The sequence below is a fragment of the Zingiber officinale genome, chromosome 1B, assembly GCF_018446385.1.
Source record: "Zingiber officinale cultivar Zhangliang chromosome 1B, Zo_v1.1, whole genome shotgun sequence".
Lineage (NCBI taxonomy): Eukaryota > Viridiplantae > Streptophyta > Magnoliopsida > Zingiberales > Zingiberaceae > Zingiber > Zingiber officinale.
The window spans coordinates 120,108,197-120,163,619 of NC_055986.1; the positions used below are offsets into that span (position 1 = coordinate 120,108,197).

A 55,423-nucleotide genomic window follows, 5' to 3' on the forward strand; every position below is an offset into this window, starting at 1 on the left:
CTGTAACTGGGTGGACTATAAAGGCGATTACTGGGTATGTAACAAATTATGTGGAGGGATGTGAGTGATATAGATGGGATTTATCCCTCCTATATAACGGGGGTGACATCGATATTCTTGATAGAGTGAGACCACGAAGTGCATGACCATGCCCAAATGAGTCAATATGAGATATTGAGCTCATTTGATTGAGTGAGTCTACTTGGGATTCAAGATTTAGATTGATTAGAGGATGACACAGTCTATGCCTCACATTGATCAATCTAGATGTCAAGGATAGAAGGACACTTGTCATATATTGTGAAGAGTCACAATTAGTAGTCACAAGGTGATGTTGGATCTCAACATTCTTATAACTTGGGGAGTAATGATGTGTTGCTAGATACCGCTCATTACTTATGCTTCTAAATGAGTTTAGGTGCATTGCCAACGTTATAAGAACCTATAGGGTCACACACAAAGGGCAATTAGATGGAGATTAGGTTAATTTGATGAACCTAAAGGATTAGGTTCATGTGATGAACCAAATTGGATTAAGAGTAATCCAAATTGAGCTAATTGAGTTGGACTCAATTTGGTTCATGTGTTAAGTGAGTCTAATTTAGACTTAGACTCATTTAATTAATTTAATTCAATGAATAGAGATTCATTAAATTAAAATTGACTTGAACCAATGGTTAGATTAGATCAACTAAGGGAGAGAAGTGGTCAAGTTTGACTTGACTTGAGAGGAAGATGAAGGGTCAAGTTTGACTTGACCATTTGCCACCTTATTGGTGAGTTGACATTAAGTGGGCTTATGATGATGTGCCACATCATCAAGACCACTTCATGGTGTGCCACCTCATGAGGGAGATCAAGAATTTTTTACTCTTGAAATTCCATGGAGTATATAACCACTCACTTGAATGTGGCCGACCACTTTTGGAGTTACAAGCTTGAATTGATTTTTCATTCAAGTCATCTTCTTCCTCAAGCTCTTCTCTTCTCTCCCTCTCCTCCCTTGGCCGAACCCTAAAAAGGTGATAGCACACCTTTTGTTTGGTCTCTCCATCTCTTGCTTGTGTGGATACATATAGAGGAGTGTCTACTTTGACACTCTCGAGATTCGGCGAACTTTGGACGAGCGGGATTAAGAGAAGCACTTCGCATCAAGGGTAAAGTTCTTCTCCTTTGTAGATCTAGTTTAGATCTAGGTTAGAAAACTCATACTCGTAGTTTTATGAAATTTTAATCTTCGCACGGATCCGTGGCATGAGAATTTCGGGGTTTCCGCAACGCAAAAAGTGGTTTTTGCGGCTCGAAAAACCCAACACACACGGTCGTGACCTTCTTCGTCTCTGCCGAGGTCACACGGCCGTGTGAATTCACACAGCCGTGGCCTTCCTCCCCTTTGGAATGTTGGCACGACCGTGCCATTTGGCACGACCGTGTGTTGCTTAGCCACGGTGTGATTGGCACGGCCAAGGCCCTCCTCATCTCTGGATTGCAAGCACATTCATGCCATTTAGCACGGCCGGAACATGCTCATGGCCACACGACCGTGTGGCTTTGCACGACCCAAGCTCCTGTATGCACTTTTGCTCCATTTTCACTCCAAATAACATCCTGTCAACAAGAAAACAAGCAAAGAGCAGATCTCCGAACAAATATAATGAAAGTATGACATTATAAAGAAATAGGGTGCAATAAACATAAAATATGCTATGAAATACAAGTAGATGTGCGTCCAAACATGCATAAATGATCATAAGATCTACGCACATCAAGAGGACATAGAAAGGAAGCATATAAGACTTACCGACACTATTCATTGGGAGAATTGATCGGCCAAGTCTAGTTGAGGATATTCTAAAATCTGGTCAGCAGTGTTCTTCCATGAATCAGCCAGGGCACCATGAAGTTACACCTGGCTGCAGTTGGGAGAAGTGCTGGAAGAGGGGATTGGACCCAACACTTGAAGGGATGACAGTTGAAACGAAGAGGTGAAAGCATACCATCCCTTGGATCGCTCCTTGGGGCGAGAAGGGAGCGTAGGGGTAGGGGGCGATCGTTGGCTCAAAGAAGGAGGAACATGAGCTATAGAAGTCCTGAGCTGGCCTTCCGCTAGGGAGGATGTTTGCTCCTGGACTAAGGTAGGGACAGGAGAGGAGGCCGCAACTTCCGAAGAAACTGGAGTACTGCTCCGGGCAGGAGTTTTGGCCTTACTGGACACCCGTGACAGAGGCGACCTCTGGGGTGAGGACTGGACCGAGGGAGTCACGCGTCGCCTCTTGCGTTCAAGACGCAAAGGACACTCGACCGCTGGAGAAGAAGTCCTCTCACTAGACATAGTGGCGACCGAAGTTCCTGCTATGGGGCGAGATTATTCTCTAAGAATCTCATGTTCACCTATTTGTTGGGAAGAGGCTCCCACTGAAGCACTGGCAGGGGGAACCTCCTAGTCAGTCATAATCTCTCTCCCATATTTCCTTAGGATGTCGCTGGGCATTACGGATGAGTCGAGGGCGAAATCTCTTAACACGATGATTTCTACAGGCAAAAGAAAATACCTCAATTAGTGAAGACATGAAAGGAGAGTTGTTTGATCTTACCAAAAGGCGCAGTCAGAGGCGTCCGGATGGGGTTCAACCCAAAAGTGTACAACACACTCTCCCGTAGTAAGGAGGGGAGTTGGAATTGCACCCCGACCAATTCCTCAGAAACAATGAGGCAATCTGGCCAGTGCTGATGATCACTCAACTCAAAAGGAGAGGGAAGATTGGGACGCCATTCAACTGGTCAAGTCACAGACTCAAGAAAGTGTACATAGAAGAAACGGGACTTCCAACCTTTATTAGAAGTAGGTATGCCCTCGAAAAACTTGTACCCGATCCTAGATTACACTATGAAAATACCCGGCTATGATCGTTTAAGGGTATAGAAGTGATGAAAAAGTTGGAGAGTTAACAGAATCTCGTAAGACGACACAAAATTACCATTCCGCACATGGCACGGAAGACATTGGGGGGCAAAATGAGATAAAGGGACACCAAAATATCGACTCAACGATGAAAATAAGAAAGGGATAGGAACGCGCAGACTGTCAAGAAGCTGGTCCTTGAAGAAGGTCACGAAGCCAGCGGGAGGAGGATAAGGATGGTCGCCAGGCCCAAGAAGGCGAAGCTTGTATGCTTCAGAAAGCCACAAGTTAAGTGTACCGACTTAAGGTCACTCTTATCAAAATTGGAATGGAAGTATGTATACCAGGAGATTACCACTTCGTTGGCCATTACCAAATCGAAAAGCGTAGGAAGCAGAAGATGATGAAGGAAAGACACTTACAAAGGAGATGCACGAGGGACAAGCAGGAATAATCAAAGAAAGAAAGGTCGAAGGAAGAGGAAGCGCTGATGAACAGTCACTTGAGGCCTTTGGGGGTTTTGAACCAAAACCCTTAAGAGACATCGGGATTTGAGTCAGGCAATCGAAACAACATGATGCACGGTAACCGTCAGATCAAGGGAAGAGAAGCGCTATCGGGTCACGTGTAGAAAGCGTGCGTCAGACGTCGTATCGGAGGGAGTAAGTGGGACACGTGGTGATTTTCTATGAAATGACGTTTATGATGGACAAGACAGGAAAATCATATTGTTGATATGTGAGCAGTGGCACCATACCTCGAGGATCGAAAATTTCATGCTCTCACAACGACCTCTCGGTCGACGTTCTAAACTCTCGCCTTTGCACGAGTTATAAGTGAGCATGCTCTCACAACCAATGACCTCTCGTTCAACATTCTAGACTCTCGCCCCAGCATGAGTTATAAGTGAGCATGCTCTCACAACCAATGACATCTCGGTCGACGTTCTAGACTCTCACCCTAGCGTGAATTATAAGTGAGCATGCTCTCACGACCACCAACTTCTCGGTCGGCGTTCCAGACTCTCGCGCCAGTGCGAATTATAAGTGAGCATGCTCTCACGACCAACGACCTCCCAGTCAACGTTCTAAACTCTCGCCCTAACGTGAGTTATAAGTGAGCATGCTCTCATGACCAACGACCTCTCGGTCGTTATTCCAAACTCTCGCCCCAGCGCAAGTTATAAGTGAGCATGCTTTCACGACCAACGACCTCTCGGTTGACGTTCCAGACTTCCACCCCAGCGTAAGTTATAAGTAAGTATGCTCTCATGACTAACGACCTCTCGGTCGGTGTTCTAGACTCTCGCCTCAGCGCGAGTTATAAGTGAGCATGCTCTCACGACCAACAACCTCTCGGTCGGTGTTCCAGACTCTCACCCCAGCGCGAGTTATAAGTGAGCTTGCTCTCATGACCAATGATCTCTCGGTCGGTGTTCCAGACTTTCGCTCCAGCGCGAGTCATAAGTGAGACTGCTTTCACGACCAGCGGTCTCTTGGTTGGCGTTCTATACTCTCGCCCCAGCGCGAGTTATAAGTGAGCATGCTCTCATTACTAACGACCTCTCGGTCGGCGTTCTAGACTCTCGCCCCAGTGCGAGTTATAAGTGAGCATGCTCTCACGACCAACGACCTCTCGGTCGGCATTCCAGATTCTCTCCCTAGTGCGAGTTATAAGTGAGCATGCTCTCACGACCAACGACCTCTCGGTCGGCATTCTAGATTCTCTCCCTAGTGCGAGTTATAAGTGAGCATGCTCTCACGACCAACGACCTCTCAGTCAGTGTTCTATACTCTCGCCCTAGCATGGGTTTTAAGTAAGCGAGGCCTCCACCAACTACTTCTCGGGGGGCGATTAATGTCGCTACCGTCACTCAATTCGCAGAGCATCTTCTATTCAAAAATACATTTTTTGTTAAAGACGCCTGCATGAAGCAAGGGAGTTCTAGCGGGAAAAAGGTAAAAGGGCAAGAATAAAGCCTAAAACCCGATCAGGTCTGCATTTAATTGATAAATTACAGGGGAGCGCCCTTCAAAATCTCATTCTTAAATCAGTAGAACATAGAGGTCATCTAAGTGCTTAAAATTTTCTTCTGGTGCCAGCGGGGAGTTGGCACCCCAAGCAAAAACGTTCTGCTTGACTTGCTTTTCCGAGATGGATTCGAGCTTGTTCTAGCTCAGGTTGAGTCAACTAAAGAATGCACTGTTGTTGAGTGATTGTTTCATCTTTAATCTTTGCTTCTTCCTGCATTAGGGACATGGAAGAGGTGTATTTCTCTTTCAAATAGATCATGTATTAAGCTTGACTCTCCAGGTCTGAATAGACTTTCTATTTCAGTACTACCTCAACACGTGCCGGCGATTTAGCAACTAGCCAAAGTTCTTCAATTTCCTTACAAAGGGAAGACTGAAGGTCCCTCTCCTACATATCGGCTAAAACCGTATCCTTCTAGGCAAGCATTTGGGTCAAATGAGCCAACTGTTGGCGAAGGTGTTGCAGTTCACCAAACTCAGAGTTCAACACCATGATTAGTGGACGTCAGGTAAAGGAAAGTATGTATTTGTGGGTAGAGGTTAACCCCTTTTAAAGAGGAAGATGGGAAAAGTTGACTTTTGTAGAGATTAAAGTAGCCCTTCACCCGAGGTTGATTGAGTAATTAAATATGTAATGCTGACGGTCTAGGAAAAGAAGTAGCATTTATAGTCATAAAAGCGAAGTAAATGAAACTCGAGTTTGGGTCTAGTCAGTCGGACTTGAGACTCCTTCGACTAGACTTAGAGGGGAGGTTTGTGATATGGTGCATAAAGATGGGGCCTGATAAGGCCAGACATTCAGAAGTCAAGAGGACGTGACAGTCAAGGACAGTTCAAAGTCAAGAAGACGTGGCGGTCAGAAGTCAAAAAGACGTGACAGTCAACAATTAGGGGACAGGAGTTAGACCGCCTCATGTCACCAGCCGTATAATTCCTGGTCGGCTACAGACAGAGCAGGGCCCCAGATCTGAGATAGAGCAGGAGTTAGACTGCCTCATGTCACCAGCCAACCAGGAATTATGCGGCTAGTTAGGCTTCCTCAGCTTGGTCCGCGTAGCCAGACCTAGTACTTTCAGTAAGACAACTCCCAGTCAACCCTTCAACGATCTAAGCTTGAAAGATGGGGCCCTCACCACAACTTGTCCCCTTTATCGAGACTCAAGTCAGGTGGCATACCTGAACGGTCATCCCGAGCTGTCCGTAGTTAAACTAGGGCAGGACAGAAAGCGCTAAGCGACAAACAATGTCAGGGAATTGTAACCTCCTGTTAGAGAATAACTGCCAGGCGTTAGGGAATATGCTAGTGTCTGCTATTGCTGCGAATGGAACCTTCCTTCCACCAATAGGAGGCCACGGTACATACTCTCTCACCCGATAGGTCCTGACACATGACATTCTCTGACAACATACAGGTTCTGAAGATACGCAGTGTCATATAAAAAGGGAGGTCCTCTCCCTTAGCTAGGTACGCGCACATTCGCACTCATCTTCTACAGTTCCGTTTTCCTTCGTACATTGTTCTTCTGGAAAAAAGTACCTGACTTGAGCATCGGAGGATCTGCGTTGATGACTTTTTCTCTGGTTTCTAGTCTCTAACGTTTCGTGTGCTTGTCTGAGTGTGCGCAAAGCCTGAGTATCACCGATTTTGTCACCACTGTCCCTGAGTTCCATGTGAGGGTCCGTTATTCCGGTGCACATACACTAGATGCGCCAATGTTGCCTTTTCATCAACATCAGTACCATCTCAGCCGATCTCCGTCTGACGATTTCGAATGGATCAAATATATTTTAATTTAATAAATGGCAAAAATTGTGCCTTCAGTCACTCACCGATCATCGTTTACCATGTTTTCAGACCTTGCTCGGACCACTATGCCTCTCTAATTGGAAACACTTTCAAGTAGGATTCAAGTGGAAACACTATGCCTCTCTAAGTCAGCTTCCACATTTGTTGCTACCCGTCAAACATGTGCAGGGGATGATGTCAAGAACGGTTTCACATAGGGAATCGGTGGCGGCCGACCACACACTGTTGAGATGATCCATGGTTGGATGACAAAACATTTCAAGGAGCAATTGGTGGCCGGATTCATCTGAAACCATACGTATTTTAAGGAGTTGCCTAGACTATCTTAGATACACTCGCCAGATAGGCTACACATGATCTTGTTAGGTGATCATAATTTGACTTACTTTTATTTTATTTTTATTAGCTAGCATCAAATATCCTGTACTTCGGCCCAACTAATCACGGTAGTACTACAAGGCGAGACACTGAAGTAACGAAGGGAACATATGGATGGACAAACCATTGCCCCAACAATATCCCAGAAGAAATATTCAAACCATGCATTTTGGTCGTTATGTGCATTAAAAGTTAATGAAACCCTTTAATCATAAGACATCTTAGTTTTACCACACTAGTAAAAAGTAGAAACCGACATCAATGGGGAAAATGTAAGAACACTACCGCCAAGCTGTTCCATTCCCGCATCACAAGGATTCGCAGGTTCATCAGCTCACGATAACATCTCCATCGATAATGGCGTGCCGCATCAGGACTATCTCTTTGACAAGATTTCGATACGTGAAGTGCCTCACCGAAGCTCTCAAAAACAACTCTGGCGGTATCTTTCGCTTTTTCACCTTCCTCTTTGTGGAATGACCTGCATTGTTCCGCTCTTCCTCGAACCATTCTTCCATGTCCTCATCCTCCAGATCCACATCTACAGCATTCTCATTGTTCGCACTATTCGTTTCCTTCCTCTTATTTTCTTGGAGCATCTGCTCCTTGTAATGCTTGTTCGACAATTCGATGCTCCTCTTCACTAACTTTTCCATATCGTTTGAGCTCTTAGCGGTTTTCCTCCACAGCGCATCCCAATACTCTTTCGTCTCTTCCGGATTGGTTTCGGTTTCCTCATCATCCTCATCACCAACATCAATCACCTCTTCATCCTCGTTCTCCTCTTCCTCATCTCGATCACTTTCACCTTCCTCGGTCCAATCCATGATTTGTGATTCGTCATGTCCATCACTATCGTCATCTGCCTCGTCCTCACTGTCGTCCGGCGCGTCACATCCCAACTCCATTTCCTCTAGCTTCGCCTTCCACTCCTTGGTGTAGGGATGGAGCAGTTCCATGGGGTGGTTGCTCAGCAAGAATTCCAGGCACCGGGACTTCCCGTCCTCGCTCAGTTTCTGATATGCCTTCACCACGTCGTCGACGTATGCCTTGGGGTTGCACTTCACGATCTTGCAGAGCCCAGCGAAGTACGTGCACACCTCGACCCGGCCGTCCTCGTGCCGCAACTCGCAAGGGTACTGGCTTTCTATGCTCGGGTCGAGAAGCGGCCCCAACATCTTGAAGAATTCATCTTGCGGCTCGAACCGGCACTGGTACACCGGGCGCTTCACGTAGATGATGTCCGGTCGCATCCAGGCCGCGCACTGGGTGATTGTCGAGCGCACCCGGTTGCCGAGCCGGCCCATGAGGCTCCATTTGTCCAGCCGTTGGTTTCCAGCCTCCATCGCTACCTCCGCCACCAGCGTCCACTGCTGCCAGGGGAGCTCTGTCGGCCGCCACTTGGGGTGGCGCACGAAGACCCAGTAGTATCTCAGCCCGGCGGAGGGATTGAGGCGGCTGCAGTAGTCCTTGGACATTTCGAACTGGTCGATCTCGTCCCATTCCTCGTGTGTGCGGACATCGTTGATGAGGGTCACGCGGTCGTCAGAGAATCGCCCGCGGATTGGCGGGCCGACCACGATACCGCGCCATGAGTAGGGACCGTAACGGCCATACTTGTACCAATCGTATGGGTGGCGGAGGAGAGGGTCGTCCTTGGACAAGAAGCGGACGGCGCGGTCGTAGCCGAGGCCGATAGCCTGAAGCTCGTCATCGGTGAAGTTATCCGCCTGGTTTGCGGCCTGACGCTTGCGGCGGTAGAAACGGTTCTCCGCGAGGCGGCGGCTGCGGACGCGAGCACGTTCCTTGGCTTGCCGACGCACCTCGCCGCTGCCTTCGATGCGACCGGAAGAGGACCCCCCAGGCTTCTTCTTGCTGCGTCCGGCGGAGACGAGGGTTATTGGGACGGGGCGGCGGGGGAGGAGAAGAGGAAGTTGGGATTGGGGTTGGAATTGGTGAGAGTAGACGCAGATAGGAGATACGGTTGAAGGGAAACTCCGAGCTCTGGGGAGGGAAAAGGAAGAAGAGGAGGGCGAAGGAGAGGAAGTGAAGGGGTTTATCCGCAGGCCCGTCCACGGAAGGGGAATTGTGAAATTGGACGAAGGAGGCGTTGCCGTCGCCATCGGAGAAGGGTTCCCATGCGTTCAGGGTTTCTCATCTAAAACGGCTAATGATGGGCCGTATTTATCGACTCGTCGGCATTATCCGGCCCATTAATAGCGTACCTGGCTGAGGGTTTGGACAGAATATTGTTAAAATGTTCCTCTTCATTTTTTTTTTTAATAATATCAAATCAGCCGATGAGTTCAGTCTTATAGGAATTTTTTATTGGTCGTCAAATTAAATCGGGAATCACTTATAGTGATTGGTCTGGAAATTTAATATTTCATGATTGCGTGCTCTATTTAGGAAAAAAAAAATCTCTATTTAGAAAAAAAAATCCCTACAAATATATCATAACTAAGAATCGAATTATAAATATTTCAGTAATAACTTAACATCATACTATTGTATGACAGCTCAAGGGTCATGTATACTTTCAAAAGAGTATTATATCTTGAAATGTAATCAAATAATTTCAAATATAATCAAAACTAACTGTTGAATGATTATTTTAACTATTATATATTGATGATCTCTTTTGTTTTTTTTTGCACTCAGGTTCTTCTCTCCAGAAAGTTAGATCGACTTCTCAACTCATGAGATCCAACATCCAGAGAGATAATATAGGTTAGGGCTTAGGTCAGCTTGTGGCATAGCCTCTTCAACACTCAAGTTAGTCACCGATAAAAGAGGAAGAAGAAGAGGAGGAAGAGCTTAATGGAAAAGAGCAGCCTCTGCTTGTAGGAATAAGAGAGAACCAGCATACTTATAACTTACATCTTTTAGTGTTTATATAATTGTCAGAAAAGCATCTCCTCATCAAATATTTCATGCGCTTTTGTTTCTTCCCGTACAAGTGAGTGAAGACAAGGCTTCTGGCACTCCGTTACTTGCTTCTCCACTCATTAATTGCCATATATAGGGAGGAAGGGATCAAGGGAACTAGATATGACACTCATTATTTACTTCTCCATTCATCGATTGCCAAGTTTGTGTTGGAATCGGAGCGCAGCAGAATACATATACTTAATTATGGATCTCTTCGTGGTACATATAGTTTTATACAAAATAACAATAAAAAACATACCTCGAGTCCTCGATAGGCATAAATGATATCACAGATAAATAAGAGCCCACGTGTAACTCCTCTAGCGGTATCCACATGCACTAGATCCCGAACTTGACACGATCTGTTAGGTGCTAGCCTCTTGGATCGACAAAGCCTTGGAATCACTACTGATCTCTTCCAATGGAAGAAAGCAAAGAAGAAGTCTTCGAGGGAGAAATTGAGAGAAAGAGTTCTTTTAAATCTTTCCAAGGATGGTTACTTATAGCTTCTAAGGAATATGAAGAGATATGACTCTTCATATTCTCTATTAATTATCATTATGATAACTCTTTGAATTCTCTATTAATCATCATAATTATGACTATTCAAATTCTCTCTTCTTTGGATTGAATAAATCCATATTTGATCTTGATTAGCTTCCGATATTTCGGAATTAATTAATAATCCAATTAATTTTAATTAAGAAATAGTAAAATTGATTAATTTTAATATCCACTAAAATAATCAATTATAGATAATATTCATGTCTACGTGCTATGTGTGCGATCCTCTAAGTTTTATATATGAAGGTAGTGTAAATCTATACATAGACTAAGATAACCGTTTAGCAATAATTTTTAGTCACCCAACACGATAAAATTAATATCAGTCATAAACTATAAATCATCATAAACTGATTACTGTGTAATTCAATCTCTACATCTAAGCCTACATCCCAATTAATTCGGTACATTATGCATCATTACCAAATAAATTATTTTACTTGATTTCCAAGATATAATAGACTCTTTTTGAATAATTAAATCATTTCTCCTATGGATATGAATTTTGAGTCACTAGTATCTCTATCAAGCGGTCAAGTTGTTAACTCCTAATCTAAGAGAGCGATAAATCCTCTATTGACTCAATACTATTTGTTGGAACCCCAAGGTTGTTTTGGTGTGATCAACAAGTTAAGGTAGGTCCTGTTTGTTTTAACCTTGTGTCTAAGTGTGCAGGAGCTTAGGAACACAAGTAGTCGAGCGGAAGACGCAGCTAGCGAGAAGGACGGCAGTCCGAGGGATGAGGTGCTGCGGAAGAGTACACCGGCAGACGAGAAGGAAGCGTGCGGTGGTTCCGAGGGACGAAAGCTGGAGCGGAAGATTGCTCGGGGAGCAAGAGACGCAGTTAGCGAGAAGGACGGCACGCAGTGTGTCTGAGGGACGAAGACTGCAGATGAGTACGCCGGCGGACGAGAAGGAAACACGCAGCGATTCCGAGGGACGAGATGCCGGAGGGAAGCTCGCTCAAGAAGACCGGAAGTTGGGTTCGGGTGAGCCCTTTTCCGGATGGCAGAGATCACCCAAGCGAGCGGATCCGGAGGAGAAGAACCGGACCGAGGAGGGACTGATCCAGAGAAGAGGTCCCGGACAAAAAAGTCAACGTTGTTGACTTTGGGCTCTGGGGCGCCCGGAACAGTCCGGGGCTCCCGGAGCCATCCGGGGCGCCCGGACCCTGATTTTGACCAGGATCACGATTTACGCGATCTGAACGTTGGGGGATAAAGTTTTATCCCCCCAGGGCGCCCGGAACCCTTCCAGGCGCCCCGACCAAGGCTATAAATATAGCCTTGGTCCAGAAGCTTTTCATCAACTCAGAAATTTACATTCCAAACACTTGTGCGCTTCTGTTCTAGTTTAGCTTCTGTCTTTTGTGTTTTCACTGCTGTAAGAGGCTTCTCCGCCTGAAGGAGATATTTTAGTGCACGTTCATTCCTTGGATTAACAACCTCCTTGGTTGTAACCAAGTCAAATTGTGAGCCTCTTCTTTCTGCTTTTTATTTACTGTTAATTTACTTTATGCAAGTGTTCTGTTGAAAGTTCGAGAAGAGTCTTTTCTGTTTATTTTTTTCAGGCTATTCAACCCCCCTTCTAGCCGGCCCAACGGTCCTACAAGTGGTATCAGAGCCGAAACGCTTCAGGAGGACTAACCGCCGAACGAAGCAACGAAATGGCCGGATCTAACATCCACCCACCAAAATTCGAGGGGGACTTTGCAAGCTAGAAGAAGCACATGGAGGTATTTTTCGGTACCGATTTTGATTTATTACTAACAATGGAACATGGTTTTGAAGCTCCCGAGGGAAAAGAGAAAAATCAATGGACAAAGAAAGAGCAGGCCGAGTACGTGGCAAACAAGAAAGCAGAATTCCATCTGCTAACCGTACTTCTGCCACAAGAAGTCAACCGTGTCGGCACCTACAACTCGGCAAAGGAGCTTTGGGAGAAGTTCCTTGAATTACACGAAGGAACATCCGAAGCCAAGCTTGCGAGACGGGACTTACTTCGCAACCAGCTCACCAACCTTCGTCTTGAAGAAGGTGAAACAATTGCACATCTACACTCGAGGATACAGGAGTTCATCACCGGACTTTCGAATCTCGGAGAAGAGGTAAGTAACCGAGATTCGCTCAGGTACGCTTTAAATTCCTTCCCTAGAAATTCAAAATGGGCATCACTAGTAGATGCTTTTTACATTTCGAAGGACTTAGAAAAAATTTCATTAGAAGAATTTTTTTTAACATTTGAAGTGCATGAGTCAAGATGTGCAGGAATGAGGGAGCCAAAGAATAACGTCGCCCTCAAAGCTTCAAGAGTCGAACCTGAATCGGAATCTTCTCTCGACGACGAGGAAATGGTAATGATGGTAAGACAATTTAAGAAGTTATACAATTCTAGAAAAACTAACCATCCACAGGGTAGAAAGAAAAGAACTATCCGCTGCTACCATTGCGACGAAGAAGGGCATGTCAAGGACAACTGCCCCAAGCTGAAGAACAGAGACAAGGAAAAGGGTAAGAAGCCTATCCAAAAACGAAAGGCCCTGAAGGCGACGTGGGACGATACCTCGTCCGAATCGGAAGTCGAAGCATTTTCTGGACTCGCACTGATGGCGAGTCATCAAGATGAAGACTGCGATTCAAGCTCTTCCGAAATGAGCATCGAGAGCATCGATGAAGGGGGAGACACGTCGGAAGAAAGCAGCAGCTCAGGGGGAGAAACGGACAACGAGATCGACAAGGTAAGTCAGGTACGATCTCTTCCTCCCGATAAAATGTTCAAGTTCGTTAAACTTTTAACAAAAGATTGCTGCAAATTAGAAAGTGAAAATAAAAATTTAAAAGTAATTCTAGCTAAATCTTGTCCCTTAGAAGAATTAGATAAATTAAAAATAGCAAATGAAAAATTGAAATTTGAAAATGATGATTTGAAAATTCAAGTAGATAACTTGAAAAACTATGCATGTTCATCTAAAACTAATTTTAAAAGATTTAATAATTTAAATTGATACTTTAAATATCACTCGGGACAAATTAGGAATATTTCAAGAAAATATGTCCCTAAAAACTTTTTAAATAATCCAGTAGGATGGAACCTATATTGGGTTCCTAAATCATGCCTAAACTAAATTGTAAAATTAGCGCTTTAAGTGAGAAAATTAAACAAAGAATTTCCTTATGAGACTTTGTCAAGGAAGTGGTTGTTGCTCCAATAACCAAGAAGGCCTAGTGCCTCGCCACGACCTGGAAGCCAAAATATTGAAATAAATGTTTAATCAACTTACTAATAAAGCATTAATACAAGAATTAATTAGTGCTTTAAAGGTTATTCAAAACATTTTTTTCAGAAATTTACTTACTTAGAATTTTTTTCTTCCCTAAGTTTTTTTTTGTGCTTAAAAATTCTCAAAAATTTAAGTTAGGATTTTTTTTACTTAGAAAAATTCTCAAAAATCATTTCTTCCTAAGTTAAAAACTTTTTCCTGAAACGAGAAATCTCAGCTTAAATAACTTAGAAAATTTTTTTTCTAAAATTTCTTAAAAACCTAGAATTTTTTTTAAAAATATTCTTTCTATGTTTTTAAACCCTTAGATTGTTTTTTTTGGAACCCCATTTTTTTGTGATCAAAGGGGGAGAAGGGAAAGTATAAGTCTAGGAGGAGGTAGATAGATTTAATTTTTTCTATCTTTTTACACTTAAATTGCAATTTAAGTTAATTTACTTAATTCAATTTTATGTCTATTTTAACCCTAGCTTAACTTGGGTTGATCACACCAAAAAGGGGGAGATTGTTGGAACCCCAAGGTTGTTTTGGTGTGATCAACAAGTTAAGGTAGGTCCTGTTTGTTTTAACCTTGTGTCTAAGTGTGCAGGAGCTTAGGAACACAGGTAGTCGAGCGGAAGACGCAGCTAGCGAGAAGGACGGCAGTCCGAGGGACGAGGTGCTGCGGAAGAGTACACCGGCGGACGAGAAGGAAGCGTGCGGTGGTTCCGAGGGACGAAAGCTGGAGCGGAAGATTGCTCGGGGAGCAAGAGACGCAGCTAGCGAGAAGGACGGCACGCGGTGCGTCCGAGGGACGAAGACTGCGGATGAGTACGCCGGCGGACGAGAAGGAAACACGCAGCGATTCCGAGGGACGAGAAGCTGGAGGGAAGCTCGCTCGAGAAGACCGGAAGTTGGGTTCGGGTGAGCCCTTTTCTGGATGGCAGAGATCACCCAAGCGAGCGGATCCGGAGGAGAAGAACTGGACCGAGGAGGGACTAAACCAGAGAAGAGGTCCCGGACAAAAAAGTCAACGCTGTTGACTTTGGGCTCCGGGGCGCCCGGACCCTAATTTTGACCAGGATCGCGATTTACGCGATCTGAACGTTGGGGGATAAAGTTTTATCCCCCCAGGGCGCCCGGAACCCTTCCAGGCGCCCCGACCAAGGCTATAAATATAGCCTTGGTCCAGAAGCTTTTCATCAACTCAGAAATTTACATTCCAAACACTTGTGCGCTTCTGTTCTAGTTTAGCTTCTGTCTTTTGTGCTTTCACTGCTGTAAGAGGCTTCTCCGCCTGAAGGAGATATTTTAGTGCACGTTCATTCCTTGGATTAACAACCTCCTTGGTTGTAACCAAGTCAAATTGTGAGCCTCTTCTTTCTGCTTTTTATTTACTGCTAATTTACTTTATGCAAGTGTTCTGTTGAAAGTTCGAGAAGGGTCTTTTCTGTTTATTTTTTTCAGGCTATTCAACCCCCCTTCTAGCTGGCCCAACGGTCCTACACTATTCTCTCTACATTTTGTTATACACCTAACTATCATATTAATTATAATTTGATTAAAGACTGCTTTTAATAGTATCAAAGTACATAATTCCACACATAGAATAAATGGATGTCTCATGTTAAAAGATTAGTTATACTCGTTCATAAGAGAAATGACCAATGATTGTTAATATGTGGTCTCCTCTTAAGCAGGTCATGTCTAGTATACCTCTAAATTCAATGCACCCCCAAACACAACTTGGATATCCATCCCTCGATCTATCTTGACCTAGTAATACTTGGCGTTGATCTAGATATCTATCCGATCAAAAACTATTTTTAGATTAATATATCTATTAATCTGTGGGACTTTATCATTAATTATATACATACAGAAAAGTAAATAATTAACTATAAATACTTGCCTTTATGAAATAATTATTCACAAAATATATAAGGAGTGTCTTGACACATAAATGCATGACTCATCATTGATCTAACCATATCTATGAGTGTGTGATTTTTCCTTTCTAAAACACCATTCCACTCTGGTGTTCTAGGATGCGTAAGTTGAAAAATTATCTCACACTCTTTTAAGTTGGAAAATTGTCTCACACTCTTCTTGCCACGTTGATTTTCTACCTTATTCTTAAACTTCTTAAACTTGTCTAGAGTTTCAGATTTATGTCTCATTAAGTAGATATATCCATATCTACTTAAATCATCAGTAAAAGTCACGAAGTAGGTATACGCTCCTCTAACCTAAACTTGCAATCACCCACAAACATCGCTATGTATGAGTTCTAGTGGTTCCTTTGCCCGTTCACCTATCTTGGTGAAAGGCTTCTTGGTCATTTTGCCTTGTAAACATGCTTCGCATGTATCTATGAGCTCCAATTCAAAAAAAAAAGAGTCCAAATACCCATTACTAAGTTATCTAGTGATGCATTTCTAGGTCATATGACCAAGTCTACAGTGCTAGAGATATGTCAAGTTTGAGCCATGTAATTTCTGCTTCTTACTTTCAATACAATAAATCAGTTCATCTAAGTTAAAAATATAAAGACCATTATTCAATGAACCAATCCCATAGAATACATTGTTCAAATAAAAGGAACATAACTTGTCCTTGAATTAAAATACGAATTCCTTGGCATCCAAACTATACATCGAAATGATACTCTTTGAGAAAATATCAACAAAATAATAGTTTTCTAAATTCAAAACAAGTCCACTAGGCAAATTTATTGAATAAGTTCTTACAGCTAACGCAACAACTCTCACTCTATTAGCTACTCATAGGTCCATTTCGCCCTTGGACAACCGTCTGCAGTCACTTAGACCTTGTATGTTCACACAAATGTGAGAACTACTTTTAAAATCTATGAGCCATGATGAAGAAATAGAAAGATTACACTCTATCATAAAGATATTTGAAGCATCTGCTCCACTAGCATTCTTCTTTATGAAAATATAGTAGTTTTTCTTCCAATGACTTTTCTTGCCACAATAGAAGCATATGACCTCCTTCTCATCAGATTGGGGTATCTGTATCCCTTTCTTAATCTTCTTCTGAGCTTGATATCTGGGATTCTTCACTGCATTAGCCTTAGGATTAAACTTCTCGGTGCTAGGGCGCTTGTTGGTCTTTCTGACTATCATTACATACAGTGAAGGATTTACCTTCATATCCTTCTCAACATTTTTAAGCATTGCCATCAGATCAATCAAACTCTTGTCCATGTTGTTCATATTGAAGTTTAACATGAACTGGAAAAATGATGGAGGTAGTGATGATAATACCAGGTCAATAGCTAAGTCTTGGTCCAATTTGGAACCTAAGCTCTCGAGCCTCTCTATGTACCGATCATCTTGAGTACATGAGATCCAACTTGGTACATATGTCATTATACTGATGCTCGGAGGCTATTAAAGTAATAATACCTACTATATTGACTAGTATTATGGCTCAAAGGTATTAGCTACCCGACACATATGTCATTATACTAATGCTCGAAGGCTGTTAGAGTAATAATACCTTATACATTAGTCGTTATTATAGCCTGGAGGCACTAGCTACCTAACACCTATGTCGTTATACTAATATACGGAGGCTGTTATAGTAATAAAACCTAATGCATTGGTCATTATTATGTCCCAAAGGCATTAGTTACTGTTGTATTTAAGACGCTAGAGGGGGGTGAATAACGTTCGTCAGTTTTTTGAAAGTCACAAGAATATGCAATGGAAAAGAATCATGAAAATACAAATGCTAACATAAGTAGTTTTACTTGGTTCGGAGCATTCAATGACTCCTGCTCCAAGGCTTATACTCGTTGAGTGCTTTCGTTGGGCAATCACTATTAGTTCAAATATTTGAGTAATAAAATTTGAGTACACTAACTATAAAATAAAAAGTTGTCGATAAAAAGAAAGTAACAACAAAGTTCCTTAATCATCTGTTGTTAAAGCAACTTTTCGAGATCGTCAGAGCCTTCTCAGAGCAGTGCGTAAGAACGTAAGTTATAGCAAATGTTGTCTTTAAGCAACTGGTGGAAGCCTCCTTTTATAACCTCGTCCGGGTGCCTGGATCCCTTCCCAAATGCCTAGACTGTGTTGACATAATGAGCTCTGATTGAAACTTTATCCTTGAAGTTTATCCACCTTCGAGCACCCGGACCCCCTTTGGGTGTCTGGACCGCTGGCATGGGTTAGCCAGTCGCTATGATCCAGTTAGGTGTGAAGATGAGTTTTGCTGGTTTGTACGCCTCGAGCAATTCCAGGTGCTTTGATCGCTTAGGTGCCTGGCCATGCACCCACCCGGGCGCTGCCTTTGCGAAAACTGGCTCGAATGCCCAGAGTAAATCTAGGCGCCCAGACTCCAGGCGCCTAGACCAACTTCTTCAAAACTCTTCTTTCTACAAAATAGAGTTAGTCCAAGCAAAATTAATATTTGACAGCCTTTGGACTATCCAATTCTAACTTTGAGTTTCGCTAAAACTCTTAGTCGGACCGACGCCTACTATTCCCTCAACTAGGAATGCATTCTCATTGGATCTCTCCTCCATTTGCTTACCTCCACTTACTAATTTCAAACTTCCTCCTTGATGTCAGGTCCCTTAATCCACTAGGACTTCCTACTAGATCTTAACTAATCTAGACTTCAGCCAGTTATCAACACAACTAGACTTCCTTCTGTCAGATCTCAACCAACCTAGACTTCCTTCTGCTAGATTTCAACCAATCTAGACTTCATGCCAACAATCAACCTAGTTGGACTTCAACCTAGTGTTTCGGTCCTCTAGATCCATCAAGTCCTACACACATGGTAACAGGTTAGACAAATAATACATCTAACTTTGGCCTATTTATCATACATCAAAACCTGATTATTAGTACAATTTACACTGATAAATCTCCCCATTTTTGATGTAGTGACAACTTGAGTTAAAGTTAGAAAAAAACAAATGCAAATAAGCATTATGTAATGCAAAATTAAGTTTAAATTTGAGTAAAGTGAATCGATTTTTCTAACCTAACCCACTATCCTCCCCCTTTGGCATATATAAAAAAAAAATATAATGCATTAGACACAAGTAATGCATTAAAAATGTAAGTAAGTCACACCAAAAGGACAAGTGAAACTAAGTAGTAAGTATAATATTCTTCAGGTTTATGTTTAGGGAGAGTAAAAATTTTCAAAGTAAAGTTTTAAGTATTTTTTTTTTTGAAAAGGTTTTTGAACGGAAAAAACTTGCAAAGTAAATTTTCAAATATTTTTATAAAAGTTTGCAAATCAAATTTTCAAATAAGTCAAAGATTTCAACTATTTTTCAAAGAACTGTTCAACGAAATTCAACTATTTTTCAAGACATTTTTTATATATTTTCAAGGAAGTTTTCAAAATGTGTTTGTCTTTGAAAAACATGTTTGAATACATAATTTTTAAAACAATAAAGGTTTTCAAAGGATTTAAAACACTTTTGAAATATAAAGCATTTTTCACAAATACTTTCTAAGTTATCCATTTGCAAAGTAATTTTGTAAACATTTTCAAAAGTTTATTCTTTTCAAATTTTCAAATGTATAATTTTTAAAAGAAATTTTGAAACTTTGCAAGAATTTTGAAAAACATTTTCAAAGAATTTAAGCAAATTAGTTTTGAAACATTTTAAAAATATTTTTCAAATAAAGGTTAACAAAGAATGTTACAAGCATTTTTCAAATTTATTTTTAAAACAAATTTTAATAAAATTTCCAAGTATTTTAAAGGATATTTTTCAAACCCTTATAAGTTATTTTCAAAACATAAATCTTTGTATGAATTTTGTAAAATATTTTTTTTAAAGTATTTTTCAAAGTAAATTTCAAAACCTTTTTAAGTTGTCCAAGTTGTTTCTCCCCTTTAACATGATATAATTTTGAAAAATAATATGCATCTAAAAATAGTCCTTAAATGTCTAATCTTTCGTTACTAACTAACTACCAGAAGATAGTAGTTTTTACTTAGTCAAGTTAAGTAATATTGTCCAGTTAGATATTTGTTGAAAAAGGGACTACTTAACTTGATCAATGTACCGCTGTATTTATAGCTGATCCGGCGGTAAGAATCCGGAACCCCATAAGGAGGGGTCAACGCCACGGGGAGGTCAAAGGGTCCAGTGGCTCGCCGGAAAGGGACGAGCCGACCAAACTCGGAAGAAAGGGAAATCTGATAGTAAAAGGCACCCTGGTAGGGACCAGGGTTCCGACGCTCAAATGAAGCAGTACATAATGACCGAGCGGAAGGACGTGCCTCCCGGTCGGCGCAAGGAATTAAGGCCGTCCGGACGACATTCTTTGCCCGCCCGGCCGGTCGGACGTTCCGGTCAGGCAGTGGGTAAAAGACGGGAACATCTTCTGACAGCCGTCAAGTCGTATGGCTACGCCATACTCCTAGTCTGACAACGGGGGGTCCTGTTGTCCCATCGAAGAACATGCTCGGAATGTAGCAGTATGGTGTCAGGTAAGCTCTCTGACAGGTGCATACCGGGGTATGAGTTGCTGACACGTATGCACCTCGGTGGACGTACATTAGTTCCTTCTCCGTCCTATATAAAGAGCCTATTACTCCGCCAAAGGTACGCATGATACAAGCTTGGCAGCCACTTTTTCCACCACTTACCTGACTTGAGCGTCGGAGGGTCGCCGCCGGGAATCCCTTCCCGGCTCGACTTTGGTGCAGGATCGCCGGAGCTTCGTTTGACCAGCTGGAGATCCACTCCATCGACTAGGAGCGCGCCACGTGCCCAGCGTCCTTTGGTTCAGCGGTTCGGACAGGATCAATTGGCGCCGTCTGTGGGAACGCACCTGCATCCGAACGGGAACGATGGACGAGGCTGGACGACAACACACGGTGGCGCTTTCAACAGAAGAACTCGACGCTCTGGTTGAGATGAGGGCCGCCAAACTTGTGGAGCAAAAACAGAAAGTAGTAGCCGAGCGGCCGGAGCAACAAGCAACATCTGCGTCGGGTGGCCGAGCGGAAGCACCTCCAGCCACCGTCGCATTCCATCGAGCCTTATTTCGCACCCCTGAAGCCGTACCAGCTCGAAGAGATAGAGGATCTTCTTCAGACGAGATGCCTAGGTGAGATGACAGAAAGGGGAAAGCCCCCCGAGCGGACTCATCTCCCGAGCGGATCAATCGCCAATTCTCGGAGGCTATTCTACGAGACCCTCTGCCCAAGCACTACGTGCCTCCGACGATCGGTGAGTACAATGGAACAATAGACCCGGATGATCATCTGGGTAAGTTTGATAACACGGCTACACTCCATCAATACACAGATGGAGTAAAATGCCGAGTTTTTCTTACCACTCTCTCGGGATCGGCTCAACGGTGGTTTCGGAGGCTGCCGGACGGATCCATCACAAGCTTCAAGGACTTCCGAACGGCCTTCCTCCACCACTTCGCCAGCAGTCGGCGTTATCAGAAGACAAGTGTTAGCTTGTTCGCCATCAAGCAAGAGCCGAGAGAATCGCTTCGAACTTACATCCAGCGGTTCAACAAGGTGGCAATGGATATTCCAACGGCCACATCGGAGACCATGATGAATGCCTTCACACAAGGCCTAGTGGATGGGGACTTCTTCCGGTCGCTCATCCGAAAGCCGCCCCGAGATTATGATCACATGCTACATCGGGCCAACGAATACATAAACGTGGAAGAAGCGCAAGCCGCCCGGAAAAAGGAAACTCCAACCGAGAGGGCGCCTATTCATGCCGAACGGAGACAGCATGCCGCTCATCAACCGCCTAGAGGACCAAGGGCCGAAGCAATCCGCTCCCCTCGTGTGAGGTCCCAAGTGCAAGAAGTAGCTGCCGCTCGGATCAAGCCAAAGAAGAGATGGACCCCTATGTTCTGCTCCTTCCACCGGACGGATACCCACAACACGAGGGATTGTTGAAGTCTTCCCTTCGTGGCTAATCCCGTTCCCAGGAAGGCCGAACGACGGTCTCCTTCCATCGACCAGAGACAAAGGACCCATGAAACCGACCGGACCCGCACCGAGAGGCGACATCAACAGACGCCCGATCGGCACCGATCTCCAAGACAGGAGAATCGCCGAGCGTCCAGAGAACGGTCCCGACCGTCCACTCGGGAAGAGGAAAATAGGAGCAATACTTCCCGGGGCGAGATCAACGTTATTGCTGGTGGGCCGACCGGAGGAGACTCCAACCGAGCCCGAAAGGCGGGCGTCTGGCAGCTCTAGATCCACGTAGTCGGTTGTAGCCTAGAGCGGGCAAGTGGACCGGAAGTCATTTTCGGACCCGGGGACTTAGAAGGAGTTGAAGTGCCCCACGACGACGCTCTGCTCATTAAAACGGTAATAGCAAATTACACTATTCACATATTTGTTGACACAGGGAGCTCGGTCAACATCATATTCAAGAAGGCGTTCGATCAGCTGCAAATTGATCGAGCCGAGCTGCTGCCCATGACGACCCCGCTTTACGGGTTTACGGGCAACGAAGTCCAGCCGGTTGGACAGATTCGGCTGACTACCTCGCTAGGAGAAGAGCCGCTCAGGAGGACAAGAACAATAAACTTCGTGGTGGTTGATTATCCCTCGTCCTACAACGTCATTTTGGGACGACCGGCGCTCAGCGAATTCCGAGCGGTCGTCTCAACCTTCCACCAGAAGATGAAGTTCCCCGTCGAAGACAAGGTGGGAGAAGTACGGGGAGATCAGTTAGCAGCTCGGCGATGCTACATCGAGATGATCCGAGCAGAATCCAACTCCGCTCGGAAGGCGCCTCGAATCGAGGTAAACGCCATCACCGAAAAGCCACCCACTTTAATTTATGAGGAAAAAGAGGAAGTGCAGATTCATCCAATCAGATCGGAGGCCACCACCTTTATTGCGTCCGATCTGGAGGAGAAACAGAAAGAGGGGCTGATCCAATGCCTCAGGAGAAATCATGATGTCTTCGTCTGGTCGACACATGAACTACCTGGAATTTCGCCGAGCATAGCGCAGCACGAGTTACATGTCCGACCGGACGCTCGGCCGGTAAAGCAGAGAAAAAGAGATTTCAGCGCCGAGCAGAATGCCATCATCCGGGCGGAGGTAGAAAAGCTTCTGGAGGCCGGCCATATACGCGAGGTGCAGTTCCCGAGCTGGCTGGCTAACGTAGTATTAGTCTCCAAGCCGGGCGGCAAGTGGAGAGTCTGCATCGACTTTCGGGACTTAAACAAAGCATGCCCCAAAGATTTTTATCCCCTGCCCCGGATAGATCAGCTGGTGGACTCTACGGCCGGCTGCGAATTAATTTGTATGCTCGACGCCTACCAAGGATATCATCAAGTGCCGCTCGCCCGGGAAGATCAAGAAAAAGTAAGCTTTGTAACGGCCGACGGCACATATTGCTATAATGTGATGCCGTTCGGATTGAAGAACGCCGGGGCCACCTATCAGCGCTTGATGAACAAAGTGTTCAGGGAGCAGATCGGGCGGAATCTGGAAGTCTATGTGGACGACATTCTTATCAAATCCGTCCGAGCGGCCGATCTCTTCAAGGACATGGAAGAAACCTTCCGAACGCTACGCAAATATGGAGTCAAGCTAAATCCCCAGAAGTGCCTGTTCGGAGCAAAAGGAGGGCGTTTCTTGGGGTACATAGTGACCGAGCGGGGAATCGAAGCAAATCCCAGCAAGGTGAAAGCTCTACAAGACATGCCGCCTCCAAGAAATACGAGGGAAGTGCAGCGGTTGACCGGTCGGATAACCGCATTGTCCAGATTCATCTCCAAAACGGCCGACCGGAGCCTCCCTTTCTTCAAAATTTTGCGCAAGGCCACTAAATTTCACTGGGACAAGGAATGCGACCGAGCATTCGAAGAATTGAATACATATCTTAATTCCCTGCCTATACTAGCCAAGCCGCTCGGGGGTGAGTCACTTTATATTTATCTGTCTTCAACTGAGCATGTTGTAGGCTCAGCACTTGTGAGGGCGAGCGGCGAAGAGCAGCCGGTGTATTTTCTGAGCCACATTTTAAAAGATGCTGAATCTCGTTACACCGGGCTCGAGAAGTTGACCTTTGCTTTGGTTCTAGCCGCTCGGCGCCTTCGACCGTATTTCTTGGCTCACACCATCATTGTCCGGACGAACAGTCCACTAGGAAGAGTACTGTTGAATCCAGAAGCGTCCGGACGGCTCATCAAGTGGACGACATAATTAAGTGAATTTGACATCCAATACCAGCCCCGCTCGGCGATCAAAGCGCAATCCTTGGCTGATTTTGTGACCGAAGTGCAAAGGCCAGAGCTGGAAGCTACGTGGAGAATATATGTGGATGGGTCTTCCACTCGGCTCGGAAGTGGGATTGGAATATTGCTGCTCTCACCTCAAGAAGAAAAGATGCACCTATCCGTCCGGCTAGATTACAAAGCTACCAACAATGAAGCAGAGTATGAGGCCCTCATAGCCGGATTGCAGGCAGCACGGCATGTGGGAGCCGGTTGGGTGACACTTTATTCGGATTCACAGTTGGCCGCTCAGCAACTTTCTGGCACCTTTGAAATCAACAGCGTTCGACTTAAACTCTACGCTGAGGCCTTTGAAAAACTCAAAGCTACTTTCCGAGAGGTGCTTATTCAGAAGATTCCCCGAACGGAGAACCAGGCGGCCGATGAGTTAGCCAAACTCGCAAGCTCAATAACGTCGGTCGCCATTCAGCAACCAATTGAAAAAGTACTACTGGTGGCGCACGTCGACCGGATGCAAGGCCTCACGCTTCCAAGCGACTCGAGGACACCCATCATAGAGTTCCTCCGCTCGGGAGCCACACCGGCCGATCGGGATGAAGCCCAGTTGCTCAGAAGGAGGGCCGGTCGGTTCACACTCATTGGCGATCAGCTCTACAAGAAGGCTTTCTCTCGCCCGCTGTTGAAATGCATGAGCTCGGAGGACTCGGCTTACATCCTCCAAGAGGTACATCAAGGATCGTGCGGAGGACATCCGGGCGGACGATCATTGGCTAAGAAGATCCTGCTAGCTGGATACTTTTGGCCGACCTTACAAATAGACGCCGCTCAGACAGTAGCTACGTGCCTTTCGTGCCAGAAGTATCACAACTTCTCCCACCGACCGGCAGAGGAGATGAAGGCATCAACCGTCTCATGTCCGTTCGATCAATGGGGAATGGATATTGTGGGTCCATTTCCGATGGCGACCGGGCAGAGGAAATTTTTGCTGGTGGCGGTCGATTATTTTTCCAAGTGGGTGGAGGCCGAGCCACTAGCCAAGATCACCGAACAGATGGTCAAAAAATTCATCTGGCAACACATCATCTATAGGTTCGGTATCCCTCGCCGATTGGTTTCCGACAATGGGCGGCAATTCACAAGGAAGGTGCTAGAAGATTGGTGCAAAAGCTACGGCATCGAGCAACACTTCACGTCCGTGGCTTACCCCCAAAGCAACGGTCAAGCCGAGGTGGCCAATCGGGAAATTCTCCGTATTCTACGCGCTCGGCTCGACCACTTGGGAGGGAGTTGGCCGGATGAAGTGCCGGGCATTTTATGGGCCATCCGAACGACTCCTAAGGAAGGAACGGGCGTCACACCTTTTCATCTGGTGTACGGCGGCGAAGCGGTCATTCCGGTTGAAGTCGGCGTCGAATCCGTCCGGGTCCAATGTTACGATGAAGGCAACACCTAGCGAAGGAACATGGAGCTGGATTTGGTTGACGAGGAGCGAGCCAAGGCATCCGTTCGGTTGATGGCATACCGTCAACGGATGAGGCAAAACTACAACCGACGCGTCATTCCCAGATCATTCCAGGTCGGCGACCTGGTCTGGAAGAAAGTCAAGCCGATCGGCGACGTCGGCAAGCTTGAAGCTCCGTGGGCAGGTCCCTTCAAAATCATCGAGAAGCTCCGCTCGGGCGCGTATTATTTGGAGGATGAGGAAGGTCGGCAGCTGGATCGACCGTGGAATGCAAATCATCTCCAGCCTTATCGAGCTGGATGAAAGGTGCACGAATGTAATCCGTTTTTGTGTATATGCTAGTCGCCTATATACTTGTAATGCAGGAAGCAGAAAGATGAAAACACATTGAGCATTATCCGCCGAATGGCTTATTAAGTGAAGGCCCCCGAGCCGATCGGCCGGGAGGTTTATATATATTTAAAGACTCTGTAAGCAAATAGCCCGTGCTGTTCGGCCGGGCATAAATATTGTTCGAGCACGGGATATGATACGAAGGCCAAGGCCGCTCGGCCTGGTAAGGAGGTCGGCGCGGAAGGCCGACGAGCCCCGTCGTTAAAGATCGAGAGCCGCGCCGACCGGCTATAAATATCCGCGCCGTCGAGCTCCGACGTTAAAGATCGAGAGACGAGCCGGCGTCTATAAACGTCCGAGCGGAAGGCCGACGAGCTCCGTCGTTAAAGATCGAGAGCCGCGCCGACCGGCTATAAATATCCGCGCCGTCGAGCTCCGACGTTAAAGATCGAGACGGTCCGGCGTCTATAAACCCTCCGGCCGGGAAACCGGGAGACGAGCCGGCGTCTATAAATCCCCGAGCAGGAGACCGACGAGCTCCGTCGTTAAAGATCGAGAGCCGAGCTGGCGTCTATAAACGTCCAAGCGCAAGGCCGACGAGTCCCGTCGTTAAAGATCGAGAGCCGCGCCGACCGGCTATAAATATCCGCGCCGACGATCCGACGTTAAAGATCGAGACGAGCCGGCGTCTATAAACGTCCGAGCGGAAGGCCGACGAGCCCCGTCGTTAAAGATCGAGAGCCGCGCCGACCGGCTATAAATATCCGCGCCGTCGAGCTCCGACGTTAAAGATCGAGAGACGAGCCGGCGTCTATAAACGTCCGAGCGGAAGGCCGACGAGCCCCGTCGTTAAAAATCGAGAGCCGCGCCGACCGGCTATAAATATCCGCGCCGTCGAGCTCCGACGTTAAAGATCGAGAGACGAGCCGGCGTCTATAAACGTCCGAGCGGAAGGCCGACGAGCCCCGTCGTTAAAGATCGAGCCGCGCCGACCGGCTATAAATATCCGCGCCGTCGAGCTCCGACGTTAAATATCGAGAGACGAGCCGGCGTCTATAAACGTCCGAGCGGAAGGCCGACGAGCTCCGTCGTTAAAGATCGAGAGCCGCGCCGACCGGCTATAAATATCCGCGCCGTCGAGCTCCGACGTTAAAGATCGAGAGACGAGCCGACGTCTATAAACGTCCGAGCGGAAGGCCGACGAGCCCCGTCGTTAAAGATCGAGAGCCGCGCCGACCGGCTATAAATATCCGCGCCGTCGAGCTCCGACGTTAAAGATCGAGAGACGAGCCGGCGTCTATAAACGTCCGAGCGGAAGGCCGACGAGCCCCGTCGTTAAAAATTGAGAGCCGCGCCGACCGACTATAAATATCCGCGCCGTCGAGCTCCGACGTTAAAGATCGAGAGACGAGCCGGCGTCTATAAATGTCCGAGCGGAAGGCCTTGCGAAAATCCAGCAAAAACCCCTTTGAGGCGAGGCGCGAAGCAAAAGATGGTTAATCGGAATTAAAAATGCGAGCAAGTGAACGAGCGCCGTCCGTGCGCCGAGCGGCTGCTTAGTCGCATGATGAAAGACATTAAAGACAATTCGCTTATCTGGCATAGCGTGGTGCCGAGCGGAAGAGTTTTAAAAAAAAAACACTTAAAGTTGGGACGAGAGAAAAATTTCTTGCCAAAATAGAAAGTAAAAGAAACAGAAGATTATCTAATATGCAAGCCAAAAAAGTCATTACAAAGATAAGCGGGGCCGACCGGCGGGAATTCAAAAAAGTTTACAGAAACGCTCCTCACACATCAAAATAAAAAAGAGCGTCGGGGATGGTGTCCATCACGCTCGCTAGATCCTCGGGGGGGATGGTCAGCTCGGCAGACAGGTGGCCTTTGGTCTTCAGATAGCCCACCGCCGCCTTGATCGCCTCCTCGAAAGTGAGGGATATCTTCTCGATAAACTTCTCTCCGAAGTTTTTCGAACGAAGGAACGCCTTCCTCACTTCATCCGAGCGGGCCGACTCCCCCTCTTGGTATTCCTTGAGCGCGGAGTGAGCGGCATCACTGGCAGCTTGAAGCTCCTTCAAGTCCCCATCAAATCTCTGGAGATCAGCCGAGCGACTCTCCTTCTCGGTGGTCAGCAGGGTGTCCAAGTCTTTGATGCGTTGCTCCAGCCCCCGGATCTCCACCTTCATGTGGTCCATATCATTGATGGCTTGTTGCTTCCGAGTGGTCGCCGTCTTGATCTCCTTGTCTCGTTGTTTAATCATTGTTTCAAGCCGAACGACCTTGCTCGCCAGATCGGACACCCTTTTCCGCTCGGCATCCAGCAGTTTTTGGGACTTCTCCAGAGCGGTCGTCGACTGCCTGGCCTCCCCCGCTGCTTTCTGTTTCTTCAGTTCATCCTCCAGTTCGGCCAACCGATCGCTAATGGCGATCTGCTCCACCCAGTTCTGCTAGCAAACGTGGGCAGGTTAAAAACTTAATTCAAATATATGAAAAAAAAAGAGGGGGGAAGAGCATACCCCTGTGGCTGACTGAAGGTTGCTGTCGCCGAGCTGCCCGGGAGTTAGCGCGGCTATTCGTCGCCGAGCATCCAACCAAGCTTGGGCGAGAGGGCCCGTCAGGGTGATCATCTGCTCAGGAAACACTGACCGATCAGCAGCAGCCATGTACTCCTCCGAAGGAAGGCGCAGAACAGTTTTAAGTAAATTCTGGCCGCTCGGCTCGCTCTGAGACGGCCCACCAGCAGACGAGGAGGGTAGCTCGCCTAAACGCCTGATACAGCGCAAAGTTCTTGGAGGGATGGAAGATGGCACCTCCGAACTGGCTCTCGGAGAACCCTGAGGGGTCGGGGTACTCTCGAGGGAAACCGTCCCAGACTGCATCGGTGCATCCGCGCCCCGCTCGGGTTGTGACTCATCAAGTGTAGAGGCAGGGGCGGATTCCAGTCGTCGGCGTTTCCTAGTGCGTAGCGGCACATCATCTGCCGAGCGGCCCTCCATCTCAGTTTCGGTAGGAGGTTCTATGTCACCCGCGGCCTCATCATGAGGAGTTGGGGCGTCTGAGGCTTCGGGGACAGTTGGCATCGCCTCACCTTCTTCGCCTGCCGGATCAGCCGGAGCAAGGCCCCGTTCGGTGGCCTCCTTGTTCGTCACCGCCTCAATCTGAGCGGCCTTCAGTTTGAGCTTCTCGGTAGCTTTGGCACGCCACATGACTTCAGCTGCAGGAGCAAAAAATAAATCAGTTAGAATAAAACAAATGGGAAGATAAGGAAACTTACTCATGCTGCAGGAAAGATCGGCTGTGGTAGAGGACAAGCCGAATATGTGCATTACTCCCGGGAGGAGTAGTTTGTCAATATGATAGCGCTGGCCAACTAGCCGTTCGGCTGCATGAAGGTAGGCCGCGTCACCTCTAAATTTGCCGAGCTCCGGTTGTGATGGCATCGCCGTCTGCCACTTGGTGCGAAAAGTTGGCCGTTCGGGAAAACGTACATAGAAAAAGTGCTCCTTCCAATGTTTGTTGGAGCTCGGCATATTATCGAAAAGGACGAAGCCTATCCTAGACTGGAAAAAAAAGGTGCCCCACTCGGCTTGCTTGGGATAGTAGAAGTAGTGGAAGATTTTTGGGGTTAAGGGAACGCCGTTCAGTTTGAACAAAACTATCACTCCGCTCAGCAACCTAATAGAGTTGGGAACTACCTGGCCGAGCGGAATGCGGAAATAATTGCAAACTTCTAAGAAAAACTTGTGGGGTGGAAAACGTAGGCCGGCCAGAAATTGGTCCCGGAAGAAAACAACAGTGCCGGGCGGCGGATTGTGAGGCCGATCGGACGGTGTGGCTAACACTATTTGGTGGTCGATCGGTAGGTCATATGCTCGAGTGAGGCGCAAGGCGTCTTCCTCGTCGAACTGGCTTTCCATGTTCGAGTACCAAAGACCCGGAGTACCACCGGTCGACTGCGAGGTACTGGTCATGATCGAAAGGCCAGAATGCGGGATAGAAGAGGAGGGTTCAAGCAATGGAGGAAAACCGACTGAAAAAGATGATTAACAGAAAGAAGAAAGCGTCGGGAGCGAGAAAAAGGTCTTACAAGCGAGGAAGATGATCGGAAGAAGCCGTATGGTCGTCGGAAAGCCTGAGCACAAGGTCGCCGGCGAAAGGAGGAACGACAGGGGTCTAGAAACGAAGAGGGCGAAATGCGGCGGAAATGGAGTCAAGGACTTTATATCGCCGCCCGGGAGCGATCTCCACCGTCCGATCCAGGTCGTTGATATCGAGGTTGTCATCTGGCCGTCCATTTCAAACGGCGGCTGTCCCATCGGAAGTGACGCAACCGCCATACGCTGACAAATGCACGATCGCCACGTGTCAGCCGGTTACTAGTCGCATTTAATGAGCTCCCCTTACCGTGCGCAGAGCACGTGATGGGTAGCAACGGGCGTGGATTTCAAGAAAACATAAGGCATGGACAAAATATCGCCGAACGGACAGATACCGCCGCACGGATAAGCATCCTTAGGCCTGGTCGAGCGGCCTAATGCGATGATCATGGCTCAGGCAAATCGGCAGTCCAGTCAGTCGGACTTTGCCTCGTTCGACTAGACTCGAGAGGAAGGTAAGTGATCCGGCGGTAAGAATCCGGAACCCCATAAGGAGGGGTCAACGCCACGGGGAGGTCAAAGGGTCCAGTGGCTCGCCGGAAAGGGACGAGTCGACCGGACTCGGAAGAAAGGGAAATCTGATAGTAAAAGGCACCCTGGTAGGGACCAGGGTTTCGACGCTCAAATGAAGCAGTACATAATGACCGAGCGGAAGGACGTGCCTCCCGGTCGGCGCAAGGAATTAAGGCCGTCCGGACGACGTTCTTCGCCCGCCCGGCCGGTCGGACGTTCCGGTCAGGCAGTGGGTAAAAGACGGGAACATCTTCTGACAGCCGTCAAGTCGTATGGCTACGCCATACTCCTAGTCTGATAACGGGGGGTCCTGTTGTCCCATCGAAGAACATGCTCGGAATGTAGCAGTATGGTGTCAGGTAAGCTCTCTGACAGGTGCATACCGGGGTATGAGTTGCTGACACGTATGCACCTCGGTGGACGTACATTAGTTCCTTCTCTGTCCTATATAAAGAGCCTATTACTCCGCCAAAGGTACGCATGATACAAGCTTGGCAGCCACTTTTTCCACCACTTACCTGACTTGAGCATCGGAGGGTCGCCGCCGGGAATCCCTTCCCGGCTCGACTTTGGTGCAGGATCGCAGGAGCTTCGTTTGACCAGCCGGAGATCCACTCCATCGACTAGGAGCGCGCCACGTGCCCAGCGTCCTTTGGTTCAGCGGTTCGGACAGGATCAATAGCCTAGACTTATTTTGATGCACTAATATAAGTATCAAAAGTCCAAGAAAAAGGCCTATACATTTCACATCATTCTAAATTTTTGAATACATAATTAAGGTAGACCTAGTGTGCTTGTGAGATGCTCATTGCCTAAATCTATAGGATCATACTTTCTAGGGATTTGTTCTAGACTAAGGCCAAATAAATTTTGAAACACTAGAGAAATGGAAAATTTTTAAAGAAATACAAATAAGAGTAGCCTAGAATTTACAAAAATCTAAACATTGCAAAAATCTAAACTTGTCTCATTTGATGACACTTATTATTATTTATCAATGTCTCCTGGCTCATTCGCCTTATTACCTGAAATAGTTAAAATCTGTGAGTCAAGAGACTCGGCACATTCAAATCATATTATGCATTAATTATTTCTTATATCCATGCGTCCTATCGAGGAACCTATACTAACTAATTTATCCTCTAGCTAATTGTTTTGCATAAATATAAGGAGAGCATAATCGTGAACATACTCTTGCCAAGCATATATGTTATCATACTTTTTGCCCCACATAAATAATTGCATAGATAAAGCATAATATGGATAGAAAAATATAATCTTAAGCATCACTAATGCAAAGATCTAAAATCTAACAAGAGCATAATATAAGCAAGAACAAAATTAGGAAGCATGGAGCATAAACTTACTTTACAGAAAGGAAAACATATACATAACTTAATAAGGGACGAACATAACGCAGGTATGATAACCATCATTAGAGCTCGTTCATTTGATCCATGATCATGCAATTAGTTGTGCAACAAGCATATGACTTATGGTACAACTCACACTAGTCAAAACAAATGCTTTACACCATCATTTATTTTTGGAAAGGCCCTCCCCGGAGCTCATCCCGAGGCACCAATCTCGTATTGTCACCACACATGTGCATATTCCTCTACTTATCCATATAACTCTTTTATATCATACATCACAAGTATGCATGCATGGTTCTTAAACTGTCTTCGTAAAGAGAACTACTTATAACTTCACATGGTATCAGTTACACATTGGAACCACATTACACATGCATATTATCATCAATTTCATAACATACATGTTCCTAAAATAATGAACTAATCTAACATACTAAGTTATCAAAACATAATTGAGTGCATATATTAAACCCCAAAAGTCCGAAACACATAGAATTAGCATATGACTCATTAAGTTAACATGAAGAAGAGAAAGAAGAAATATGGGCATAACTAGATCCAACATCCTAATTCCCTAACATTAACATGTGACTCATTAGTTAGCATGATAAGAAGCAAAAATAAACAAAGTTATAACAAAGCCAAATTCCAAAAATTTACATATATCTTAAGCACAAGATGGTTACTTTCATGGCAACTTAACCCCTAAGATCCGAACCTACACATGACACAAAATAATCATAAACTTGGATTCAACCTTATGATATCAAAATTTCTAGGAGCTAGAATGGTATCAACTTCTAAGTAATAAAAGAGCATGAGGTCTTATACAATCCAAATCCTACAAATCTATAAAAGCTAATATGGTATCATCTCCTTAACACATACATACAACCAAAACTGAAACTTATATAAGGTACCCAAACATACATGAACTTGAATAACTAAAATAAAACAAGATGTGAGAAAAACATGGAACAATGGTAGTGCAACATCATGATGAATAAGACCCCCTAAACAGAATTTAAAACTACTCCCATAAATATGAAATTTACAAATTTAATACTTAGAATTAAGCATGGATCTTCTAAGGGAAGAGAACTAGAAGCATGACCCAAATTGTAATGCAATATTCATATTTATAACTCTTAAAACCATATTTAAAACTCACCACAACAGAACCAAAAGTAGCAAGGTCACAGCATAATTTTAGATTCGTCAGTCAATGGTATAAAAATTATATGAAATTCATCTTTGATCTGAAAAGGGTTCTATAAATTAGTAATGAAAGCTGACTAAATTTTCTACATTTTAATAAAAGACACCGAAGTGAAATTAGTTCACCCATTGAGGCTAATTTACACCACAACAGAACCAAAAGCAGCAGGGTCACAATATAATTCTAGATTTGTAAGTCAGTGATATAAAAATCATATGAAATTCATATTTGATATGAACAAGGTTCTGTAAATTGGTAATGAAAGCTAACTAAATTTTTTACATTTCAACAGAAGATAATGCAGTGAAATTTGTTCACCCATTGAGGCCAATTTACACCACAATAGAACCAAAAGCAGTAGGGTCACAGTATAATTCTAGATTCATCATGGTATAAAAATCATATGAAATTTATATTTGATCCGAAAAGGTTCTGTAAATTGGTAATACAAGCTAACTAGATTTTCTACATTTCAACAAAAGATACTAAAGTGAAATTCGTTCATCCATTGAGGCTAATTTACACCACAACAAAACCAAAAGCAGCAGGATCACACTATAATTCCAGATTCGTCATGGTATAAAAATCATATGAAATTTATATTTGATCCGAAAAGGGTTCTATAAATTGGTAATAAAAGCTAACTAAATTTTCTACATTTCAACAAAAGACACTAAAGTGAAATTTGTTCACCCATTGAGGCTAATTTACGCCACAACAGAACCAAAAGCAGTAGGGTCACAGTATAATTCCAGATTCGTCATGGTATAAAAATCATATAAAATTTATATTTGATCCGAAAAGGGTTTTGTAAATTGGTAATAAAAGCTAACTAAATTTTCTACATTTCAAGAAAAGACACTAAAGTGAAATTCGTTCACCCATTGAGGCTAATTTACACCACAACAAAACCAAAAGTAGCAGGGTCACAGTATAATTCCAGATTCGTCAGTCAATGGTATAAAAATCATATGAAATTAGTAATAAAAGCTAACTAAATTTTCTACATTTTAAAGAAGACACCGAAGTAAAATTCGTTCACCCATTGAGGCTAATTTACACCATAACATAACCAAACCTAACAAACTATAAATTCTGAAACTTCACAAGACATAGAAGCTAAATAAAACAATAACATGGTTGAGAACATGCCTTTAAATCTTAGCTACCAACCCCTCCTTTAGTCGTCTTCACTTGGAGCTCTAGAACCGGCAGAGTTGGGCGAGATGAGGGTTTAGGGTCGGCGAAAACAAGAAGACAAGTTGGAGTTCTAGGTGAAGGTTTAAATAAAAGAGGGAACTTAGGACTTGGTCTCAATTTCTAATTGCTACCAATTTTATAAGTCCTATATATTATTTTTATAAAACTTAATACTAAGTCTAAATAGAAACTTATATTCATGGTTATATAATTCCATATATATTTTACTTAGTCATATAAATTTTATTCATGATATATATAATTTATAATACTACAGTTTCTTAATTAATTTATATGCACTATATATTTTTATACGTTCTATATCTTATATCTTCCTTATTTAATTTTAGTTATGCTTTATAATTTATATTATACATTTTATAATATATAATATATTATTTTTATAAAATTTTAATCCATATCTTATATTTTCCTTATTTAATTTTATTTATTCTTTATAATTTATATTATACATTTTATATTATATAATATATTATTTATATTTTATTTATATTTTAATTAGATGAATAATTTATAAAAATTTATAGACATATAAATACCAAGTCTTCATATATTTATATCCTAGTACTATATATATATATATATATACCAAATTTTTACGACAGTAGATAGTAATAGTAAACAGAAGTAGATTACGATAGTGGTATCAAATTTTTACGACAGTAGATTAATTTTTACGACAGTAGATAGTAATAGTAAACAGAAGTAGATTACGATAGTAGATTAACATTAACTAGTAATAGCAAACAGAAGTAGATTAACAGTAAAAATTAAATTGACAGTAAACAGTACTAATTAACAGTAAAGAGTAATAGTAAAAGAAAAATACAGTAATAGTGAAGTGCAGAAATAAAGTAGATAGTCACAATACCGTGATGGTACAATTAAATATATTGACTTTTTAAATTTTTACTCTTTTTTTTAATAAATTGCTTTCTTTTCTTGTTTGTTTTCCAGGGAGCCTCACCTGTTCAGGACCTCACCTTTCAATCAGTGCCCCGGCTTATGCGTAAGATTTTGGGTTGCTACCCTTCTTACTTAGCCCGCACAGGTCTTATATGATTTTGGTTATTCCTGATACAGTTACTGTTCACCTGTTGGTTATTAAGACAAGGACTGAGGAAAAGAACCAAGACTAGAGAGACAGAATATTTTTGAGTCTAAACTTAGATTGTCATTATAAAACAAGCAACAAGCATAGATCTTATTTAGTAGAAAATTTTTACAGAGAGTTACATAAAATTTTTACATAAAGATAGCTTACATAGGATACAACATATGCATAAAGGTACCGAATTTTTACATAACTTGACAGAGAAAACTTACAAACACACTTGAGCACACTTGAAGAGCAGCGAAAGAGTATGGACAGTAGTGAGTGCAGTGGGGGAAGTGGATGCTTCAGCAAGAGAGTTTTGGGGTCCTTTTATAGGCGGAGGAGAGAGCTTTTCTTGGAGGAGAAGGAAAGTAGAGAAAGAGAGGGGTCTGGAAAGAGAAGGTTTGGTGAAGGACAAGTGGGAAGCACTAAGAAATGGAAAGGGGGCCTGACAAAAGAAGGGTTTAGTTGGGGGGACAGATGGCTTTGTTTTAGGTGGGTGGACATATTGACTGGTTGGCAGAAAAAAAACGTCAAGAATGACATTTTTGGTATATGTTACTATAGTGTTGTGTTTATGGGAGAGGACGTCATGGATGACATTACTTTATTAAGTCTCCATTAAGTTGTCGAGGTTATTGTCACTGGTAAGGTCCAAAGAGGGAGTTTGTGAACTTCCGGCTAAGTTTGGCTGCATACTTCTGTGGAGTACTGCTCTATTTGCTCTAGCAGAGAGGACAAAGCTGGCTAGTCTCTTCTGACAGTATCTTTCAGTTTTTCTTTTATAATGTTGAAGCAATGTCGTATGCTGTGTTTTGAAGGAGAAAGGGAGGAATCTAGTTCCCATATCTTTTGGCCAATAGATCTTCTCAGTGTAAGTTTCTCCTACTAGGAAGTAATTGTCTGGATCTGTCAAGCGATCCCAAGCCCAATTAGTTCCTTGTATTGATGCTCTCCAATGCTTTAATTGATCTTCAATAGTAGGGAGAGCTTCCCAATGGAGATCGGGGTCAGATGGGTAATCTTCAAGTTCTGTTTGGATACCCCCGACTTCATTGATATCCAGCTTAACCAGATGTTTGGCTGGTTCAATATTAAGGTTAAGCCATTCTGGTGGAGAGTTGTCAAAAGTACATACAACAAAAGTTTCCTCCTCTTCGAGGGCCAGAGAAAGAATAGTACCAAGCTTTTTAGGAAAATCTTTAACAGAATCTGGATCATGTACCCAAACTTTGTATAGTAGTCCATAGTCCATTAGAAGAAAAGGAGTGATAAGCCTTCCTTTGTATGAAATTGCTTTATACCTTTCATAGTCTAAGTTGGATTTTTGGAAGGAATATAGTAGCTGGCATGGACATCCGTATTTAGTAGAGTCTTCACAGGTTGGCCCAATTTTCTGACATTTAAGTTTTGGGCCAAATTCTGCTTCATAGGTAATAGTTATCCCAGGAGGGGGATTTTTATGGAAGGCCTTTAGTGCTTCACATAATTCAAAAAATGTCTGTAGTGTAGATTATTCTGCTAGGTTCCGAACGTAGGAGTTGATATCCTCAGGTATGGTGTTGGGCATGCCCAATATATGGGTTGCGGATGTTCTTTGAGCAAAAGTTGTAGCAGCTTGTTCTTTTAACTGGGCCAGTGTTAAATAGTTGGCTCGTTGTGGTTTCTTTTCTTCTAATGTTGTGGAAGAGGAAGGAGACCCATGAGTTCCTTCAGTAATTTGTGCATATGTAGGAGGCTCTTCTGATTGTGAGCTAGTTGGCACCATAGTTGTTGTTTTTAATAAAGTGCTAATAAAGAAATTAGCACCAAGTTGAGTTCTGGCAGCATTAAAAGCTTCTTCAAGTGAATAATACCCTTTGAAGAAAGGATGTTCTAGGCCTTGTATGGCCATATTTGTTTCCTCTCAAGTAGCATATACCCCAACTTGTGGCCCAGAAAAGACTACATAACAAGAGAATTTCTTGCCTGCTGGCTTTTGTATGGTTGTTAGAAAATAGTTTGTTAAAGCATTTATGACTGCTATCTTGTGTCCTGAGCTACCAGGGATGGTAGGAATGTGCCAAATGTTATCTATCAAACAGTGTTGAATGTGATCTAGTTTGTCTCTGAATAAAGAGCGAAACTGATCTTCTTGCTGTGTAAACTGTTGTAATTCTTGTGTTCCAAATCTTAATGTTTTAGTAGCAAACGAGGTGCGTACTTTCCTTGGTCGATCCATTACCTAAACGGAAAATGTTATTGGAGTAAACAAGATAAAGTATCAGTTAAAGAATTATTAATTCCTTTTATATGTTCCCAGTGAATGCGTAAACCTTTATTAATAATAGTATCTATGAATTTTAGCCATCTCTTAGTACTTAATGTAACGCCCAAAAATTCTCAAATAAATTTTAGGAATATTCTATTATTTTTCTGGAATTTTAGAATATTTTTATGGAATTTTTGGAGTAGCGAAAGTAGAAAAATTAAATAAAAACGTAAAATAGTTAAGCGGGAATTGAACCCGCGACCTATTAAACCCTACGACTTATAGCATGACTTTAGTAACCAGGTGGCCCCAGCAAGGGTGTGCTGAAAGAAGAGGAGAGAAATTATATTTATAATTTAGTTGGGTCGTATTAATCACTTAATATAAATAGGGAATTTAAGTGGGGATTTATTATTTTGATCGACAACTTTTCCTCACCCTCACCCTTTAATCACCGCCCCTCTCTTTTCTTCACCCTCTCGGCACACCAAGCCCCCAAGGGACCTAGGGTTCCATCCCTAGGGTCGTAGGAGTATCTTCCGGCGACAACTCTAGTACGAGGACGCTCATCTCCGTGAGAAGAACGCGGAGACATAAGAAGATCGTCGAGGAGATCCTCTTCTTCAAAAACCTAGCGATCAGAATTGTAAGAAACTTAGCGCAGGAAGTAAGTAACCCCTCACCTACAGTATAAGTAGTTAATCGTATGTTTTTACGTTTTTAGTTCAGCCATATGCAGATTTTTCGACACGTAGGGTGTATGTGATCCTCCTCGCAAGTTTAGGGTTTAATTGAGTACCTCTAGATGGACCAGACATGTTTCCCTAATCAGTTTTGGGGTTTTAGACGCTGTCGGGTGCCTAGAGGTGATCCCCTAATAGAGAGGAGAGATAGAGCACACCAAGTGTTCGATAAAATGACTAATACAATTAAATGCTACAGTATAGCTCAGTTAAATGTCATAGAAGCATTTTAAATAACATTCTTAGTCTTGCTTCAGTTTATATGGGACTACGGTCCAATGGGTGGACTCCCTCAGTTGCCTCTAGGTTCAGATAACCTAGCTCTAGGTTCAGATAACCTAGTAAGAGCAAGACAAGATAAATCAGCTTATGAATCAGTATTTTACTTTTATCAGTGGCACTGTGCTGGACTTTTAGTTGTCCTTGGGCTGAGCTCCCATAGTCGTCCCTAGGTTTAGATAACCTAGTAAACCCTACTAGATTTTGGACTAGCTACCTCGGGTCTAGTTAGGGATGTGCGCATAGCAAGTACAGTTGCCGGGCCCAACAGCAGCATGATTAGTATTTTTATCTATTATGAAAAATAGTTTTCAAAACTCCACAATTTAGTTATATGAATACAATTCAGATTTAGCATTAGCCTAGCATTAGTTTAGCTTAGTTTATGTATCCGTGCAGTTTTCTTTAGTGATACAACGAGATAGTTCTATGATCAGTATTTGTTTGCCATGACTCATATATCAGTATGCCATGTTTTAGCATTTTCAGTATGAATACCAGCATGTGTTTCAAATAACATCTTTTAAAAGCATGATTTCATCGAATGCATGTTTTGTGAGGTAGATGGTTCTTACTAAGCTCCCAAGCTTATAGTTTCCTTTTTCCTTATGCTGCAGATACAGGTAAAGGGAAGATGGATTAGTGGAGGCTGGAGGTCAATGTGACAAGATGTGTGTGAGAAGGAACTTGGAATAAAGACTCTCGGGGACTAGCAAGTTTAAGAATTAGACTTCTTATCTTCTTATCATTCCGCACCTTTAGAATGTTTAAATGTCATGGATTGTGAAAATATGCACTATGATATGCCTAGACTACTAGTTGTCTTGATGTTAGTTAATAAACTATGAATAATGAAAGTAATGACATGCCTAGTAATTTAGAAATGTTTTTAAGTTGATACATTGGTATTGCATATGGATTAGTGGTAGAATGTAACAGAAATCACAGAAATCAGAGCTCCAATCGATCGACTGATCGATTGGAGGGTCCTCAATCGATCAGCCGATCGATTGGGGAGTGATTTCCCGCGTACAGAGAGCTGTTGAATCGATCAGTTGATCGATTGGCCATGGATCGATCAGTCGATCGATCGGAAAGTAATTTCTGTGAACAGAGAGTTGCTGAATCGATCATCGGATCGATTGGCCGGGCTGGATCGATCAGCCGATCGATTCAGAATTGACTTCCGTGCACAGGAGCACGTTGTATCGATCAGTGAATCGATCGAAATGACTTTGATCGATTGAGTCCCAATTTCAATCGATTGGAAAGTCTGAATTCGGCTGGAAACATCTGATTTTAGCTTCTTGACTATATGGGATGTTGGAACACTGTTAGCGACATGTTTAGTTTGCCTAAATGTTTAGTTTATGGTGTTCTATTGTATGATATAACATGTAAAGATTAGGTCCCATCCTTTAGCATATGTACAACACTGAAAATGTGTTTTGAACATGAATTCTAGATTTTATAGCAATTAGCAGAGATTTTAATTAGTTCAGTTTTCCGCACATCATACTTTAGTGATAGACATAGAATAGTTTAGCAACCGTAACCCCCGACCTTACAGTTTAGTCAGTAGAAGACGGGTCGTTACACTTAATCCTTTTTTTAATCCTTTAGTTTGTTGACTATACTTGACTATAGCTTCCCAGTCGGTTTGAATGGTGATTTCTTGCTTATTACAAATGAATAATCGGAAGGCTTCTAGACAATAAATAACTGCTAATATTTCAAAATCTAACGAGGTAAGATGTCCTTTTTCTTGAAATTTTCCAGAGGCATATCTGTATAAGGTTTCTGTAGTTTTAGGGTCATACTTGGATGTTTTTCTAAATAAAATTCCTCCCCATCCTGTTTCACATCCATCTGTTTTGATGACTAAGTAGTCAGCATCAAGTGGGAGTGTTAACATGGGAATTATTTTTACTAACTCTTTAATCTGTTTTACAAGTGCTATATCTTGTTGATTAAAGTGTTTTTGTCCTGTTAAGGAGGTTTTGTTGTATAAGGGGCCGCTGATTTTTCCTATATTTTTTAAATAAGGTCTAGCATAATTTAGGAGTCCTAAAAAGGCTCTTAGAGTTTTAGTGTCTTCCATCTTATCTAGAAAAGCAAGGATTTTAGCAGAGATATGAGGTTGAAGGGCTATTTGTCCCTGTCCTATCTCTGCTCCTAAGAAATCAATATGAGTAGTAGCTATTGTCATTTTCTTTCGAAAATAATCAGACCAAGTTTCTCAAATAAGTTAAATATAATATGAAGATGAGCATAATGTTCTTGTTTAGTCTTAGAGAAGACTAAAATATCATTTATATATACACAAGTGAAGAGAGAAAAATCTTGAAAAATGTCATCCATTTTCCTTTGGAATATTTGAGGAGACATAACAAGTCACTCAAAATGTCCCTCAGGACAGGAAAAGGTTGTCCATTCAATGGACTTAGGATGCATTTTGACTTGCCAAAATCTTGATTTCATGTCAAATTTTGAGTATCATTTTGAGTTTTGGATTTTATTTAAGAGTTGGTCTTTGTCGGGGATTTTATAACCGTCTTCTTGACAATTATCATTTAGTCTCTTGTAATTAAATATCATTCTAGATTGGCCACGTTTTTGTTCTGATCCTTTATTAACTATAAAAGCTGGACTTCGGTGCCTAGATGTAGACCTTTGAATGACTCCTAAAGTTAAGAGTTGGTTAATATGCATTTTGCATTCTTCAGTTTCCCAATTTGTATATTTTAAGTCTTGGGCCTTAATTGTAAGGTCTGGATTAATGATTGCTAGTTTGTAGTATACTTTGTCTCTGTCCCAATATTTAGTAGGATTTTCTCTAATTATTTCTAGTTTTTCTAATCTAGAAATGAGAGAGTCTAAATCAGGTTTATGTGTATTTATTAATTGAAGTAACTGTTGTGGGAGTATAAGATCATGTGGGATCCAAGTGTCATCAGTTATAGGGCTTGACCAACCAAGTGAGGCTAGTTTTCTGAGTCTTAGTAGTCAGAAAAAGCTAGGGCACAGGTCTGGTTATCCGGTTGTGCCTTCTTACTCGGTTGTTTACAGGCATTTTTAGGAGAACATTGACAAGATGTGTTGTCTGAAGGTAGGAGTTCTATGTGAGATTTTGTAGTTAAGGGATGGACAATAGAGGGATAGTCTGATACTATTGGGGATATTATGGGTGAGGAAAAGAAAAGAGCATAATCCTTAGTTAGAAGACAAGCTCTATCTGATGCTACGAGAAAATTTAAACCTAGGATCAAGTGAATATTAGGATGTAATAGTGGTTTAATCCATAGCTTAGGCAGTGAGAGTGGTGTGCCGTATTTATCACAGTTGTCATAAAACCTTAGATGGGTGTTAGTATAAACGTGCAAGCTAACTGTTGGCCATCAAATTGTGTACTTAGTAATGGTTGTGATGCTGTTTTTATAAAAGTTTTTGGTAAGACAGAAAGAAGTGTATTTTCATCTATGGTGGAGTTGGTAGCTCCACTATCTAAAAAGGCATGTAGTGTGAATTCATGGCCATGGATATTTACTAGACATTTGACTCTAATGTCTAGAGTTTTTCCTGTATTACATATACTAGAGGCTTTTATAAAGACTAGATCTCGATCTATTATATCAGCCGGTGTAAGTTGTAAACCTTTACCTTTATCAAGGGTATCCTGAGAAGAAGAATGTGGAGGAAGGTTTTCTTTTATTTGTTTATCTAGGGTGTCAATTTCTGTTTCTAATTTATTAATACGTGTTTCTAATACAGAAACTCTTGTTTCTAATAGAAAATTTCTAGTGCCTCCTTTAGAGAGCTGGCTTATGGGTATCGTAATAGAGAACAGTTGTTGAAGACAAAGATTACAGGCGTGTTTTTTACATATTTTGCAAGTTCCTCTTTTATCTAAAGATGGATAATAACTACAAAAGAAACAAGGAATGTTATCAGTTCCTGTTTTGAGTATCCACTCATGTAGGCAGTTAAGTTCTTCTATAGTCTTATTGTTGAGTTGTTTAAACATTAGATTTGTATCTGGAAATGGAGAGTCATCCCATAATTCATCTAGATTGTCTGGTGTATCATAGGGTATGTAATTTTCAGGATATAGATTATACCCCTGAGGCAAGGGTTGCAAGAAAAAGTTTACAAGACTGTAATCAGAAGAAGGAACAACTTCTTCTATGTCATTTATAGAAACAATAGAGTAGATGGAGGATGTATCAGAAACGTCTGATTGTACTTCTATTAAATCTAGATTTGTACAGGTAACTAGTTTTGCTTCTTGGGTATATAAATTATTTTTATTTGGGCAGACAGAGGATAAATGACCTGGTTCATTACAGGCAAAACATGTGATAGTATTAGCATATGTCTTCTTTGGTTTGAACTTCCGTACATGTTTTTCTTTATTTAAGTAAGGTTTCTTTTCTCTATTTTTTCTAAGATAATAAGTCTTTTTAGGTTTTATTGCCTTTGGCCTTGTTACCAATTTTCTAGGTGTTCTTGATGAATGATTTAGTCTTGGTCTAGGTTGGGTGAGGCCATATTGTTGAGGGGTATATATTTGGCTACAAAATCCATATTGTTGATTTTTTTAATTGCTTTTGTATGTGGATATAGGTACATTTTTCTTTAAGTATGGAAATAATGTGTTGAATTCTTACTCCAATGTTATCGTATTGTGGTGCTACATTCATGTCTATCCAGGCTTTATGTATTTCCTTTCCTAAGTCTCCTGGAAGTTTGCTAAAAAGTCTTTCCCCTAGTTCCGGGTTACAATAGTTTCCTGAGACTGCTGTTAATGCTAGAAAGTCATTACAAAAAGGTTTAATCCAGTTCCAACTAAAGAGTTGTAATTGTTCTAAGTCTCTCATAGCTTCTCTTTGTCTTATATCTAATTTAGTATTAGCATCTCTGGCGGTAAACAACCTATGAATTGTATAGCAAAATTTGAGTATGTTATTTCCTTGTGATGTCATCCTGGCTACTTCCTCGGGATATGTAGTTTTATAGGCTTCCCATGCTGCTCTGGCAACATCACCTAGGTAACACTACAACAAAAACCCTCATAGACATCGGTGGAACAATAACAGTTTTAAGCAAAAATCGATGTCTTTGAGTATTTTACACCGATTTTTCCAAAAACCGGTGTCTATGAGCGCAGATTTTCGCTCATAGACATCGATTTTTTAGCCGATATCTATGAGCGCCCTTTTTTTCGTTAATAGACACCGATTTTAACAACGGTTTTTTAAAACCCGATGTCTATGAACCAAAATAAAATAATATAATTTTTCCACCAATACTTAACCAAAATTTATAACACTTCACTCTTCCCTCCAAACCTAAACCTATATCGCGTCGTCCACCGTATACCGTCGCGACGCCACCACCACTTTCCTCCTCGCCTCATCTCCCTCTTCCCCCTCCTAGATCTACGAAAGATGGCATCTTTTTCGTGGACGGAGGAGGATGTGCTACAGTGCTACGGTAGCAAGCGTTTCGCCAAGGAGCTCACCTCCACCTCTCCGTTTTCCGACCTCCACCACGCAATCCAGTCCGCCCACGGGATCTGGTTCAATAAGGTCACACTTTTGACCTCTTCTTCTACCTCTGTAACACCCCAAATTTTATGATTTGGAGTCCTAAAATACCTTATTAAAATCTAAAAATGTTTTAGAAAAATTCTAGAGATTATTAGAAATTTTTAGAGTATTTTTATGCTATTTTTGGAGTTCGTTTGGTATTTTTACCCAGAGGAAGAAGTTTAAAAAAATAATAATAAATATATATGTTGAAGCCGGGTTTTGAACCCAAGACATCGGACTCGAATCCGATTCTTAACAAATTCAGCCCAACCATCTGGTTTATGGATGTTTTGTTAATTATATATGGAATAAAATATATATAAGGTAGAAGTTAGTAATAGAGAATAATAGGAAGGAAATAAGTTGCAGCTGAGGATTCGAAACCCAGACCTTTGATTTGGTCAAAACATGGCTGACCAACTGTTCCGCGGTTATTTCGTGAACAGATAAGAACATGTAATATTGTTAAGTTATAAAAGGACAAGTTAAGAGGGGGTTAAGTTATTTCTTTTCTCTCCCGTGACCTAATTCCTTCGCCCTTTTCTCTCTCGCGCGCGCGACAGCGCTGTTCGGGCGACGGCGATCTTCGTGAGCGAAAACGAAGCTGAGGAAGCTAGGGCTTCTCCGACGAGCACCCCTCTCCGTGGAGTCTTCGTACCATCGGGCTCCTCTCGTCAAGAAGGAAGTCGGGAGCACGAAGAAGAGCCGGGATTGGGAGCTCACCCGAACCCTAGAAGCACTAGGAGGTTTCTCCTTTTGCTGTGAGTCAAGGAAACGAAGGTGAGTTGCTTCTCACCTGCAGTAGGAGTTGTTTCGAGCTTTGATTCGTTTTCATGGCTTTCGGATTCTTGTTTCCTTTTGGATTTCGAAGCAAGTTTGAGGGGTTTTGTTTTTGATGCTTACTGCCATGAACCCTAAAGAAAGAAGATAGGGATTTTAAGCATGAAGAACAGTTATAAAATTTAGGTTTCCAGTAGCAATTTTTCCTTATCAGCAACACGTTGGTATCTTTTGGGTTCCTGCCGTGCCATTGAACAGAGTAGTGATTGTAGTAAGGATTGTTTCCGGAGCACGCATGAAACCCTAGAAGTTTATTTTCAGCCAGTTTTGGTTTTAGAACACCCCCAGAGATTCGGCTTAGATCTTTCTTTTGCTAATCATGGGACAAGATCAACCCTAACATTAAGTACTTTAGGTTCTTTAGCTTCAGTTTGAGTCCCTTGCTAATTACCATAACTTGTCAACTTTCACCTTTGTTTCGTAGTTCATTACAGTAGGTCTTTAGTTGATGATTAATTGCCATGATTTGTCAGAGTTCACCTTTGATTCGTAGTTCATGTCAGTAGGAATTAGTTGATGTTAATTGCCATGTATTGATTCTTATTTCTATTTCTTAGCTATTGAATATGCATGAGCAGACTTAATTCCTAGATTTATTTGCTATGAATTGGGCATGCACAGTTCTCATTGCTATTGGTTAAGCACCAGTAGCTTTTATGTGCAGATTTTATTTGCTGTTCCTTAGGTCTTGTTTTGCTGGAAACAATTCGTAATGTTAGGTTCCATTAAGTGCAGATTTTATTTGCTGCAGAATTTATTTTTCTTCCATACTATCCAATGAGTATGAGCAGTTTTATTTATGAGCATGCACAAGTTGGAACGCTAGTATGTTTGGATAGATCTTTTGTGCATATTCATGGGCAAGAACAGCCACCAATTCATAGTAGTTTAGATCCTTTTGTGTTGATTTAGTAAGCATGATATCCTGTTAATTCCATGCAGCAATGATTCTTTTATTTTCTAAGATTCCTTTGTTATTAGAATAACATGAGCAGATTTTCTAGATTCTATTGCATGCCTAGTAGTTGAATTTGTTTTACTTTCACAGCATGCTTAAGTTGTTCTAGTTCCCTATTTACTATTGGAATAACATGAGCAGTTCCATTTTTATAGCATGCAGATTTTTATAAGTAAAGTATGCAGATTTTTAATAAGCAGATTTTCATAAGTATTGCATGCAGATTTTAGATAAGCTTAGTATGCAGATTTAGATAAGCTTAGTATGCAGATTTTGATTAAGCTTTACATGCAGATTTATGTTAAGCTTTGTATACAGATTTTCAGTACGTAGAGTGTGTTCTAGTGCACCCCAAGTGCTTGATAAAATGCTTAGCTCAATATAATGCTACAGTAGGCATTTTAAATAGCTCAGTAAATGCAGTAGAAGCATTTAAAATAACTTATTTAGTCTTGCTTCAGCTTATATGGGACTACGGTCCAATGGGTGGTCTCCCACAGTCGCCTCTAGGTTCAGATAACCTAGTTCTAAGTTCAGATAACCTAGTAAAAGCAAGATAAGAAAATTAGCTATGAAATCAGTATTTTATTTTCAGCAGTGGCACTGTACTGGATTAGATATCCATTGGGTTGGGCTCCCACAGTCGTCCCTAGGTTTAGATAACCTAGTAAACCCTACTAGACTCGGAACTTGCAATCCCGGGTTTAGTTAGGGATGCGCGCACAGCAAGTATAGTTGCCCATCAACAGCATGATTACTATTTTGATCTATTATGTAAATAGTTTTCAAAACTTCACAAATTAGTTATGTGAATACAAGTTAGACTCAGTTTAGCATTAATTAGTTCAGCTTATGTATCAGTTCAGTTTCCTATTGATACACATGATAGTTCTATGATTAGCTGTACATGTTTAGTATTTCAGTTAGTATGATTCCTTTATTGCTATTTATGAGCATGATTAGCTATACATGTTTAGTATTTCAGTTAGTATGATTCCTTTGCTATTTATGAGCATGATTAGCTATACATGTTTAGTATTTCAGTTAGCATGATTCCTTTGCTATTTATGAGCATGGGTAGCTATACATGTTAGCTTTTCAGTTAGTTGATTTCTTTGCTATTTATGAGCATGAGTAGCTTTACATGTTAGCATTCAGTTTTAGCATGTTTTTATTTATATACATGCATATCGAGTTTTTGTGAGTAGGATAGCGCTCACTAAACTTTTAGCTTATAGATACTATTTTCCTCCTACTGCAGATAAAGGAAAAGCTAAAGTATAAGGAAGAAGGCGACAAGGAGATGCTGTGACGGTGTGTGATGTGTGGACTATGGAGATCCTTTGGACTTAGCTAAAGAACTCACTTAGTTTAAGAATTTGTTTAGTTTAATTTCTTATTAAGTTGATAAGAAAATTTTGTAGTAAGAAGTTATGTTTCCGCTTTTCATTACCTGCATGTTTTGATTTATTAAACTGCGTGGTTGTGAAAATATATGTTCCAGCCGCCTGTGGCTGAGTATACTCTGTATGTATTTACGGATATGGTCACCGGTACAGGGGAGACTCTGCCGAAATTTTTCGGTAGGGTTTCCATGTGATTTTTTATCATACCGGTTAAGTAGAGTTAGTAGTCAAGTAACGGTCATCCTTAGAGTGTAGTAGTAGTAAGAAGGGTGGTCGTTACAACCTCTTTCTCTTTTTCAGTGTTTCTTTTTTATTCTTCCTTCCAACCTCACACCTTTCTTCTTCCATAATTCTATCTTTATATTTGCTTTTGTTTTCTTTAATCTGAATCTCTTATTTCTGCCCCGTTGTTGTTTTGGTGCTCGATCATCTGGTAAATCTCATTTCTTTTTTCCTTTAATTCATTTATCAAAGGTATACTTTCCGATCTGAAATTTGTCTTCCATCGTATTGTTGTTTTGTTTTCGATCCTTAGGTTTTATCTCTTTTTTTTCTCGATTTTAACTTATGCGACTTCTTTGATTTGATTTGGTGAAGAAAAAGTGTAGTTTTCTACTAAGATTTGATGGGTTCTCTGTCTATGATGGAGCGAGAGCTGATTTCATCTCGAGTTTGATGGTATTTGTTTAGCGTTTAGTCTGGCGATTATTGAGTTTCTTTTCTTTTTGTATCTGGAAGACGAGATCGATTATTTCTCATCTAGTGGCGATGCTACTTATTTTGAGACATTTAATGATGTCTTTAACCGTGTGTTTGATGTCTGCTGTGTAGAACACCTAAGGAAATGGTGAAGGCTGTTGCTATCTTGGGTAATAGTGAGGGTGTTAAGGGCACAATTTACTTCGTCCAGGAAGGAGATGGTGAGAAATCTCTTGAAATACTACTTGTGGAATGCTAAATTCCTTTCAAATCTAGGGTTTCAACTTCAACCATTTTGATTTTTCTATGAATTTGTGATCCGATCTGATTTTGGGATGTAAATCTCTGTGATAGGTCCAACCACCATCACCGGATCCATCACTGGCCTCAAGCCTGGGCTTCATGGCTTCCATGTGCATGCTCTTGGAGACACCACCAATGGATGCATGTCAACTGGTAAAATTATTTACCTTTTCCTTCATGGCGATCTACTGAGTTGCAAGTTTCTGATTGAAAGGATTAAATTACTGATTATGTACTCATGCTCTTGTATACTGCAGGGCCTCATTTTAATCCTACTGGAAAGGAACATGGTGCTCCTGAAGATGAAAACTGACATGCTGGTGATCTAGGCAATGCCACTGCTGGCGAGGATGGTAAGTTGCTTTATCATCAGCTCATAATGTTACTTTTGTTATCTATTTTTACCCATATTTACTATAACACTTTTTCTTGTAACAAAAAAAAAAAAAATCAAATTATGGCTTGATCAACATTTTTTACTGCTTCTCAGGATACTGATTGGTTGCAAGTTCAGTGGTACTATTCCTGTTGAACTAGGCAATCTATCCCAGCTCCAGACCTTGTTAGGATGTAATTTCCACTGTCTTACTATTTTTGCTAGCTGAGGAACAGGAGTCTAATGATTCAAACCTATGTCACAGATCATTAAATGCAAACCATTTTACTGGTAGAATACCTGCATCCCTGGGTAAGCTTGCCGACCTCGTATGGCTAGACCTGGCAAACAATCACCTCAGTTTTCCATGCATGATCAAATAAAAAACTTACGCGGTGAAGAATTAACGATGATGAAATATGTTCTTATCAGACACTTGAACAAGAATCATCTCTCAGGTCCAATTCCACTGAGACTTTTCAGCTCTAGCATGAATGTTAAACATATGTAAGATATATCAGCTCTATTGCCACCTGAAGCTTCCTTGTAATAGGCTCTCTGCATACTAACTTGTTGTTTGCATTCAGACTGCTTGACAACAATAACCTTTCTGGGGTTATTCCAGAATCAATTGGACTTCTTCAGAAACTCGAAGTTTTGTGAGTGCTTGCTATTAATTTCCATTTAATCAAAATGTTTGTTTATATCTTTCTTGTGCTTTTCTTAGATGGCTAGACCGCAATAATATATTATACTCAAACTGTTTATATCAAACTGTTTGTAAGTTTTAGATAGATTGCAGAGAGAACTTGAAATACTATACTTGATTACCTTACAAATTTCACTGATATTTTCTCTATATTTTGGTCATTCTCTCAGTATTCCTAATCTAAATCAGGTTGTATTGTGACATTTGTTTTTATTTGGCAATTTGTCATAGTATTTGTTCTGAAGTATGTGAAGATCAAATGTTATTTGTTACTTCTTACATTGATATTCTGATTTTCTTTTGATGCCTTGGAGTTGGATAAATATTATTCCTTTTGCTTTGATTCTGTTTAATTTTTACCAAGATTGTAGTTATATCTAAGAGGTCAAGGAATATGCAGACCAAGGTTCTAGGTGCTCTCTAGCCCACATTTTGCACCTCCTTTAAGCTGGAGCATTATTTTTTTTTGGAAGAATTCATGTTCCTTTTCAATCTCATGTTAATGAACCTTTCAATAAATTAGTGTTAATGTATTCGGATCACAGAATGTGAATTCACATCTATTGATTATGTGGAAGTTTAATTATAATCATGCCTCCTCCATGCTGCTTAGATTTATGAGGTTTAAGAATGAAGGAAGAATATTTCATTTTATTCTTTTGAAAATTTATTATGTTAATATAAGTAGAATCTTTTTGAAGATAGTGTGAATAAATTATTTTATATATTCCAAGAAAAATCATAATAATCTACTATACACCATGCATCACTATATTTAGCTTCTTTCAAATCAGTTGTCGTATAACAGATTATTTCAAATTTGTAGATCAAAAAAGCTGAGCAAATAAGTAAAATTATGGTAAATGGTTTATTTTTGTAAAGCATTTGATCCCATGTATCTAAATTATTGTCTTATTCTTGTTTTCAGTGTTTTGGTTCCTGGTCATTTGTGTTTTGATAAATTATGCAATTATATGGAATGATAGCAGAAAAAGTAGTGAGGAACTGATTTAAACAATACCTTAACTGTTGACTATTGGATTGAGGAATTGTTCTTTCTTTTAGCACACAGAACTCTGGTATTGCATTTTTAGGCAGCAGAGTTTTTTGAAAATCTCATTTATCATTGTTCTATTGAAATTTGTTTTTGGAAATTGAATGTAACTAAGCACAACACAACATGCTAGCCATATTGAGAAAGATACTAGAATGGCAAAGTGGAGGTGACTGGATGTAGTTTGAAGTGGTTGTATACTGAAATTGTATATCTTTCCATTGAATGCCCTCAGTACTCATTGAGTTCCTTTTACTAAATGATCTGTTGTTTCTTTTCTTTTTTGCTTTAATGAGCTCTACTTATGTTATTTCCATGGAGATCATGAATCACATTAGAAGGTCATTGACTTGGTAAAAGAATACAACGCTCAGTCCAAGGACAACGTTATTTCCGTAATGCTAGATACTAAGGTACGTGCCTCTGCGAACATTAGTTAGCTCTTACTGTTGACTTAGCAAAGTGCATTTCTAAAATGCTTGACATTGTTTATATCTAATATTCTTGAGATTTAGCTTATTACATTGGCGGAATATGCACTTAGTATTTTCTTCTCTATGATTCGTTTTCTCTTTAGGACTCTTCCGTCAATGTTGTTGCTTCATCTTATTTAACTAAATATCACTCAGTATGATGCCTTAAATTAAATTTTCCAGCATAATAGACGTGGTGAATATTATTCTTAACATACTGTTTCAACACTACCTGCAAGCATGCACCAGGACGAACTTGTGATCAATTTCATTGTTTGCTGAAAACACAATTTTTTTTTTCAGAATTCTAATGGTCATGCGATTTCAATTTTTTTTTCTGATTCATTAACTTACACAAAAACTTATTCCTTTCTCAGCATACATTGGATACTACTTATATGCATAATGGTGGCAGTTCTGTATTAGACTGATAAAAATTTGTGACGAGGTTCTCTTAGCACTAGCATGTTACGACAATCCTGCTTTCTTATTTGGTTTCACCTTTAAAATGACGTCCACTGAAGAAATGCATGACCAATATTTTTAAGGAGAAAGGAGGTTTCCTCCAAATTAAAAGCATTACAAAGCTTATATGAGCTATATCCTTGGTTACTAACTGAGAAAGAACAGATAAAACAAAAGTACATATACTTAATCTGACACTGTAGTCATATACACTATACAGGGCCCTGAGGTAAGAAGTGGGGATGTGGTTCAGCCTATCTTGCTCAACGAAGGGCAAGAGTTCAATTTCACTATCAAAAGAGGAGTCAGTTCAGGAGATACTGTCAGTGTAAACTATGATGATTTTGTCAATGATGTTGAAGTTGATGACATTCTTTTGGTTGACGGTAAGTATACTTTTCAGATGACTCTTGCTTTTAGATGTTTCTTTTTCTTTTTTACTAGTTGCCCTCAGTACTCATTATTTTGTTTTATTTTATTCAGGTAAGAGAACTGGAGAATCAATTAAATGGTGAGAGGACAATCAAGAAGGATGTTGCAAAGTTCCCAAAGCCTCCAGTGGCTCCTTTAAGATGGAAGCCTCCTTTACAAAGAATCACCAATCAATTGTTACCCTCAGGAAGAATAGTTATGTGTAATTTGTGGATACTGACTTGATGTGCACAATATCTATTATCTTTTTATGTTGTAAGAAGAATATTTATGTGTTGGTTATATAGATATTGACTTGGTGTGTTTAGATACATTGGTGCATTTTTATTTGTGATTTTCTTAGTGAATTAATAATATTAACTTAATTTTATGATTTGCTTGGTGATAATATTGGGTTTTCACTATTTCGGAAATCGAATTTATGTCGTTAAACAATACTGATATTACATCGGTTTTCCACCGCTGCAAAACCGGTGTCATTAACTAATATTACATCGGTCGTATACCGCTGCCAAAACTGGTGTTATTAACATATTATATTACATCGGTTTTACACCCGATGTCGTTAAGTGATACTACACCGGTTTTAACCCGATGTCTAAAATGGCAGACCTTTTACATCGCCTTCATAGACATCGGTCGAAAATGTAATAGACATTGGTGGAAAACCGATGTCTACGAGGGTTTTTGTTGTAGTGTAATTTTCTCCTACTCTTATCATGACTTCTCCTGTTTCTATGTCTAGTTCATGTCTAGCTTGATTATCTCTTTTAACAGAGACTATCCACTGTTCTAGATAAGTATCATAAAGTTGAGGATCATCGCATTCTCCAATATTTAACAAGACCGAATTTTTGCCAAAATAAATAATGGATTCTGTTGGTTGTAAGGTTTGTGGTTTATTGTTTAATTCTAAATTAAGAGTCCAATCCAATCCTGTAAGTAATGCTGATGAGAAGTCCTTAGGTTTGAGGAAATAAATGCCTTTTGTCGTAAGGGTTTCAATAACATTAGTAATTTGAACTTTAAAACTATTATTAATATTTGTCATGGTTTTTCCTAGAAAGATTATGTCTATTTGAATATTATGTCTTTGAAAGTCTCTATACCCTCTGGCTTGTACTGAAATTTTAATATGTTCTATAAAGTCCGGGATTGTCATATTGAAATTTGGACAGAAATAGGTAATTCCTAAATTGCTATTCATATCTACTTCAATGAGTCCAATAACTGCCTTATCATTGTCAGAAAATCTCGAGTCGTAAAGGACTAAAAATACTTTAGCTCCTATACTTTTTCTAGTAAGTCCTCTTAGTCCAAACACTATTAATCCTAGATGTATGTAGTGATGTTTTCTTTGTAAAAGTGTTCTTGCCGATTCTTCTGTCATGAGTGTAAATCTTTCTTCACCTCCATCTGGTAGATGAAGTGGTTGTGTTCTGTGATGTCTATAAAGTGATGTAGAGAAGGATAATAGTCCTTGATTATATATTCTTTTTGGGTTTAAGGTATTTAATTGTTCGTTAGAAAAAATGTCTAAATTATGTTCTATGTCTATAAGTTCTTCTAATTGATAAGTAGCAATATTTGTTGAGGACCTCCTGGGTATTACAGATAAGTTTTTATTTGGTTGTCTTAAAGTTTGTGATAATCCAGAAAAACTTTCAGTTTGTTTCTTTGTTCGTAGATCCATTTGAAATGACATCTTGAGTCTTATAAGTAAGAAATTTATAAGTAGTAGGTTGTTGTCGGGTAACTGTTTTTCCTAAAGCCAATTTACTAAGGTCTTTGTTAATATTTTCAAGAATTTCTTTTAGATTACTTGTGTGAGTATCTTTTTAGATATGATTTTCAAGAGTAAGTAGTTGAGTTTCTAATACCGTGAGCCTATAATGTAAAGAAGTAAGTAGTGCTAGTATAGTGTTATTTTGTTGTACTAGTACTTGGTCGCCTTGATTTACTAGTGATACGTTATTGTAACATTTTCTTTACTTTTAGCAAATTGTTAGAAAAACTCAATAGCTTCTTCGTAATGAGGTCCTATAATTTCTATATACTAAGTTTTATCTATTTATAATTCACAAATTATAGTTTCTTAATTATTATATACACATTACATTAAATTTATACTCTATAATGTGTATTATATATATAAAATTTATATTTCATTTCTAAATTGATTAAATGAATAATTTATACACATAAATTATATAAATACTAAGTCTTTATATATTTGTATTTTTCTATTTTCTTAATATAATTAACTAATCAAAATTTCCTAATTGTAGCCTACTTAATTAATTAAATCTATTTATGTAAATAAATTCTTAATTAAATCAAGTGAACAATTATAATTACCCTAATAAATATCCTTAATTAAATAAATTTAAAATCTAATTAAATTATAATTAATCTAATAAATCTCCTTAATTAAATAAATTTAAAATCTAATTAAATTATAATTAATCTAATAAATCTCCTTAATTAAATCAATCTAGATTCTAATTAAATTATAATTTAATCCAATAAATCCTTTCAATTAAATAAGTGGTTTCGAACACTATAGTTTAGGTTCATTTTGGATCTCTAAACTGAAACATTGACTAGTTCCTGATCCCAGAAGGATAAGAATTAATTAAGACTCCTTATTATGATTGTGCTAAAACTTATTTTGCAGGTTAGATATTGTCGTATTGAATTAACCTAACTTGCATGACAAAAGGAGCAAAAAAAAGTCTCGGGTGAACAGTACCCAAGATGTCTTCAAGCATTGATAGGTGTCTTCGTACTGTTCATAGAAGGCACATTCGGTGCTATGGAAGAGACCTTCCAATGGATAAAATCAGACTTCATCATAGATAATTAGGGAACTGTTTAGGATCAGTTTTCGTACATTGGAGGCACCTTTAAGGCTATGTAAGGCACCTCCCATGGTCAATAAAAGAACATTTCGAGCAAGGCTTCTAAGACATCACTTTTATAATCCTTTACGCATCCATTTGAAGGTCTGACTGCTCTGCCTTCTTGCTACTACTTCATACAAGTCTATTTACCATTGAGCTACTTTTCCAAGTCATCCGATCATCTCTAACAGACTGACAGCAACACATGAGCACACCCCAATTGTTGGTAAACTTTTAACAGTGTTGCAAGTCTTTATACTACTACTTTAAAAAGGAAAGTGTAGGTTGTTACACTATCTCTATCTTTTTGTATTCAATTATATCTTCCGACGGTTCTGGAAGAGACATTTAGTGGATTATCTATCGATAGGTCCGCAGACCTGAGTCTTGGAGTAGGAATTGCCGAAGGCTCCGAACTAAGTAAAAATGAGGACATCTTTTTGTGCTCTTTT

The 55,423-nt window shown here is 41.3% G+C and overlaps 1 long non-coding RNA gene and 2 pseudogenes across 1 annotated transcript; 2 read left to right on the forward strand and 1 right to left on the reverse strand.

Moving 5' to 3' along the window:
* Positions 1-7,272: 7,272 nt before the first annotated feature.
* LOC122041481 lies at positions 7,273-28,987 on the reverse strand (annotated as a pseudogene).
* Positions 28,988-48,401: 19,414 nt separating this feature from the next.
* On the forward strand, positions 48,402-49,025 carry LOC122041491 (annotated as a pseudogene).
* Positions 49,026-49,049: 24 nt separating this feature from the next.
* Positions 49,050-49,430, forward strand: LOC121992132. The gene is made up of 3 exons (XR_006114813.1): positions 49,050-49,121; positions 49,201-49,247; positions 49,368-49,430. It is a non-coding gene; the product is annotated as an uncharacterized LOC121992132 (long non-coding RNA).
* The last annotated feature ends 5,993 nt before the right edge of the window (positions 49,431-55,423 follow it).